Source organism: Theropithecus gelada, chromosome 5 (assembly GCF_003255815.1).
Source record: "Theropithecus gelada isolate Dixy chromosome 5, Tgel_1.0, whole genome shotgun sequence".
In the NCBI taxonomy this organism is placed as follows: domain Eukaryota; kingdom Metazoa; phylum Chordata; class Mammalia; order Primates; family Cercopithecidae; genus Theropithecus; species Theropithecus gelada.
Window position 1 is genome coordinate 103,863,685 of NC_037672.1, and position 72,089 is coordinate 103,935,773.

General features: G+C 35.8%; 2 protein-coding genes across 4 annotated transcripts in view; one reads left to right on the forward strand and one right to left on the reverse strand.

Annotated features, from left to right (window-relative positions):
• AIMP1 (aminoacyl tRNA synthetase complex interacting multifunctional protein 1) overlaps window positions 1–10,244 on the forward strand; it is a 32,043-nt gene extending 21,799 nt beyond the window's left edge. For 2 of the 3 annotated variants that reach the window (XM_025384919.1, XM_025384917.1), the window contains exon 7: window positions 8,544–10,244. In XM_025384919.1, coding sequence (XP_025240704.1) covers window positions 8,544–8,710 — 167 coding nt within the window. In that variant the 3' untranslated portion in view covers window positions 8,711–10,244. The remainder of the gene's footprint in view (window positions 1–8,543) is intronic. The other variant, XM_025384918.1, reaches the window with a different exon arrangement.
• A 9,226-nt stretch (window positions 10,245–19,470) lies between these two features.
• GIMD1 (GIMAP family P-loop NTPase domain containing 1) lies at window positions 19,471–28,637 on the reverse strand. The gene is made up of 2 exons (XM_025386797.1): window positions 28,245–28,637; window positions 19,471–19,731 (listed from the first exon to the last, which is right to left on the reverse strand). The coding sequence occupies exons 1-2, from the start codon at window positions 28,635–28,637 to the stop codon at window positions 19,471–19,473; spliced, it is 654 nt and encodes a 217-aa protein (XP_025242582.1).
• Between the last annotated feature and the right edge of the window lie 43,452 nt (window positions 28,638–72,089).

Below are 72,089 nucleotides of genomic sequence, written 5' to 3' on the forward strand. Positions count from 1 at the left end.
GGAGATTATTTTGGAACTTTGAGGTTTAATGACCAGCCCATTGGATTTTGGACTTCGATGGGGCCTGTAGGCCCTTTGTTTTGGTCAATTTCTCCCATTTGGAATGGTGTATTTACCCAATGCCTGTACCCCCAATGTATCTGGGAAATAACTAACTTGCTTTTGATTTTATGGCTCATAGGCAGAAGGGACTTGCCTTGTCTCAGATGATATGTTGGACTGTGGACTTTTGAATTAATACTGAAATGAGTTAAGACTTTGGGGGACTATTGGGAAGGCATGATTGGTTTTGAAATGTGAGGACATGAGATTTGGGAGGGGCCGGGGTGGAATGATATGGTTTGGCTGTGTCCCCACCCAAATCTCATCTTGAATTATAGCTCCCACAATTTTCACCTGTTGTGGGAGGGACCTGGTAGGAGGTAATTGAATACTGGGGGAGGGTTTTTCCTGTGCTGTTCTCATGATAGTGAATAAGTCTCATGAGAGCTGATGGTTTTATAAAAGGGCAGTTCCCATACACAACACGCTCTTGCCTGCTGCCATGTAACACATGCTCCTCTTTAACCTTCTGCCATGATGGTGAGACCTCCATAGCCATGTGGAACTGTGAGTCAATTAAACCTCTTTCCTTTAGAAATTACCCAACCTCAGGTATATCTTTATTAGCAGTGTGAGAACAGACTAACACAACACCGCAGAGAGATTTTATCCTAACTAAAGCAATAATATTAATACCAACATAGCAGAAAAGTATGACATGGAGAGAGAATAGATTAATGTGCTGCAAAATCACTTACGCTGTAGATTGTCTCATGCTGCAGCACAGAAAGACAGAGATGAAAAGTTTAGATTTATAATTATAAATTCCATCTAATAATATACTTGCACATGTTTTTACTCAACTTCAGGATATAGAGAAAATATCTAAGTTAAAATGTAATGATTTTAATAATCTAAAAGGAAGTTTCATTTTGTATTGCCTGTTTTCTCTAATAAAAATACTCCTGAGACAGAAAAATACTCTTGAGACAGATGAAGCTTCATAATGTGTGAGAAAGTTTCTTAAAATAGGTCTTTGAAGCAGAAGAGAAAGGATTCTTGGCAGATATAGAATAAGTATTTATCTCATATAAGAGGAAGGACCTGATAAAAGAAAAGCAGTTAGAAATTAAAAGACTGCATTTAAAGGATATTTATTTGACTAGAATAATTGGGAAAGGCAGATATAAATGAAGATAAGTAGAATTAGGTTCAAAAGTAAGAACAATTTGGAGACATATTTGTAGAAATGACTCAGGATTTGTGTGTATGTCTGTGAGCGAATTATTTGTTAATGGTGCAATAAAATTAAACTAAGGTTTTTGGGGGTTTTTTTTCAACTTGTATTTTAGGCTCAAGGGATACAGATTTCTTATATTGGCAAATTGTATGTCCTTTAGGTTTAGTGTAGGAGTGATCCCATCACCCAGGTAGTGAGCATAGTACCTAATAGGTGGTTTTTCAACCCTCACCCCACTCCTGACCTCCCTCCTAGTAGTACTCAGTGCGTTTTGTTTCCATCTTCATGTCTGTGTATACTCAATGTTTAGGTTCAGCTCTCACTTGTAAGTGAAGACATTGTATTTGATTTCCTGTTCCTGTGTTGAGTTACTTAGGATAGTGGCTTCCAGCTGCATCCATGTTGCTGCAAAGGATATAATTTTCTTTTTTCAAGGCTGCATGGTATTCCATAGTATATGTGTACCACATTTTTTTTTTAATCCAATCCACTGTTGATGGACACCTGAGTTGATTCCATGTCTTTGCTATTGTGAAGAGTGCTGCAGTGAACATACAAGTGTATTTGTCTTTTTGGTAGAATAATCTATTTTTCTTTGAGTATATACCCAGTAATGGGATTGCTAGGTCAAATGGTAGTTCTGTTTTAAGTTCTCTGAGAAACTGCAAACTGCTTTTCACAGTGGCTAAAATAATTTTCATTCCCTTTTCTCTACCACCTCGCCAACATCTGTGTGGTTTTTTTTGTTTTCGTTTTTTGTTTTTTGTCTTCTTAGTAATAGCCATTGTGACTGGTATGAGATGGTATCTCATTGTGGTTTTGATTTGCACTTCTGTGATGTTGAGCATTTTGATACTTGTTTGTGACATATGTTTTCTGTTGAGAAGTGTCTGTTCATGTTCTTTGTCCACGTTTTAACGGAGTTATTTGGTTTTTGCTTGTTGAATTAAGTTCCTTATAGATTCTAGATATTAGAGTTTTGTTGGATGCATAATTTGTGAATATTTTGTCGCATTCCTCAGGCTGTCTGTTTACTCTGCTGATAGTTTATTTTGCCGTGCAGAAGCTCTTTAGTTTAATCAGCTCCCACTTGTCAACTTTTGTTTTTGTTACAACTGCTTTTGGAGACTTGGTCGTAAATTCTTTATTGAGAAGGGTATTTCCTAGAATTTTTGCCAAGGGTGATATTGAGAAGGGTATTTCCTAGATTTTCTTCTAGGATTTTTACAGTTTTAGGTCTTATATATAATTCTTAAATCCATCTTGAGTTATCTTTTGTACATGGTGAAATATAAGGGTCCTATTTCATTCTTCTGCATATGACTAGCCAGTTATTCCAGCACCGTTTATTGAATATAGAGTTTTTTTCCCAATGCTTGTTATTGTTGACTTGTTGAAAATCAAATGGTTGTAGGTGTGCAGCTTTATTTCCGGGTCCTCTATCTTGTTCCATTTGTCTATGTGTCTATTTTTGTACCAGTGCGCTTCTGTTTTGGTCGCTGTAGCCTTGTAGTATAGTTTGAACTTGGGTAATGTGATGCCTCCAGTTATGTTCTTTTTGCTTAGAACTATTTTGTCTATTTGGACTCTTTTCTCATTCCATGCAAATTTTAGAAAATTTTTTTCTAATTCTGTTATAAGTGACGTTGTATGTAGTTTGATAGTAATAGTATTAACTCTGTAGATTAGTTTGGGCAGTAAGGCAATTTTAACAATATTGATTTTTCCAATCCATGAGCGTATGATGTTTTTCCTTGTGTTTGTATCATCTGTGATTTATTTCAGCAGTATTTTATAGTTCACCTTGTAGAGATCTTTCACCTCTTTCGTTCGGTGCATTCCTAGATATTTCATTTTTTGTGTGCCTATTGTAATTGGGATTGTGTTCTTGATTTGACTCTCAGCTTGAACTTTGGTGTATAGAAATGCTACTGATTTTTGTGCATTGATTTTGTATCCAGAAACTTTATACTAAAGTCGTTTATCAGCTCTGGGAGCCTTTTGACGAGTCTTTAGTGTTTTTTAGGTACAGAATCATAACTTATTGAAGAGAGATAATTTGACTTATTCTTTTCCTATTTGGATGCCTTTTCTTTCTCTTGCCTGGTTGCTCTATCTAGGACTTCCAGTCCTATGTTGAGGAGGAGTGATGAAAGTGGGCATCCCTGTTTTGTTCCAGTTTTCAAGGGAAATGGTTCCAGCTTTTGCCTATTAGGTATTATGTTGGCTGTGGGTTTGCCATAGATAGCTCTTATTATTTTGAGGTATGTTACTTTGATGCCTAGTCTATTGAGGGTTTTATCATGAAGGGGTGTAGATTTACTTAAAGCTTTTTCTGTATTTGTTGAGATGATTATGTAATTTTTGGTCTTCTATTTACGTGGTGAATCACATTTATTGATTTGCATATGTCGAACCAGCCTCTTTCATCCCAGAAATAAAGCCTACTTGATTGTGGTATATTGCTTTTTGATGTGCTGCTGTATTTTATTTGCCAGTGTTTTGTTGAGGACTTTTGTGTTTGTGTTCATCAGAGATACTGGCCTAAAGTTTTCTTTTTTCCTTATGGTTTCTGACAGTTTTTGGTGTCAGGCTGATGTTGGCTTCACAGGATACATAAGGGAGGAGCTTCTCTTTCTCAGTTTTTTGGAATAGTCTCAGTAGGATTGGTACCAGTTCTTTGTACATCTGGTAGAATTCAGCTGCGAATCCATCTGATCCAGGGCTTCTTTTTTTTTGAGACGGGGTCTGGCTCTGTAACCCAGGTTGGAGTGCAGTGGCGTTATCTTGGCCCACTGCGATCTCTGCCTTTTAGGCTCAAGCGAACCTCCCACCTCAGCCTCCCAAGTAGCTGGGACTATGCCACCACACCAGGGCTTTTTTTAATTGGTAGATTTTTATTACTGATTCAGTTTGAGAACTCGTTATTGGTCTGTTCAGGTTTTTACTATCTTCCTAGTACAATCTTGGGAGGTTGTGTGCTTCTAAGAATTTATCAATTTTCTAATTTGTGTGCAAAGAGATGTTTGTAATAGTCTCTGAGGTTCTTTTGTATTTCTGTGGGATTGGTTTTAATGTCACCTTTGTCATTTCTGATTGCGAATAGCTGAGTTTTATTGAACAACAAGGCTGATGTGATTATATAGGCATGTCTTAAAATTCTCCATTAACTGTGTTTAATGAAATACCACAACATGAAGAGTTTTAACATGGAATAGTAACACAGAAAATATGGATGAAAGCATGGATTAATTTGTTTGGAACTCATTTCCACCCTCCTAATCAAAAGTAGACTAGTCTTAAAAAAAACACACACACAGGGAAATTATTTATTTATTTATTTTACAAGTACCCCTGACTTTGAATGAATCTGTATGTCTTGAACCTTGGTAGATGAGGAATCATAGTAGTCTATGCTCTAATAACATTTTTTTGGAAATTACATTTTGGGAAAATCTCAGTCTCCATGATTTCTCAGAGATGCCTAATGGCTTTAAATTCATGGAGCATATGCTCACCACTCTACTCCCACCAAGCAAAACTAACTTGAAAACAGTATTACAGCTAGGAGACAAAGACAATGACAGGTCTTTGTGAGAATGCACTATTTATGATCAAATAATAAATAGGAATTTACAGTCAGACTTTTAACTTCTAAGATCATGCTTATTTCTATTGATATCGAGTCTTATTAATAGTAGAAATTAATAGCTAATTAGGAAGCATAGGTTTAAATTTTGATATTGAGTCTTCCAAGATCATGCTTATTTCTATTGATATCGAGTCTTATTAATAGTAGAAATTAATAGCTAATTAGGAAGTATAGGTTTAAATTTTAAGTCCATTTGTTAAAAATCCAAATTGTCTATACTTGATTCCTCCTCTTGAAAACCCATTTTAATCAGGTTTCTTTCCCCACTGTTTCACCAGAACTGCTCTGGGTAAAATCACCAATCACTCCCTGTAGCTATATGTCTAGTTCTCAGTCTTGTTATTAATTAACTTGGCTTCTGGCACCATACTCTTCTGGTGGTCCTCCTGCTTCACTGGCTGCCGCTATCATTTCCATTGCTGATTCTTCCTTACCTCCCTGGATTCTTACTGTTATAGGACCTCAGACTTTGGTTTTGGACCTCTTTTTTTTCCATGCTTATTCCTTGGGCAATTTTACCCAGTCATTTAGATAAGCTAGATAGCTGCCAGATGAACTCTTTGATGTACATGCTCCAAGGGGGAAGGACACATAATCCCACTCTTTCCCCTAGAATTCCATTTGTCCATGGTATTTTTCATCTTATTTGATAGCATTTCCATCCTCCTAGTTGCTTAACTGCTTTTCTTATACCCTATATCTTCTGCTCGGAAAATCCTAGTGGCTCTACCTTCTGAACATACCTAGAATTATTATTAACTACACCACTAGCACCCTAGTCCCAAAGCCAACATCTCTTATCTGCATATTTACATAAGTCTTCTAACTGATCATCCTGCTTTTGCCCTCTCTGTTCTTCCATTTATGTTCAATTAGAGCAGCCAGAGTGATCTAACAGATTATATTACTCTGCTCGAAACTATTCAGAAGCTTTTCATCTCACCTAGAGTACAAGCCCAAGTTCTTACAGTGATTTCCCATTATTTTGTTAATCTCACGAACTCCAACTTTTCCTTGCTCACCCCACTTGAGCCACCAGCTCTTTCCCAAGGTAGCTGCATGGCTTGCTTACTCATCCTCTTCAAATCTTTCCAAACCTCAGCTTTTTCATCTATAAGAAGGGGATTTTAATTGGTATTTGTCTTAACTGGGTTTATAAGCTTTGACTTTTAAAACACTTAGCCAACTGCCTGGTATTTTAAATTCTTTGCTGTAACTTTTGTGTCTCAATATCCTCATCTGTAAGATGAGAGTAATGAATATTACTTCTTACATATGTACTGAGAGGATTAAACAAGTTAATATACGTACAGCACTCAGTACAGTGACCAGCACTTAGTAAGCACTATATACATGTTGTATATTATTATGGATATTATCTAATTTACATGGCACTGTCTTTCTAGATCTGAGAAGGTTAATTTTGTGCTACATCACAGCTTTTTATACTTAGGGCTTATGTTGCTTGCAGCAAGAATTTACCCACACAATCTATATTCTTTATAAGAAGCGTGTATGTCAGTCTGCTTCTTAACCAACTCATTATCAGTTTGGCAACGTCCTTTTGGGCCAAGGTTGCAAAGGTTGCAAATCTGAGTCAGTGCTCAGACCTCCCTGAACAGTATCTCTGCCTCTAGCCTTCTAGAATCCTGGAGTGCCCACTTTGCAACACAATATATGTACAAGATTATGATTATAGATTAAGGAATGATTTACAAACAAAAAATAAAAATCTTATGGATCTAAGGAGCAATATAATTGAATTTTATTTATTGGTTTTTTTTCCATTCTACTTACTAGTTTCTCTATTGTCGAATCAAATGTCCTTAAAGGAGTAAGAGAAATCCTTATTTTTTTATACCAGTCACTTTCAGTCTTAGTTTCATTACATGTTCTACTGTAGGTGTATCATTCAATTAACTACTCTGTTATCTCCGAAAGCCTGCATGTTAGAAGGCAGTGTTTTATGTTCTTGCCAGTTTCATAGTTTCTGAAGAGCTAATAAACAACAAAACTACAATGACCAACTAATTTACACAGTTTTGTTATTCTTATATATATATGACTGGAAAATAAATACTATTTTATATAATAAGATGTCATCAGAATATAAAATATAAATATAAAATGTGAGTATATTTTATATTCCTAATATAAGATATGAATATATTTTATATTCCTAATATAAATTCTGCAGCTTAAGAGATATGTTACTTTTCTTCATTGTTTCTTGAACTGACTGATTCTTCATTCTAAATATTGAGCATTCTCAGCTTTGAACTTACATTAACTTTACTCTCTAATTTTCTATCATTAAGTAGAGGAGTTGTTTGGTATATTACTTGTCTTTAAGCCTAAACCAGATATGCTCTACTACTAATTTTTCTTTTATTATAAAATTTATACTGTGAGTTACTATAAATAGAGGGGTTGTGGGTATTAACCACATGTAAGAGGGTTGTTTACTTTCTAAAGTATGGTTTGTCAGTGGGCAGAATGCTGTACTAGCAGAACATGGGCTTTGTTGATTATGTGACATTGAGCAACTTGTGTTTTCTGAGCCTCAGTTTCTTTTTACTTAAAATTAGTCAGAGTTATGTGAATTTTAGGCAACAACATATATTCCTAGTGCTTAGAAAATACTAGTCCCTGTCTCCTCACTACTCCTTTCTGTTTCTTTACATCTCACCGAACAGAATGGGTAGCAAATGAAATCCAAAGTAGTTATCATCATTAGCTAGAGAAACCCAAAATTTAAGCCAATCTCCAGTATTGATAAGAAATCTTTAAGCACTAGAGCAGTGATCTAGCTGCTCATTTTGTATTTTGAAACATAGTAAAGCATAAGCTGCTTCTACCAGTTGTAAAAATATAACATATCAAAAGACTTTTTTTCTTCACAGTTTTTCTTTATATTTAATGATAAAATGAGTATGTTAATCCATTCATGTACTGCTGTAAAGAAATATCTGAGGCTAGGTAATTTGTAAGGAAAAGAGGTTTAATTGACTCAGGGTTCAGCAGGCTGTACGGGAAGTATGGCAGCATCTGCTTCTGGGGAGGCCTCAGAAATTTTACTCATGGCAGTCAAATCAAGTCAGAGCAAGAGCGAGCATCTTACATGGCAGGAGCAGGACCGAGAGAGAGCAGGGAAGTGCCACACACTTTTAAACAACCAGATCTCAGGATAACTCACTATCATGAAACTAGCACCAAGGAGGAAATCTGCCCCTGTAATCCATTCACCTCCACCAGGCTCCACCTCCGACATATTTGGGTGGGGATACGGACTCAAACCATATCAATGAGTATCTTCCATTTTATTATTTTGATAATTTGGATACAATTCATTAAGCTTTATTACTTATAAAAATATTTATGAGTAAAATATAATATCTTTTACATAAACAACAATAACTATTTTATTTTACCAATCAAGAATATAAACTGCTGACATAATAAAAATAAAGTAAATGTTAAAAGTTTGATTAGGTCCAAAAATCAGAAAATGCTGCCAAAACAATTCACTGGAAATGTCTGTGAACAGTCTCTTTAATATTTTTGTATTTTAGCTGTACAATTTTCTTGTGCTTTTTCTCTCCTACACAGGAGAGCCCGACAAGGAGCTGAATCCTAAGAAGAAGATTTGGGAGCAGATCCAGCCGGATCTTCACACTAATGATGAGTGTGTGGCTACATACAAAGGAGTTCCCTTTGAGGTGAAAGGGAAGGGATTATGTAGGGCTCAAACCATGAGCAACAGTGGAATCAAATAAAATGCTTCCACTACCAAAAGACATTTAAAAAAAACCTTAAAAATAATAAAGAGAAATACATTTGTCACTTGTACCTAAAATATGAGTGGCTCATTTTTGTGTTATTCTCTTCTAGACTTGACTAGTCATTTACCTGGTATATATTGTTTTCACTGATTGGGGAAACACTAGATTTTTACCTAGGTTTTTGATCATTTATAATGGAGAGTGGAAGTTGCCTATATTTTCTAATAATTTATTTTTCAGCAGGAATATTGATTAGCAGTGTTTTTTTCTTTATACCCATAGAAAACTAACTAGATTAATATTTAGTTTCTTATTTGTAGGCACAGGATGCGTGAAATTTCAGGCTCTGGGATTTCTTGTATATTGTGTGTCTGTATCAAAAATATCCTCTCCTTTTCAAAAATGACAAGTTGGAAAATGTTTGTCAGACTTATTAACTGGTCACATTATAATAATATTGATAATGACCAACTGCTCATTCTGAAAGCCAAACATAAAAGCTAGGAGATGTGGCATCTGAACATTTTTGCTTTGCTGCCAGAGTAACCCTGACTAATAATACAATAATAGCGATTTAAAAAAAAAAAACTGAGATTTCCTACTGGCTTGAAGTTTTTCTATTTAGCAGAATAATAGTAATAAGTTTCAACTAGCTCTAAAGAATGAATACATTGTAAACAGTTGCCACAGTAGTTTCTAATAAATTGATCATAAAAGCAGCAATCCTTCTTTTTTTAAATTCTAGCTTCTTTATAAAGATTATTTGGGTACCTAATAAAGGATAATTTATATCTTATTACAGACTGATATTTTGCTTTTTCATGTATCATCATACTGTCAGTATATTAAAAGAAATTATAGCCTAAAACTTAACATATACCATACTTAATATTAAGGTGTCAAATAGCTATTCTTACTCATCTTACAAATATTGTAAGAGCAATAAAAATTAATTGAGGACTTATGAGCCTACAGGTCATCAGCCTTCAGGTGATTACTGATGATTTGGGCTTACACACACATGTCAGCAAGATAGAGGGTGTGGATAGGGGAGAGCTGGTAGCTAAGAAGGGGCCTCACAGAGGAATATTAGTGATTTTAACCGGGTTTCAGAATCTGGGCCTTACCTTTACAGGTTCAACAAAAGATTGGCACCAATGGAGACAGAAGTATAGACATTGTTTTAAAAATAACACATGCACAGACACACACAAAACATTTTATCTTTATAGCTGTCTGAATCCTTCAATAAGGAGAGGCACACACAAATACATACACACACTCACACAAAACTCAACAACCATAAAACAACGCTGCACGTTATAGAAGGCAGAATTAAATTTTATTTATTTAAATCCATGGAACTCTAGTAGGCCAGGATATATTATAGTACCATTATCAATGTGATATTCTAAAAATATGAACGGAGCATCATTAACATTTTTTGGTACCTAAGCACAAAATGAATTGCAAAAGTTACTTTGTTCTCAAGATATGTCATTCTTTTGGGAATAAATACTTTTGGTGATGGAGTCTTGTGTGAGTTTTTTGCTCTGAATTTTTCTCAATTATATTAAATTTCTTTAATATAATTCAAATAATATTTCAACTACCTAGGCAGTTGAAATTTTCCCAACAAAATGTTGAAAATACTGTACCCCAGATCAGATTATATAATGATTTGTTAGTGAAACCTAAATTGGTGATTGAATTATACATCAAGCCTAGAGAGAATAAAAGCGATTGGTCTTTTGTTTTTTGTGTTTTTTTTTTTTTTGAGACAGTCTCGCTCTGTCGCCCAGGCTGGAGTGCAGTGGCGTGATCTAGGCTCACTGCAAGCTCCGCTTCCCAGGTTCCCATCATTCTCCTGCCTCAGCCTCCCGAGTAGCTGGAACTACAGGCGTCTGCCACCACGCCCGGCTAATTTTTTTTGTTTGTTTGTATTTTTAGTAGAGACGAGGTTTCACCGTGTTAGCCAGGATGGTCTTGATCTCCTGACCTCGTGATCCACCTGTCTCAGCCTTCCAAAGTGCTGGGATTACAGGTGTGAGCCACCGCGCCCAGCCTGGTCTTTTGTTAAAGCACATGATGTAGCATCATCAGTAGTTCATTTGTGCTGAAATTTATGATGACTTACTACAAAAGAGTACATTGCAAAAATGTCACATTTCTCTTTCTCAAGTACTGTATTATGCCTTGCCAAATTATACCAAATGTCCATGCTTCCCTCCATAATTCCCCTAGGTCTTTACCATGTAGAAATCCATGCTAAAGAGAGAAAGAAGTGGAGACTTAATGAGTGATTTTTCAAGTTGTATGAAAGCATTGACCAAGTTATCCATTCAGCCCTATTCGGTACTTGTTTTCACAGAAAACTTAATTCTGTTTTATTTGTATTGCTGGGATGGGAGAGCTCTTACAGAATCTACAAAGAAATATGTCATTGTTGGCAAACTGGACATAACACTTCAGCATCTGATGTATTCTGGTTTTTAAGGATTTCAGCAGTAGGAGGTAGTGTTTGGTGGGAGGATCACTTTGAGCCCAGGAAAGCGAGGCTGCAGTGTGCTGTGATTGCACCACTGCACTCCAAACTAGGCTACAGAGTTGAGACCCTGTCTAAAAAAAAAAAAAAATTCTTAGTTGGGGAATACCTCACTGTTTCTTGTAACTGGGCATTAAAATGGCCTGAGTATACCTCCTCAACTTTTCAGAGAAATGATATGTCCTTTTAAAATATAAAAGTATCAGAAGTATACAACATTAGCCATGTATTTCAGCTACATAAATAGTGACACAAGTCCTGATTCTAAGTGCTTTCCAACAGTATGAAAATTACAACTTTATCACGAAGATGCCAAATAAAAGGAACGAGGAAGGGCAAATTAGTGTGCTCAACAGGCAATAATGTTGCAAATTTGCTGTCCTGTGGAGAAAGCTCTACCCTCCAAAATTTTAGTTAAGGAATAATCATGCCTTCTCTAACAAATGTAAGGGGGATATATTAATAATGCATGTGTACTGTCATGGATTTTATTACAGAATTACTATTAAGATTGTTATTGCCTTCTAACTAGTCTTTTCATGCGTTTTATCCACCTCTTAACTCCTTATGAGGTAGATCAGTCATTTTACCCCAAAGAATCAGCAGAAAAGTTAAATAATTGCCCATACAAAGTTGAAACCTGGTTTAATTGTTTTCAATTCTTACTGATCCTGTGTTCTACATTACATCATGCTTTCTTAACATGTTAGTTAAATGGTCATGTGGTTTCTTTTATTTGAATGAAAAGTTTAGCTTATGCTAGATAAAAATAGTGACATAAAAATACCTAAATTTGAGTAGTTTATGATTAGCTCTTTTAGTGGAATACTTCAGAGATTCTAAAGGGAGAGATGAGATTATTAAACACTCTTTGGAGTGGTTACGAAGAGAATTTATCAATTTTTTTTCTTTTTACTATGCAAATTTATAGGGAGAATTCACTTGGCAAAACCAAGCTGCTGCTGCTGCTGGTAGCAGTTGCCTTTTTAAAGAGCCATATACCATGATTCTTTGAATAGTGTGCTGTTATTGACGGCACTGAATGTGTAATGACAGTCCATCCCAAAAGCCAACGTATAGATGTCACTAAGTTCCATATACACAGATAATTTAAAACAGGAACATAGGTGTACTCCATTTTGGTACTACTTATAACCCCAAAATTTGCAATAATGATGAAAACGATAGTTGCTGATGGCTAATATGCCTCTGTACAAAACTGAATCATCTTCAGGTACCAACTTGGAATGAGAAAGAGTCACTTACACATTCTTATGCATTGCACTTTGTATAGCTATGGTTTTTCCTTTGAATAAATCTTGGCAGAGATAACTCATAGGAGTATAACTCCATAAAAATATTTGGAGGAAGGACCCAGAACAATGAAATAATTGTTGGTGTGAAAGTGAGCCATCTGGAATTTCAGAGTGTGAACTAATTATTGTATATTGTATTTTTTCACCCTTATGTATTCGGGTTTTTTTTTTCCTTCCTTTCTAACTTCCACCTATCCTAACACACACTATTCCCAATTCTCTAGATGTTTAAGTACAAAAATGTGTGTAAGTGTGATTTTATGTCTTCATCAACATCATTTCCTATCTGGCAGGCTGTTGGCCTTAGCAACAGGAGCAGAAACAAGCCTGAGACCCAATAATTGCAAGAAAGAAAAATCCTTTTTAATGAAGCGTTAGCTACTCTTGTCCTTCCCATTACTACATAATGCCTACAGAATCGTTCAAACAGCCATTGTTAATGTCCTATTTCCTCAATGGCATTCATGTGATGAACCTTCGTATTGAGGCTGCTCTGACAAAGTTTTACATTTGTTTTCGTAAATTGCCTCATTAGAATATGCATCCCAGCAGAGAAACGCACTCAATATATACGTGCACTTTGGTTATCAGATTGCATATTTGGCTGATACTGGTTCACTTAAAACCCCTCAAATTTTCACACCTGGGGAATTTGGAAAGAACAGTGCAAGAGTCATCCAAAATCAACACCACAACTGTATTTCTCTTTGAAAAAGATTAATGAAAAATGCAAACTAAAAGTCACTTTCAATAAGTTTAGCAAAAGGGAATGATTTCAGTAGAAATAACTTTTTTCTAAAACTTTCAGTTTTCCTATAAAAGGATAACATTTTTGTCTTAAAACAGCACATACATTGAAAACAAAAACAGAACTTTTCAGATACTTGTAAAGAGCCTTGTTTTGAAAACAAAGTTTGAGTGAGAATCTGGGAAATAGCAATGCCACGTAAAAACATTAGCTTTATGTAAAAGAAGTACAGTATATCTGAAAATCAGTAGAATAGAAAATCTAAGAAAAAATTTAATTAAAAAAGTATAGATAAACATAGCTTTAAAAAAGGAAGTCTTTGAAAATGCTAATTGAGATGATATATCTAGAGGAAAAAGCCTGGCAAGAGTCAGAGCTGATAGGTTACAGGGGTAATCACTAATGACCCCAGATTGTATGCACTAATGAGACTTTAACACAAGCTGCACAAAAACATCAGATGCACTATCTTCCAATCCTCTAAAATATTCAAAGCACTTTCAAATTAAACTTTAGTAGAGATTTTTGGTGTCTGGATGAGAACAGCATACAGATTAGGCATCTGGAGGGACATGAGAAACTATTGCAAATAATAGACTCATAGGAAAGGTGGTAGGGTATCAAAGATGAACTTGCTGGACATCGTTTATTTTACTTAAAGTAATCCTAGTCTCATGGTTTTTTAGATGTGCAGGGGCAGAAAGACGTGATACCTTTCCTTACCCATCTTAAGAGTCAAAGCTGACATTCCTGTAACAAAAGACAAGAGAAAAACATAACGAGAACATTTAATCAAAGTTTTACATGATACACGAGCCCTCAGAAATGAAGACCAAAAGACTCAGAGATAACTGTCTATTTTATGCCTAGGATTGGTAAAGAATGGACAGCCATATAGCAATGTAATTGGATAAAAGAGAAAGTGCTAAACTGTGATAGACTGGGCAGGAAAACCCAGCAAGGCCATCCAGATGCTTCTTGGCCTCTGTAGCATGCCCTCCCCCGGGTATGGGGCAGGACCTTTCTGGAATGAGGGTCATCAAGGGAGAAGGGAGAGAGTGACCTAAGTTTTATGGCTTGCTTTCAGGATGAGGAATTCTGGTTTCTGTGACTTTCTTCAAGTGGAAAAAGAGGTGGAACATAGGAGGGCAGGAGGACAGAAAGACCTTGCTTCTGAAGCTCCTCCAATCTCCTTCAGTTCAAAGTCCTCAGCATGCCAACGTGTCATATTTGCAATATGGTCTTTGGAGCCCCCAACAGTTGCAAGTTGTAATTATCTCCAGAACACATGAGTTTATTCAATGAATATGCATGCACTGTCATCCAGAAAAAGCTGAACAAACCAGCCTCAAATGGAGAACAGCAGCAAGACGTTCACTTAAGTGCCTTAACATTCATGATTCAACATCCCCAGGACCAACTAACAAAATATTTCTCTACACCCACTATGCTGATTCCTATGAAAAGCTGGGATTGCTATTGCATAATGGTACACAGAAGAGTATGTCTAGAATTTAATGCCTCATGGATATTATGCTACAATTCAGAGTATATTGGGAAAACACACTAACCAGAAAGATGGGAAAAGATGAAGAGGAAGGAAAACAGTGGTAAGATACGGACCTTCTACTATTTGTATATTGAATTAAAAGAGCTAATGATAAACTACCAGGGGATATGCAATGTAAATTATAAGAAAGGACTCTTGAAACAAAAGGGGCAACCTGCAAGGGGGAGTCTTGAATTAAATAATTAACTATCTGAGCACAATCTAGTAATATGGAGACAGAAAAAGCATTCCAAAGTCCACTTCTCTATGGAGGATAGGAGAAAGAGAACTAAGGAGGAAATGGAAGTATTATAAGAGTCTTATTTTAATAGTGGGAAATTATTGGTAAGGGGAATAGTTCGTACTGTGTCATCAGGCAATAGTAGAGAAATATGTGAATTCAGGGGCAAGAAAATAATCTTTAATGAAGGTGAATTAGAGTAGAACTTCCAAATTATCAAGGGGAAATACTGAATTAATACCAATGTTATCAAGGTTGCAAAACTAAGGAAAAGAAAAAATACAATAAATACACTAATATAATAAACATAATGAGAAATATTAAAGGAAGATTTAATAACGAGGGGTGTCATTTACCATACACACACACACCAAAATAATGTTTTTTTTAATTAGGAAAAACAATCTAAGAACATACATGAATGAACACCTGAGTATAACCAGAAAATATTTTGAAAAAAGGAAAAAAATTTGACCTCCTAGATATCAAAGAATGATATAAAATTATTATAATTAAATCACTCTGGTATTGAGAACAATATAAATAAAATAGAATAGGATTAAGAATCCAGGATAGATCCAGAAATAGATCCAGGATATACGTTTCAATCTCTATCTCTAGCTACCTACCTACCATTTAAGTAGTAAAAGGATGAATTAATAAATAGAACAAATAAAACTGGTTACTCATCTGAAAGGAAGTAAAACGAAAACTCCAGCTATATCATGTACACAGAAATATATGACTATAAAAAATTTCACAAATGCAGTTTGACAAAACTTACCATACAAAGTTAAAGGACAAATAATAGATTTGAAAAAACAATTGTTACTGAGAGGACAGACAGAGGGTTAATATCTATAACATACATAGAGCTCTTCCAATTTGCCAAGCAAAAAGTAACCCAATAGAAAAAAAAAATGACAAAAGGACAAAGGATATGAAGATCCAATTCATAAAAGACTAAGTCTAAATTACCAAAATGCTTACATAAAAATGTTCCAAACGCATAAAATCTTTCCAGTTGGGAAATGCAAATAAAGTAACAGTGGGCTGTGGTTTTACATGTATTCAACTGGTGTTAGCAATAGGTGTTGAAGATGATGACACCTATTGATGGGGAGAAAACAACTCATGTTGTTGGAAATCAAGTTTATCACAATATTTTTGCAAAGAATCTGTTAAGATACATTAAATGTATATATACTTTGACCCAGAAATCTCACTCTTGGGAATATAACTTACAGAAAAATAGTATTAACTAAAAATATATGTACAAGAATAGTTGCTTGAGCATTGCTTTGGGTGACAGAAAACTGGAAAGCTCATCAATAGAGGAGCAGTTGCATAAATTTTTACATAAACACTGAAATGTTTTTGCAGACTTTAAAAAGAATGAATTTGGGCTATATTTTAGGTTTGGAAAAATTTAAATGAGGTGGTGTTGAGATAGCCAAGTAAAAAGGGCTCCCAGAGAATCTCCAACTGGCCTGCACATAGAGGGGACAAGGTGGAGCCATGGGAAGTTTTTGTTGTTTGCAGAGAGGAGGAGCCTGGCCTCTCCTGTTACTGGCTGGTAACCTGGGATTCAATTGGTGAGATGGGGGCCCATTAACAGGAACCCCTCTCACTTTGCTGAGTTTTTTTTTTCATTTTTCACCCAATAAATTCCGTTTTTCTCACCCTTCTATGTGTCCATGAGCCTAATCTCTCTTGGTCGTGTGACAAGAACCCAGTTTTTAGCTGAAATGAGGAGAAAGTCCTACAACAGTGTTAAACCGAAACAAAAATATATTATGAAGAGTATAATATGAAAACTTGTTTTTAAGTAGAAAAGTCCTATATATTTTTATGTGTTTATATGTGCTGTGTGGGGGTGATTATCCGGACATGAAGAAAAATAGAAACAATGGACACCAGGCTTTTGGTTGGCATCGGTTATCTGTAATGGGCAGATTTGCATGGAGAAGAGGAGAGAGGTAAAGGCAAAGCAAAAAAAGCCACATAAGACTGCTAAAAGAAAATAAAGTATGTAATATTACCACATTTAAGCACTGATGTGAAAATGGATGTGTGTGTATATACACACACGCATACACAGTAGGAATACCTTATCCAGAGGGAATATATTCCAAGGCCCTAATGGATGCCTGAAGCCAAGGAGAGTACTGAGCCCTAAACATACTATGTTTTCCTATATGTACATTCCTGTTATAAAGTTTAGTTTGTAAATTAGACACAGTAGGAGATTGGCAACATAACTAATAATAAACTAGAATAATTATAACAATATACTGTAATAAAAGTTATGTGAATGTGGTCTCTCTCTTAAGATACCTTATTGTATGTAATATTTTCAGATTGCAATTGACCACAGGTAACTGAAACTACAGAAAGTGAAATCACAAATAAGGGGTGATACTGTATATGCAAATATAAAAATAAAAAATTCAGGGAAGAACATCACATTTCTGTGACTAAAAGCTCCTCTCTATTAATCATCAATATCAGGCCAGCCTCACAGAGCTTAAATCCTTAATGTTCTGCACCATATATATTTCCTGAAATGAACTAGTATTTGTGTTCTAGAAAAGTTAACTGACATAAATGAAGCGTATGAAGAACTTAACACCTGAATTCTTTTCCATCCTCCTTTTCTCCAGCAGTCACCATGGTTTCAACTTCTTAGCATCAAGTCTCTTTCTCTGTCCCAAGCCCCCCCAACCCATGGGGCAGTGTCAGTTCTCACTGCACTTCCAAACTCTGCACCATTGTTGAGTCTCCTACTTCTCAGTCCAGGGCCCACAGCATAGGAGAAAGAGGTCATGCAAAGAAATAAGTGAGATATTGTTTTAAGTTGGAATCTGTATTATGCTTTCCTATAGAAACACTGTATAACTCTAGCACAAATTCAAACATGTACTGGAGTTCACGTAATGTTGTGCATTGAAGTAGGCTTTTGAAGACTATTCTGGGAGAATAACCACCAGCTGTAATCCTGTTTCTAATGGAAAATCCTAATCCAGTATATTGTACACCAAAAAAACAAACAAAAAAAACCCTTATAAATTAGATTATAAAAACAAACTGTTTGTAAATTGGGAACTATCTTTGTGAAAGAATTTTATAAATTATGAAGTTTGTATACAAATATTTATGAAAGTGATCTGATTTTGACTTGCTGCTGGACTTCACTCATATGACTGATTAGAATTATTTTCCTTCAATTTTCACTGCTACCATTGGGACCATCCTGAAGCTCTCCACTAAACCATAGTGGCCAACCTTCAAAGGTAGAAGGTCTTTAGTCAAGGCTTTATTCATAGTCAATTATCACAATTGTTATACTCATTTTTGCAAAAGGGCTTGCTCTGAGTTTTTACCAAATGTTTCCAAACTGAAATAGAAACCACAGGTTACAAGGAAGTGGAAAAGAAAATTAACATATTTTAAGCAACTACCATGTGCCAGGGTGTTTAATCATTACAATAACTATGAGTAGGTATTCCAAAGAAGGAAACAGACTCTGACAAGTTTAAACATTTTTTTTTTTTCTGGCAGTAAGTAAGCAGTCAAGCTAGTTCCTTTTTAATGGATAATAACTAATTATTTTTAACTTTTATTTAAATATACCATATACAAGTAGTTTATAAATCACAAGTGTTTGTTGTTGCATTTTCACAAAGTGAACAAATCCTGTGAAACCAGGCTCCAAATCAAGAGAACAAAAGAACATGACCAGAATCTCAGAAGCCACACCAAGTGTAACCTTTCACTCACAATCCCCTCCCTCGGGTTAACCACTCTCCCGATTTCCAGCACTTCTACCATCACAGTAGTTTAGATTACAATTGTTTTACTGTTTTTGAACTTTCTGCACATGGAATCATGGACTCTTTTATGTCTAGCTTATTTTTCAACATTGTGTTTGAGCAATTCACTGGTATTGTTACACAGAGTTGAGCTTGCTTATTCTAATATCCCACTGTGGGAACGTACCACAATTTACTTAACCATTCTACTATTAATAGACATCTGAATACTCTGTATGTTTAGCTTTTGAATAGTAGTTCCATGAACATTATTGTACATACGTGTCTTCTAGTACACAAATATACACATTTATGTTGGATATATACTCAGGAGTGCAATTGCTATGTCATGGGATTTGCATTAGAAATCTGGAATCATTGATGTTTTTTTTAGCTTCCAGTTTTCCAAGTGGTTATACCAATGTACACTCTCACCAGCAGCATATCAGGATACTTATGGTTCACATTCATGTCAATAAAGGCATTCTTTGTAGCTAGGCTTCTGACTCCGATACCCAATGCTCCGTTCCTTTCACCTAAATTTCATTTAAAGGTAAGAACTTGGTAACAATTCTTTTTTATAAATTCCATGATTCTTTCTAAGATTTTCATTCGTTGTTCATTGAGTGATTTTCCTTTTTTATACTGGAAAATATATTTGTGCTGAATAGAATTTAGCAGTGTTATCAGGGTATCAGAGGCCTCATGTACATATTTATCTTCAGTAAACCCAGCCTCTTCTATTTTTTCTGCATGGGTAAAAAGAATGGCTGTGTAATTCATCCAAGCATGCCCAAGAAGTTCCTGAAAGAGAGAAGTTAAATAGCTATTGAACTTGAACTATATTCCTCAAACATGAGCAAAGGATTTATTATGGTCCAATATAGATAGCCAGCAGATCCATATTATTATGTTTCTGAAAGCTGATATACGAAGTAGGAAATGAAGACAGGGTCAAGTATTGTAAGCAAATGGAGGGAAAGGGCTTGACTTTCTGAAAAAGGCAGGATTAAACAGATAATTAAATTCTCTCTGTTATTTTGCTATGATAATTGATATATACACAACCTCAAAACTGCATTGCTGCATAGATTTTTCAACATTCAGTAATCATTTATACTTGTCTGACTATCTGGCTCCACTTATACTTGTCTGACTACCTGACTCCATTAAAGCCACTGAATTTAAGTCAGAGGACCTTGGTCAAGGGAATTGTTTTATCTTTTACTTTTTGTAGAAATATGTTATCATTATCATTACAAGCATCTACTAAAGATATGAAATTACATAATCTGTTAAGAATCTATTGATTAATCAGGTGACATGTAATGGAAAAGCTAAGATAAAAATACATTTGGTGATTTGGAAGAACCACAAAATAATATTACTATGATTCTCATCTTCCTGAATTCACATGCTTAAAATGGAACACAATTTATCTGATGACTTCCTCTAACGTGGTTGAAAAACACTGAAGAGTGGCATTCCTTTGTTTTAGTAATATGTGGAAGCTGGTTATGTAATAAATTCTTGTTTGATTAGTGAATATAAGCTGATATAAAGCAGAAGTAACAGCGTGTGGCAAATTGTTCATGTAATATGAAAGGCATCTAGAAATAACCTTTGAACTTTTTTGGATATTTCCAAAGTTATATGAAATCACAACGTGACAACAAAATAGCATTCCCTCCATTCCGAGTCATACTATTACCAAAATATTTCCAAAACTACTACCAGTTTATAGCAAGAAAAATACAAAATGCCTAGGAATAAACATAATAAGAAACACCAAGACTTCTAATAATCAGAAGAAAGAAAGAAGGGAGAAAAACTAACATTTAGTGCCAGATATTATGCTAAGCACTTTACATGCTTTACCTCATTTGAAGCTTAATGCAATTCTTTGTGGGAGATACTATTATTATCTCCATTATGATGCTGGCAAACTGACTTACAGACTTTGAGTTATATGTATTAACATGAACCCTGGTTTTCAAAAATTATTGAAAATATTGAAAGACAGTCTGGGAAATCATTTTCAATGTACATAAAAAATACAGGATTAGAATTTATAATATTGAAAAATTGAAAAGAAAGACAAAAAGAATGAAATAAGTAAGAAAACAGAAAAGGAAGAAAGGAGAAAGGAAGGAAGGAAGGCAAGAAGGCAGGCAATCGGGAGTAAGGAAGGAAGGAATCTGGATATGTAAATCTAACATGAAAATACTCATGAGAACTATGGGACAAAACATTTAAAATTAGAAACATCACAATCATGGTTACCAATTACAACTGATACAGTCTGGCTTTTATCAGAGTCATTTATTTATACATCAGTTTTTACAACTTCATAGTGAACTCTTTGAAGGCAAGATTCATGTCTTTCCATATCAATCAAAGCTTTCAGCACATTGTAAATTCTCAGTAAACATCTGTTAAATTAATTTGGAATTTAGACCCTCATTATCATCTCAAATAGAAGGCTTAGGGTTCTATTTATTTCTTTTCAGGGTTTGGTTTTGAAGTATATTTAATCTTTGTAAAACTTCTTCTTCTTCTTTTTTTTTTTTCTTTTGCAGTTTATCACCACGAATTTGCCTGTAGTCTAGACTTTCTATTTTCTCTTCAGAGGGACTCTTTCAAGGAATAGGCACAAAATTTTTCATCATATCTGTTCAAAATTTGTCTACGTATACCCACCATAGAATAACTGCATATTTCTATTCCTCCTAAAAATACCCTGCTTAAAGTTTCACGATCAGTATGTTAGGGAATAATTATTGTAATAGAAAGATTCTAAACATTAAAAAATAATTGTTTAAAAAATTAGTATTCATATAATGTCAACATCCCGTTTTGCCTAATGGTAACATAGCAAAATTAGCAGACCTCTTTAGAGTTTGTTGTATACTCAGTATACTGTAACAGATCTCTGCTGGAAGAGGAGTCACAGAGTTGCAAAGTAAATGAACAGTGATGTTATGGGTTGAATTGCATCCTCCCCCAAACTCATGTGTAGAAATTCTGATCCCTAGTTCTTCCGAATGTGATCTTATTTGGAAATAGAGTCATTGCAAACATAATTTATTAAGCTAAGGTCATTAGGGCAAGTCCCTGTCTAGTATGATTGGTGTCCTTATAAAAAAGGGAAACTTGGGCAAAGACGCAAGTCCCAGGAGAGTGCCATTCGTACATGAAGATAGCCATCTACAAGCCAAAGAAGGAAGCCTGGAACAGATCTCTCACAGCCCTCAGAAGGAGCCAACCCTGACAACACCTTGATTTCAGCCTTCTAGCCTCCAGAACTGAAAGACAGTAAATACCGATATTGTGGTACTTTGTTACAGCAACCCTAGCAAACTAATGCAAGTGACTACAAAAATTAATACAGTACTAAGTATATTAGATCTGGGTTCTGGGAATACAGTGATCCCTGAATCATTTGCATCAGAATCACCTGTGAGGCTTTCTAAAAATGCATTAGAACCATTAGGGCTAGATCCTGGAATTTGAATTTTATAAAGCACTTTAGATGATTTATTCCTTTTGCAAATATTTATTGAGGGTCTACTTTGTTGTAGGCATGTTCTACGTGGTAGGGACGGGTGTGAAACAAGACAGACATATTCTGTTTACATTTAGTGGAGATTTTTGTGTGCTGAATTAGAAAGGGAGACAGACAGGGAAGAAATACTTTGAATTTGTTTCAATTGCAAATCTGATAGAAATTATGTTAGTACTATAGAGGTGAGCATTTTGCCCATTTTGGGGTGGAGGTGGGAAGTAGGAGTAAAAAGGAAAGATCAGACAAAGTGCCTTGCATGTGATGATGCAGTGACCAGATTCTTAAAAAATACATAGGAATTAACAAAGGAATTAATGTAATCAAGCATGATTGAGATTGTACAGCATTAAGATTTTATTTCTAAACAAGTACAGCTATTGATCTTCAATCACTCTTATCTCTGAAAGTTTATCAAATTTAGAGCCAGACCTGATATTCACCAAGTACATTATGAATATGGTCACACTGATTGTCAAGTATCAAAATGTTTTCATGCAAATTATTAAATAGCTACTGCTCTTAACTCCTTGAGAGCCATCCCAAACTTACCCTTAGATATATATTGGCTGATGTGTAGACTTGTTATTAAATATTTTTGAGCCCCAGTGACTTAATGGATAAGGTATTTGCCTCCTTAAATATTTTTGAAATATAGTATTGCTACAATAAAAGCGCACGTTAAATAAACTATTTTGCATAAACAGTCCTTTCTTGAGTTATATATCACAACACAGAATTATTTTCTTTCTAGGTTAGTACTTAATGAAGTAAATGGTTTAACTTTCGTAGTATTTCTTTTGTTCCTGTTTTTCTGTTTTGTAACATTAACATGTTCCCTTTTGGTCTCCACCAGACATTTCCCGTAATTTAAACCACACTCTTATTCAGAGAAAATGAGTAAAAGCACCTAAGGAAAATAGATTTGTAAGCTCCATGCCACTTTAAAGTCCATGTGTTCAGCCACTGGGAAGTTTTTACATATTTATAATTATTTACGAAAGGATGCTCATATCTTAAACTGTGAGAGAAATTACACTTTTGAATTACTGCCAAAACCAGAAGAGAGTGGTTGATTTAGCTTAAAATCTTTAAGTCAATTTTGTCCAGAAAATAGTTGAGTATTTGAAAGTAGTGTTGCTTGCTGAATAGTCTTCATATCAGTGGCCAAACATGTTCTCTATGGACCCAGAGAAAGAATAATTACAGTTGATTGATACCTCACGTAAAAATCCAAAAGCAAGATAAGTTAATGTAAGTTATCTGGTGTTAATAATTTAAATATAGTACTAAGCTAGATGAAAATTTTACAATCAATCATGAATTGTTTGCTTTCTGAGCGCTAATGGGTATGAGTCCATTTAGTCCTTTTGGGACAACTGGTTAGGATATAAACTTTGTTATCCAGGAACTACGTTCATTTTCCCAGGACCTCACCAGCCCTGCCCCATTTGTTTGTGGTTGATGAAATCATAGCATCTGGACTTTTTAGGGGGAAACTAAAAAAAAAAAAAAAAAAGAAAAGCCAACTATGACATCAACTGAGAAAAAAAATTATCATGGAACAGAAGGACAATAAGGACCACTTTTTTTAATACTTTATGCTATTCCCTTACTCTCACCCCACTTAAAACATTACATGTTCCTTTTCAGAGAGCCAAAGCTGAATGATAATTTCTCATTAGGTCAGATCCAGAGAATATTCAACCTCAGAGATCATCTGTATAAACTGCCTCTTTTTACAGATGATGATATTGAGGACTTGTGGTGTCAAATGACTTGGCCAAAGTCATAGGACTGATGACTGGCAAGTTTGGATCTGGAACCAAGGTCCCCTGTATTTCCCACTAAATTGGGGCTTTTCAGTTTAACCATACTAAGCCAGTGAGGATTTTTCCAGATTTTTTTCTAAATTAATAAAAAAGTTACTTCTTATGGTTATAAATCAGGACCATGTAAACTTGATTTTATTCTATTTTCTTCTGAAGTCTACCAGGATAAACCTAAAAAACACCATTTCCTAATTTTAGGATAAGACAAATACTAACAACAAAATAATAATGACCAGAGCTATTTGCTGTGCACTTGCCACGTGTCTGTGCCTAAGCTATATCATTTACTGTTAATAGGGTATTAATCCCACAAGTAACCCAATGAAGTATACACTACTGTCTTTCTCAGCTTACCAATGAAGTTTAGAGAAGTTACTTGCCCAAGATCACAAAGCAAATAAGTAGCTAAGACTTGAATACTTTAGAACCCATCTCTTAATCTCTATGCTATCTTGCCCGTATATAGTAGTTCATTTGAATGAGTGCTCATTCACAATCTCGGTAGTGATCATAACAATAACAATACTAGTAATACTTTACCATTTTCTGTGACCTTCTGTAAGCAGGTGCAATGCTGAGCATGATGTATTTATTAAATATAATGTTCAGAACTCTTTAACATACATAAAATTATCTCCATATTACAAGTAAGGAACTGAAACCAAGAAAGTTTTAGTAACATTTATAGTCATACAGCTATAAAGTAATTAGGCCTGTTTTAAAACTAAATTCTAACAACTAAACCCATAATCTTAATTTAGTATTTTCAGGCTCTGAATTGGCTTTTCTGAGCTTTTTGTAAACACATTCGTCTGCAACATCAACAGTTCAGTTGTTGATTATGAAATAAAAGTACATGCTTGAAACTTGCTTGTACACAGTAATAATACATAATACCATAATAGTGGGGAGGGGGGGAAATGGACGGTAGGCAATACCTAGGCTCAATTCCTAGTGCAGCTTGGCTGTATGCTAGCTCTTTCCTTGAGGTGACTATATTATATCTTCTCTGATTCATTATTTGTGGGTTTGTAAACATTTAAATGAGATTCCAGATAACATTCAAATAAATTCTTCCTTCTATTTCTCGATTTTGGGGATATGACTCACTGATATCTCCATCATTTTACTGTAAATTAATACAGGCCTAACAAAAATAAAGAAAAAGGGATCATTTGGGGAAAATGTTACCATCGTCACAGCCGGCAGCATATAACTCCTCTGCAAAATATTAAAGTACAGATTGGGGAAGATATTTAAAGAGACAGCAGGGAGGCACGGGAAAGAAGAAGCTACTTCTCTGACTCTGGCTTGGTAGACTCTTTCCACAGAACCAGTTAGTGCCCCTGCAAAGGGGTAAAAGAAAAAAGGCAGGCACTCCATTCTCCATTTTGCATCAGCCAGGAAGAAAAAGAAATCCACAATGTGCCTGAAACCTGAGGACCTAACAGCTTCTTGCTCCTTCCTAACAGCTGCTGGTCCTGTTGAATATTCAGACATTCTGCAACTGCTTCCAGTCTGTGAGCACATACAGATGGCTGCCACCAGCATCTGAGGCACTTTCAGGAAGATCATAAACAGCCAGCCTGTGCTTAAGTGACCATCAATTAAAGACTGTAGCAGAACCCAGGAATAGGTCTGCAGTGCTCCCAGGGATCATAGGCCACTCAAGATTATTAAACCTTGGCTGCTGATTTTCTTGAGAGACAAGTTATTTATTCCAGAAAGAAATATTTGGGATCTGAGCTTTGCCGTAGCTCATCTCCTCGCTGCCTTCAATTCCTGAATTGCACACTGATTTGGAAGGCAGCTGTAAGAGAAGACTATATGCCAAACATTGTTTTAAAAGACCAAAGACATGTAGGAATTGAGTTCACATGTATAAAAAGCCTCACAGATATTATTGTCCTATATCCTAAAACTAGTAAAACTTATTTTCAAAATGTATATCATTTATAAGAACCTTTTGGGCTCAGCATAGGTTCATGGTAGGGAAAAATATTGAGACATATGGAGAGAGTCAGGGTAGCTTTTGAAAAAGAATTGTTTATATGTTTACTGAATTTACTGAATTATATCCATTTATAGCCTCAGCTAAATGTTTACTTAATAATAGGTTTAAATGAATGTTTAAGAACTGTCTAAAGATTATACTGATGTAATGGATGCAGGCTTCCCACCACTTGATTTCTACCAGAAACATTGTTTGAAATACAGGCTTTCACAATTTGGAGGAGGTTTTGGGCTTTCTTAGATCCCATATTGTTTCTTAATTGCAATCATCTATTCTTCTTTACTTTTTTATAGCAGGTCCCTGGTTTTTCAGGAGTTGCATGATGAGGACTTTTTTTTAATGCTCTTGTCACCCTGATTTTTCCACTAGTTTCTTGTGATTATACATATGGCATTTTTTCTCATTTTTAGAAAAATACACAGTTACCAAAAAACAATGTGTTTATCTGTCAGGTAGAAGTATCTTTTCTAGTTGAAGGGAAAAAAATCTTCATTAAAACAAAGTAACTATCTTTCTGGGCTGTCACAGGGACTACGTCAGTATAAGCTGAGACTGAACCAAAAGAAGAGCAGCATTTTTACAAGTTCTACTTGAACAGAAAAGATCTGATCACCATTCTGTATAAAGTTTAACTGTGGAGCTTCTAGTAGACCTGGCGTCTCTGAGCTCAGTGACTCATTGAGGTTCCTGAGTAATACTAGTGAAGTCCAGCAGCTATATTTAGATTGACTCAGATGAAGAAATCCACAGATTGAATAGAGCAGCTCAGTGAACAGTTTCCAGGAATTGTTAGTAATAGTCTACACAGGACTGTGTGGACTATTGTTAGTAAGTCCACACATCATACACACACACGTACACACACACACATACACACACAAACTCCCAACTCCCTCCATCTCCTAGCTGTGGTCATGCACAGGCCTCTTATCCAGCTCCTCTCCTGGAGACTGGCTGAATAAGTCTCCAACTTAGTGACCTATAACGAATGAACAAACAAACAAACAGGAATAGATCACCAGGGAAAGGTGGCATGTGTTATTTATGCTCAACCTGAGGTCCCTGTGGTCTTCTTATGGCTAGAATGGAGCAGTCACTTATGCTACAGCTGATAAGGCAAGCAAAGAATCTGAAGTTCCAAATTGTTTTCCTGTAAAGAATGCATAACTCTCCCTTGAATGCTCACTATGACTTAAGTCTTATGAAGCCCCCTCTCATTCACTATACTGCTTTGGCACTTAATGCGTTATCTTTTTCTGATTTGTTTATCTAATTTTCCTCTTCTAGACTGTAAACTTTCTGAAGGAAGGGCTCGTGTCTCATTTACCGGTCATTAAGCACTGTTCAGATGCTCAGTAGAGTGTTCAATGACCAAGTCAGTGAATGAGCACCCATTTCTTGGTCAACTATAAGAGATTGTCCCTTTGATGCTGAATGGATGCAAGTCAGCGTTTAAGTTCAGTGGTTCTAAGACCTGACTGTTTTTGAGAAATGCATGGAAAGTTATGAAAATGCAGATATGCAGGCTCCACTCCTGGGAGTCTGTTTCAGCACGTTTTGGATCAATCTTCTTTAACAAACAGCCCAGTTGATTCTGATGCAGACAGTCCAGGGACAACATTTTGCAAACTTATTTGGGTTTTTTGTTCCAGGGGTTTGAGGCTTGGTTAACCTCTGAAATTTAATATCTCATTTTTTTTTCTACGAACCAGTTGTAAAATGACTGATTGGGTTCCTCTGAAGGAAGTCATAAAAATGACTTGGGAAAATCAAATAATTTTACTATTCCTAGGTGACCAACACTTAGTTGTTTAAATTATTATTTTTACCAGTTCATGGTTCTTTACTATTAGGATAATGCCCTCCAAGAGGTACTAATGGCATTAGTGCAATTGCATCTTAGTATTACCTGGATCATCTGGACTGGGTCAGTTACTTCCTGCCCACAGAAAGGTACATCTGCTCTCTGAACCAGGAGTGCAAGGTGGAGACCCTCTTGTCCGAAGTGATGTGCCAGAGCCTCTTTAACTTCCTGTTTCACATGCTTCTTGCTCAGCGTGCTGTGTGGATAACCTGGAGTGTCCAACACTTGGACTTGCAGGGTTACCTCTCGACCCCCTCGACGCATGAAGCTATGGAGGTGACAACTGCGGCCCAGGCTACAACATGTGGTCACAGAACAGGGAGCAAAGCTGCTGTGAAAATCTGTGCTTCCCAGCAGAATGTTTCCAGCAGAACTTTTCCCACTCTGAGTCATGCCAAAGAGGGCCACGTTGATGATTACCTTGTTGGGGTCTGTCATGGCTGTTGGAAAACAAAGGCATAGCATGCATAATGAGGCTTCTACATTCCCCCAGTGTAAGGTTTCTTACCTGGCCTGGTTGCACTCCAAGTAGGATTTGTTTTCCCTTCATTTGTAGTGACTAAAGCATGGAGGAGGACTGCTCCACTAAAGCGGAGATGCCCCAGTGACAGAAGGGAATGTGGAAATAATATCAGTAGTTTACAATGAGAAGGGAGAGAAGTCAAATACAGATAAGGAAGGATTTAGGAAACAGTAATTGCAGAAAATGAGGGAAAAAAATCCCAAATTACATGAAGATCATATAAATCATGTTTAGGAGAAATATGTTAACTCATCAATGTGATAGGTGAGTTGGTTTAGGAAAAGGTGTTGAAGTTCCTGAGCTCAGGGGCAAAGCTAGCAGTAGTATTTAAAGGTTATTCACTATTGGAAAAGTAAGAATAGAATAGTGGAAGAAACAACCCTTCTTGCATTTTTAACATCCCCCATCTTCCCACTTCCTGACCTACTGCCTGAATACACAAGTGGTATCTGCAAAAAATCATCCTTCCCGATTTCCTGAATGCTTCTTTCCTATGAAATATAAATAATGTTAAAGACGACTTCTGTTTACCAAATTTTTTTTTACAACCAGGGAACATTGGTGAAAATAAAAACTCCTTGTAATTCTGTTATAAAATAATTAACAAATCATCTCTATGGTTCATTAGTGTTAGTGTTGGCTCTTTAATGAAGAAAGTCAAGCCTAACACATTGGGCAGCTCAGTTAGAAGGAAGGAGAATCTTGGGAGACTCTATTCCATGTATAATACCCGTAGAGTGGCTGATCCTTTGTACACAGCATAAGCCCCCTATAGCATTTTAAGGTTATTGATCATTTTCACTAGATTTATAAGCAGAGTTACTTGCCAATTGCTAAAACTGACCACGCTGCTGATTCAGAAATAAAGACATTTTAATATTGCACATTTATTATTTTTGCTTATATCTTGTAACTTTACTACACAGTTTTAAGTACTGCAGGTCCTTCTTGTCCTTTAACGTCCCTCACTCCATTATACCCACACCCTAATATGAACACCTTGTAGGAGCTTCATACCTCCATAAAAAGACACTCATTTTGTAGGTTCCCCCAGTTCACACTAGCTCTCCCAGCTCATTCAGTGGTGTCAACTGCAGTGAGATGCAGTCAATTTCTTTTTACTCCTAAATCAGCGGTGTAATGTTTTCAGAAAATTAATTATGCAATCCCAATCCATTTGCTATATTTCACTTACCTTTTCCAGTCTTGAAAATGCTTTCTCCACAAAGACGTCTCTTGCCCTGGCACAGCTGTTCTTTCATATGAACTTTCACCTTCTGATAGCGTTATTGTACCACTCTGGGACTGACACCATGTGTATTTTATTTAGTTAATCTATTACCAGATAGCCTCTTAATAAATGATTAGTTGTCTTCCCCTAATCAGCACTGACTATTTTATGACATCTGACAGACTTGTAATTTTAACAGGTACTGAAACATTCTATTTTTAGTATTTTTTTATTTAGTGCATTTCTTATAGGTAACAACTTATTTATAGCATAAAGAAATGCAAGATGGGTATTAAACAGAAATTAGATATTCTATAGCAATGATTACAATTTTTTTCATGATCTGCAACTAGATCATGACTTCACATCAGTATGTAGTTCATAATACTGTTCAATTTTTTTAAGATAATTCTTTTTGCTATATTCATATAATAAAATGCATTATTTTATCCTAATTTATGAAACCACTGGGATGATTATATTGGCACATGCAGCTTTCATATCAATTAATGAGAGTATATTTAAGGAAAGGAGTACAATTAACTAGAACTTGAAGTCAAATACATTTTTTTCTTAACAACTTGAGTTTTATTTTCTTATAAGTACCGCGCGCTAACCGATTGAGCCACTGGAGCCACGGGTTTTATTTTCTTATTGAAAACTCAAATTTTATTTTTTCTACTTCTTAGTGTATTACCCATACTAATTCAAAATATTTTCTTGGTGCTTTAAGTAGTATGGCTATAGTATGATTCGTCTTCTCTTGTATTTCTCAAAAAGTCGATGAAATACGTATTTCTGGGTGAAAGAAACTTGGAGACATCTGGAATGTCTTATGACTTCATGGGCAGAGAGTTAAAAAGTCTTCTTTCTGTGTGGCTATGACAAGGAAAGCATGAACTGGCTTCCTTCATCTGATAAGCACATTGGGTTTCTTGAATGAAGCGGAAAGAATCTCCCCCAGGTGGCAGTAGCAGCCTGTTTCCTAAGAAGTGATTTTGAGCCAGAATTTATTTTAATTTTCTCCCTTAAACTGTAAATGGACATTCTTCAACCATCTACATAAACACATATTAATTGTGTGGGGGATTTTTTGAAGAAGAACAAAGCCAAATTTTCTTTGCTTTATTCTTTATAGAACACAGCAAGCATGAACTCTTAGTTTTTCTACAACCCCCCCGCCACGTCTTCAAAGTTACAGTTTAAATAATTTGCTGAATGCAACAGCTAACTGTTTAAAAAATAAAGTTCAGAATTCATGAGCATGATTATAAGTTCCAATAAGACTGAAAATTTTTTGATAATTTTTCATAAGTCTAAAGCAGGTTTTAGATTTGAGTCAATTTAGAGGTCTTATGCAGAATAATTTATTATTACATGATGTTGAAAGCTTGATTTTTTAATCAAGGTGAAAGAACAATTTGAAAAATTACATTTGCACAGACTTGGCTAAATATAATGTAGTAGGGATAAAAAAATGTATTATCTTTTAACAGCTGACTGCCGAATTTCTCTTAGGAAGGATACTGTCTGAGAAAATTGTTTAATTTAGCTACTTGAGGTAGAAAACAGGATCCTGAGAACATGAACTAAACTCGCAGAAATTACTGTAATAGCCAATCTGCTGGTGAAGGGGAAAAGTCAAGAAAAGAGTAGAGAAGATCAGGTATAAAAGGAGAGAGGGAGTGAGAGACATAAAATGAAGAAGTGAGAGAGAGATGCAGGGAGGGAAGAAGGGAACGGGGAAGGACAGAACAAAGAACTATGACATTATAGTAGGATAGAAAGTTAGATCTCTCAGTTTTGTAAATGTAAAGGGCTAAGGAACTATTTTAGAGTCAGGCACATTTGCAGTTTTCTTACATGAAGGTGGCTTTTTATTTTTGTTTTGTTTTTGGTTTTGCTTTTTATTTTATTTTGATGAAAATTAATGGAAAAGTCTAAGTTATACTTCTGTGTTAGCGCAGGACAGACACCACAAAAATTGGAGATTGTAGGATGACATCTGAATTAAAGTAATTTAGAAGAGGCAGAAAGTTAGAGCTAGAAGGACTGGTTAATCCTTTGCTCTGATGACATTTCTTTTCTTAATAAAGAACTTGCAGAAATCATTAGGAGGATATTTAGACTTTCCACAATCAATGAAATGAGATATTTTGGGGTAAGGGTGACTCTAGTTGACAAGCAACTATTGTATTTTAAATTTTATATATGTACACACACATACATACAAACATATGGGCATACATATATATTCACATGTATATATTCATTTATTCATGTTTAGTATGTACAAGTGTATATATAATTTATAATTTACATGTCTTTATACTCAGGAAAATTGTGTCTCTACTCAAATGAGTTTTATTGCAAGTAACTCTTGATATAGCAATTTGATTAAAATGTACTTTCACAGTTTTAGACAAGTTCCCATTTTCATTGGCTTGAATGGTTAATCGTTGGCTCTGATGATATTTCTTTTCTTAATAAAGAAGACTTTAAGAGTATTGACCACACAGATTTTGTGTTTAGGATGATCAAATGGCTTTAACCTTTAACCCTGGATAACACTGCACCAAGTTGAGAGGAACACTGGTAAGCTGGTTGTGGTTGGTGCTGACTTGATTAACTCAGTCTGAGCTAGTTTTAGAGTAAGGCATCAAATCTTACTGTTGGATGTTTTAGGACACTGGTCAGCAGTTTAAATTTGGTGGACAGATGGTCTTAATTTGAATGCAGCTTGAAGGTTCTTGAACCAATGAAGAATGGCCATGTCTGGACAGAAATATTTATGAGAATATAAATTTTCAGTCTAAGCTTGGTTGGCTGGTCTTTAGTGAGACTACCAGTCACATCCCCATGCTGGAATGTTTATGATGTTTTTGTTTGGGTTTGTTGTTCTTGTTTGCTTGATTGTTTGTTTTTCTTCTGAGTATTCCGGCATATAATTTTTCAGATTATAAATATATACATTTTAAAAAGCATTAAAAAATACAGAAAGAACATAGAAGAAAATAGAACCACTTTTAAATCTTAATTTCCTGGGGACCATGAGACAGTGTCTCTCTTGGGGGATTCACACAACAGGTACATTTCTTTTTGCAATCTACCCATATACTCCCCTATTTACTCCTCTTCTTTAACAATCACTGCTGAGAGGAATCACACAATTTTGATGAGAGGCATTAATAATGGGAGTATGTTTAGCTTGTGAACTGTGTGGAGGCAAAAGCAATTGTTGGCAGTTACTTAATCAGGATATAATATTCTTTTGAGAGAGTACTGTATTTAATTTTCTAAGATCTATTTATAATTTTAGCAATGCTACTAATAGTGAGATGGATTGACAGCTTTTTCTTTTTATCCTATGTGTCAGATTTTCAAATCAGAAATATGTCAATCGTTTAAAATGAATTAGAAAAAGTTTCTTCCTTTGTGGTGCTCTGCAATAATTTAGATCCTTTGGCAATTATAAATCCCTGGAAGGTTTGAAAAATCTTCCATGAAGACAGCTTAAGCTGAACAACTTTCTGGAATTGATCCTCAAACAACTTTAACAATTTCTGCTACAGTAATTTGACATTTTTCGTGCCGATTTTGATGATTTATACTATAATAAGCACATATCTGCCTTGTTCATATTTATGATTTAAAAAATGTATAATCCTCTTCATTTCTGGTATTAGATTTCCTTTCTTGTTCTTAGGTGGCTAATATATTAGGTTTGGCTTTCTATACCTAATAAATATTTTTTTCTCTGTGTGTGTGTGTCACAATTTAATTTTGGACTTTTATAGTTTGAAAACAATATCCATGAGCATAAGCTAGATGTATAATTTGGTGTCTTGAAGATATAAGAATGTGATTTATAATAACCAAACTTTTGTTCACCAACTCTGAAGCAATTAAGTTGAAAACTGAGAATCATACGTATACCCGCATTATCATTTTACTATTGTAATTAGTGATTAATCATGCAAATATATGTGATTATTGAAGAAATGACTAAAACCTCAATTAATATATTTCTAATACTATACTTACTAAAGGAAAATAACATGTTGAAGAAAAAATTTCAACAGAACAAGTGTGCTCAATTCAGATTCTCAGAAAATTTGTCAAATGATCTCAAATCTCCCAAACCTTATTCTTGAAACACTTTTGCTAAATTCCATTACCCTGGTTTAGATTCTTTTTTATAAAAGACCATTTTTACTCACTCGAGAGAAATAAGATGACATAGTATAATATAGAATATCATAAAAATATGTTCATATAAATTAATTTCATATGTCAAAGATTTTATGTTTTATTTTTCTTACCTAAGAAATAACATATATTCAACCCATATGTATAAATATATATTTTTAGCCAAATGCACAGAGGCAGAGGGTCTCATAATCTTTAATAAAGCTATTAACTCCTCAGTCTCTGAGCCCAGACAATAGACTGGCTTTAACTTCTTAGAGACTTACTTATCTTACGCACATGATTCAATTACAAACACTTAAGTGTTATAAATTCTAGTAATATCCAGGAAGCAATAGATACTTTCCTTATCACAATACAAAGTATCATAAATGCCATACACATGGTATTTAGAAATAATGGTCATGAATATCAGACGTCACACCCTATTTCTTTAAACTTCATACCACAAAGATCTCCTTTTATGGTAAATACTTTCTTTTTTTCTTTTTTTTCTTTTCTTTTTTTTTTTTTTTTTGCAAAGGAATTGACAATCTCAAGTCAAGGAAAATAGGTCCTACACTAAAAGAACTATAAACTTCTTAGGATATGTAGTTTTTACTTTCCAAGGAAAAATAACCTTTTTATTTTCCTAGCAAAATCTGTGGTATGGAGCTAACTTCCTAGATACTATCACTGGAATTGCTGATACCAAAATGTCTGAAACAATGGACCCAAAGAAAGAAACTGTCAATTCACTGTAGAAAGGTCCGAAAATCCTGTAACTTCCTTGCTATCTTCCCATCCCATATTTAGGTTAGAGAGAGAAGTTGTGTGTGTGTGTGTTGCTCACATAGTGATGAACTGTAACCATAAATGAAGATACGGAAAATACATCAATTAGGACAACATGACAATTTTATCAGACTCCTATCAAAGAGGATCAGTTCACAGTTGATATAGATACTAGTATAAAATTCAGATCTTGACTGTTTCCTAGGGATAAAGCAAGGCTTTACAATTTAGCAGTCTTTAGTTAGCCTGAAACAGTAAAACAACAACAGCAGAGCCTTAAGTGTATTTTTGTGACCTAAAACATGAACTCAAGGTTTCCAAATTCGTAACAATGTATAGTGGGAGTGACTAAGATACTGAGAAAAGAAGAATCAAATAGGTGTTACATTTTGTAAATTTATATGCAATGCAGATTACCTAAGGACACACCATAGGAAAATAACGTAGTTACCATGATACAGAAAAGAAAATGTCAGTTTTACGTTTGTATGTATGTGTGAATGCAATGCTGTGTATGAATACTACATGCCATAAATACTGTAATAGAAAACTAAGATTTATGTTGCATGACCATGTGCCTTGCACTCTTATGGACTCTTTAATATACCATCTCACACAGCTCTCTGAATTGAGTAGTGTTATTAACTCGATTTTAAAGGACACTGAGGCACAGAGTGGTTGATCTTGCAGTTGCTAAGTGGGAAAGCTGGAGTTACATCTTTTTTTCCAGAGTTTAGTTGTTGACACACATCTGCTTAGCCAGATACTGTTCTGTTTCAGCTGTAGCACTTGGCCAGTACAGCAGAGTTACATTCCAAGGTGTAGAGAGGGGGAGAAGTCACACTGGGAAAAGAAAAGGGGACATGGAAGGTACGATTTATCAGGACTGTGTATGTAAATGAGTACTTCATTTTTATGTTTTCTCCAAAATGTTTTGGGCAAACATCTAAAACATAAAATCAAGAAACGATGGATTTTCTAAAAGAAAAGCTAAAGTTGCCCAAAGTTAAGGTTTAGCAGTAACATACTTTGCTTTTGTTTTGTGCCCAATCCTATTGATTTGGTTATATTCATCATATAGATTTCAAAAAAAAAAAAAAAAACCAGACAATAATAGCAATAATAGTATTAATAATAATAACAACTATACTTCATAGAGCAATTACTTATTCTTTTTTTGAGATGGAGTCTCACTCTGTTGCCCAGCCTGGAGTTCAGTGGCATGATCTCCACTCACTGCAACCTTCGCCTTCTGGGTTCAAGTGATTTTCTTGCCTCAGCCTCCCAAGCAGCTCGGATTACAGGCATGGGGCACCATGTACGGCTAGTTTTTGTATTTTTAGTAGAGACAGGATTTTGCTACGTTGGCCAGGCTGATCTCGAACTCCTGACCTCAGGTGATCCTCCCACCTCAGCCTCCCAAAGTGCTGGATTACAGGCATGAGCCACTGCACCCGGCTGATTGCTTTTTGAGGCAGGCGTATGCTAAGTGCTTTATGTAATTTTTTTGATGTAATCCTTATAACGAGTTTGTGTTGTAGACACAATTATAATCATTTTCCAGATGAGGAAACTGAGGCTCAGGATAAAGATCCTCCCCAAGTCACACAGCTCACAGCTCTGGGTTAGGATAGGATTCTAACCCAGATCCACTTCAATCTGGATACCATATGCTTATTCATTATACTATAAAATAGAGACACATGGAAGGACAAAATGTTATTTGCATTCCAAAAGTCTTTTGCTTATGTTCTACTTAATTCTGGTCATACCTCCAAACTATTAGGAATAACTACATCATTAAAATCCTACACTGACCTGGTATTGTACCTCTGTGATGATGGCTCCACATAGTACATCACATCCTGCTTCTCAGCCAAGTCTCCAAAGAAATTAACAAGCATGATTTAAAAGGCAGAGGCAGAGCAGGAGAGAGTGGGTGGTAAGTTTTAAGGATGGTTGTCAGGTGTTCATCACATGAGCTAAGCACAAGAAAGACAAATGCTAAGGTCCGTACGTTGTGTGGTCTATTAAGGATGAGGTCAGTAATCTAACACTGTGGTGGTAAATTTTGAAAAAGAGACATATGATATTTACATAATTCCTAAAAGAGGTCTGGATAAGAGCCACTATCTGTGCCAAGCGTGATTATATAAAATTGAAGTCATTGCTTTACAATATTGCTATAAAATTGCTGGGCTAAAAAACAAACTGGAGGCCCCACAGTATTTGGAGACAATCATCTGAAACATATTGTTATAAGCTCAGATGTGGTAGAACAGTTGAATTTGGTCTTCTGGCCAGTTTGTGAAGGTATATAGGATACTACAAAATGGAATAAAAATCATTTGTACTTAGCCTAATAGTAAGCTTAACTTGGCAAAGGAAATGACAAGAAATCGATTGCATTCATAAGTGGCAAAATAGCTTTATGGCCCAAGTTGGTCCTTTGTATGATATCACCTTTGTATGATATTAATTTTATTTTCAGTCTTGGGAGATATATATATATATATATTTTGAGATGGAGTCTCGCTTTGTTGTCCAGGCTGGAGTGCAGTGGCATGATCTCGGCCCACTGCAACCTTCACCTCCCTGATTCAAGCAATTTCCCTGCCTCGGCCTCCCCAGTAGCTGGGATTACAGGCAAATGCCACCATGCCAGGCTAGTTCATTTTGTATTTTTAGTAGAGATGGAATTTCACTATGTTGGCCAGACTGATGTTGAACTCCTGACCTCAGGCAATCCACCCACCTCAGCTTCCCAAAGTGCTGGGATTACAGGCGTGAGCCACCACACTTGGCCAATATTTTAAGGGCTAAGCCAGCTATCAATTTCTAAATTCTGTGGTATGCACAAATTTACAATATAACAATAGGATAAAGAATAACATTTAGAGATGTCATGCTAAATAAATACACAGATGACATCACAACTTCACGTGACAATAAGAGATATCTTTACATAATATATATTTACAACATAGTATAAAAGTATACATAAAAGTATGCATTTTCTCCTTTGCTTGTTCCTTATGCGTATTAAAGATAAATGAAATAAATGTCACTATTATTTAAGATAAACGTTATTTTGTGGCGGGGTGCAGTAGCTCACACCTGTAATCAGCACTTTGGGAGGCCGAGGCGGGCGGATCACGAGGTCAGGAGTTTGAGACAAGCCTGGCCAACATGGTGAAACGCTGTCTCTCCTAAAAATACAAAAATTAGCTGGGCGTGGTGGCAGGGGCCTGTAATCTCCGCTACTCAGGAAGCTGAGGCAGGAGGATCGTTTGAACCTGGGTGGCGAGCCAAGATGGCGCTATTGCATTCCTACCTAGGCAACAGGGCGAGACTCCGTCTCAAAACAAGCAAGCAAGCAAACTGTTTTTTAAAACAACTTGATTTACAAAAGTAAAACATTATAAAAATGTACTTATTAAAATTTATGCCAGCTTTGTAGATATTAAGGAAGATCTATAGCTTATTTAAGTCAGGCCCAAAGACAATTAATTAGTAAATTTAAAACGTTATTAAATGACTACTGCGTGTTGGGTACATTACTTGCTTTTCAGAATTCGAAGGTTTGATACAATAATTATAATGCAATCAAAAATGTTCAGGATTTATTGGTGTATTTCTTTAAATCTCACGTGTGTTTTATAATGCAGGAATTACCCAAAGTGTCAGAATTTGGATACATCATGGTTCAAGATCATTGTTATAAAATGAAAAGCCCCAACTGCTGTTTCTTTTATTTATTATCACCTATAAGAAAAGTCATACTCACTCAAACAAGTGATTATTGAATGTGTACCTCTGTGCAAAGGTATAATATTTAGAAACAAAATAAGTAGAAAGAACTGGGTTAAAAATCAAGAAGTTATCCTAGTGTAGGCTACTTCTTTACGAAACAAGAAATAACATACTTTAGACAGTTGTTTTAAGGGCTAAGACAAGTAATTTATACAAGTATGTTCTATAAAGTGTCTCACTGTAGCAGATGTTTAATATACATCAGTTGGATTTAAATTCATCTTTTCAATAAGACAGATTTTCAATCTGCATCGCATTCCAATCTATTTATTTGTGTATGTATTCACTGACAGTGATACAAATTAAAGTAACTCCAACTGACAGGAATACAAAGAATGGGTTAGTTTTTCTGTTTTGAGTTTACACATAGTGTATTTCTCCTATAATAACCTTCTGTAATGAGATACAATCATGATAGTTACTTTAAATATATAGAGATATTTTAAAACTACTGCAAACTACCAATATGGAATGGTTAAATTTTGTATCTTTCCTCAGACTTAGTTTCCTCTTCTGTAAAAGAGATTCAATGAAACCTTGCAGGACTAGTGGCATAATGCATATAAATTAAATAAAATACTGTATATAAAACAGTTTTCTGTAGTGCTTGACACACAGAAAGTACTTGGGAATATCCAAGGTATCCCAAATTGAAATTATTGTGTTTGCTCAAACCTATTCTTTCTCCTGTTTTCTCTAGCTTGGTGAGTAACCCTCTTCAGTAGAAGTCATGAATAATTATTCCCTTTCCCTAGACATAATTCATCCAACTGGTGAAGAAATCGTTACTGATTTTTCCCTGTAAACATCTGTCACATGCATCTATCCCTCTTCTCTGGCCCCATTGCTACTGCCTTACTTTATGTTCTTTCGATTGTTTGCTTGAACATGAGGAGTTAATTTCTGAAATGGCCTTTCTGCCTTCCTTATGGTCCTCCAATTCATTCTTCACACTGCTGCTAGAGAGACTTTTCCAGAGTCAAATATAATCATGTGTAAAAGTCTTCACAAGCTCATGTTTCTGTACAGTAATAGTCAAACTCCTTAGTTGTAGACTTTGCCCTCTCTCTCCACCACCTACTGTGTGTGTCATAGCTGTCAATGCTCTAGCTAAACCCCAATTCCTGTTCTTCTCCAACGTGGTCATCATGTCCCCCTTCACATCTCTACTCATACCACTGTCTCCATCTAGAATGCCCTCTGTCTCCCACTCACACCTTACCTGAACCCTTTTCTGCCTGGCAAATATCCATTTGTCTTTTAAGACTCAAAAAATATTTATGGCATAACATTAGTCATATAAAAATATGTGATAGAACTGAGAGTCTAGAAATAAATTCTTATATTTAGGTAAAAATGATTTTCTACAGGTTGCCAAGACAATAAGACAAGGGAAAGAATAGTCTTTTCAACAAATGGTATTGGGACAACTGGATATTGTATGTTGAAAATGAAGATACATTGTGTCTGAAAGGTCAGCTATCAGACATGGCAGAGAGTCAGGCTGCAGTAGTGATTAAACCCTCCACTACTCCCTGGCTTATATCAGGAGTAGAGTGAATGTTGGCAAAATGTGGAATCCTCCCTAACTCATTTTATGAGGCCAACATCATCCTGATACCAAAGCCTGGCAGAGACACAACAAAAAAAGAGAATTTTAGACCAATATCCCTGATGAACATCGATGCAAAAATCCTCAAGAAAATACTGGAAAATTGAATCCAGCAGCCCATCAAAAAGCTTATCCACCATGATCAAGTGGGCTTCATCCCTGGGATGCAAGGCTGTTTCAACATATGCAAATCAAAAAATGTAATCCGGCATATAAACAGAACAAAAGACAAAAAACACATGATTATGTCAATACATGCAGAAAAGACCTTGACAAAATTCAACAGCCCTTAGTGCTAAAAATTCTCAATAAATTCGGTATTGATGGAATGTACCTCAAAATAATAAGAGCTATTTATGACAAACCTACAGCCAATATCATATTGAATGGGCAAAAACTGGAAGCATTCCCTTTGAAAACTGGCACATGACAGGGATGCCCTCTCTCACCACTCCTATTCAACATAGTGTTGGAAGTTCTGGCCAGGGCAATCGGGCAGGAGAAAGAAATAAAGGGTATTCAATTAGGAAAAGAGGAAGTCAAATTGTCCCTGTTTGCGTATGACATGATTGTATATTTAGAAAACCCCATCATCTCAGCCCAAATCTCCTTAAGCTGATAAGCAACTTCAGCAAAGTCTCAGGATACAAAATCAATGTGCAAAAATCACGAGCATTCCTATACACCAATAACAGACAAACAGAGAGCCAAATTATGAGTGAACTCCCATTCACAGTTGCTTCAAAGAGAATAAAATGCCTAGGAATCCAACTTAATGGGATGTGAAGGACCTCTTCAAGGAGAACTACAAACCACTGCTCAACAAAATAAAAGAGGACACAAACAAATGGAAGAACATACCATGCTCATGGATAGGAAGAATCAATATCGTGAAAATGGCCATACTGCCCAAGGTAATTTATAGATTCAATGCCATCCCTATCAAGCTACCAATGACTTTCTTCACAGAATTGGAAAAAACTACTTTAAAGTTCATTTGGAACCAAAAAAGAGCCTGCATTGCCAAGACAATCCTAAGCCAAAAGAACAAAGCTGGAGGCATCACACAACCTGACTTCAAACTATACCACAAGTTTACAGTAACCAAAACAGCATGGTACTGGTACCAAAACAGAGATATAGACCAATGGAACAGAATAGAAGCCCTCAGAAATAATACCACACATCTACAACCATCTGATCTTGGACAAACCTGACAAAAACAAGAAATGGGGAAAAGATTCCCTATTTAATAAATGGTGCTGGGAAAACTGGCTAGCCATATGTAGAAAGCTGAAACTGGATCCCTTCGTTACACCTTATACAAAAATTAATTCAAGATGGATTAGAGACTTAAATGTTAGACCTAAAACCATAAAAACCCTAGAAGAAAACCTAGGTAATAACATTTAGGATATAGGCATGGGTAAGGACTTCATGACTAAAACACCAAAAGCAATGGCAACGAAAGTCAAAATTGACAAATGGGATCTAATTAAACTAAAGAGCTTCTGCACAGCAAAAGAAACTACCATCAGAGTGAACAGCAACCTACATAATGGGAGAAAATTTTTGCAATCTACTCATCTGACAAAGGGCTAATATCCAGAACCTACAAAGAACTCAAACAAATTTATAAGAATGAAACAACCCCATCAAAAGGTGGGCAAAGGATATTAACAGACATTTCTCAAAAGAAGACATTCATACAGCCAACAGACATGAAAAAATGGTCGTCATCACTGACCACCAGAGAAATGCAAATCAAAACCACAATGAGATACCATCTCACACCAGTTAGAATGGCAATCATTAAAAAGTCAGGAAACAACAGGTGCTGGAGAGGATGTGGAGAAATAGGAACACTTTTACTGTTGGTAGGACTGTAAATTAGTTCAACCATTGTGGAAGACAGTGTGGCAATTCCTCAAGGATCTAGAACTAGAAATACCATTTGACCCAGCCATTCCATTGCTGGGTATATACCCAAAGGATTATAAGTCGTGCTGCTATAAAGACACATGCACACGTATGTTTATTGTGGCATTATTCACAATAGCAAAGACTTGGAACCAACCCAATGTTCATCAATGATAGACTGGATTAAGAAAATGTGGCACATATACACTATGGAATACTACACAGCCATAAAAAAGGATGAGTTTGTGTCCTTTGTAGGGACATGGATGCAGCTGGAAACCATCATTCTCAGCAAACTATCACAAGAACAGAAAACCAAACACCGCATGTTCTCACTTATAGGTGGGAACTGAACAATGAGAACACTTGGACACAGGAAGGGGAACATCACACACTGGGGCCTGTTGTGGGGTGGGGGGAGGGAGGAGGGATAGCATTAGGAGATATACCTAATGTAAATGACGAGTTAACGGGTGCAGCACACCAACATGGCACATGTATACATATGTAACAACACTGCACATTGTGCACATGTACCCTAGAACTTAAAGAATAAAAAAAAAATAATGTGGAGAAAGGGGAACCCTCATATACTGTTAATGGTAATATAAATTAGTACAACCACAGTGGCTGTACTTTTAGTTTTTTGAAAAGGTTCCTCAAAAAACTAAAACTAGAACTACCATATGATCCAGCAATCCTAGTGCTGTAAATATATCTTAAAGAAAGAAAATAAGTATACCAAGGAGACATCTGCATTCCCATGTTTATTGCAGCACTATTCACAATAGTTAAGATATGGAATCAAACTAAGTGTCCGTCAATGGATAAATGATTTTTAAAATATGGTAATATAAATAATGGAATATTATTCATCCATAAAAAGAATGAAATCCTGTCATTTGTAACAACATGGATGGAACTGGAGGACATTATGTTAAATAAAATAAGCCAGGCATAGAAAAATAAATATTGCATGTTCTCACTCATATGTGGGAGCTAAAAAAAAAATGAACTTATAGAAATACAGAGTAGAATGATGGTCACCAGAGGCTTGGAAAAGTATGGGAGAGTAGGGATACAAAGGGGTTGGTTAACAAGTACAAAAATACAGTTAGATAGAATAAGATCTAATGTTTGGTTACACACGGGGTGACTACAGTTAACAATAATATACTGTATATTTTAAAATAACTAAAAGTGTGGAATTGGAACGGTTCTTAACACAAAGAAACAATAAATGCTTGAGGTGATGGATATCCCAATTACTCTGATTTGATCATTACATATCACATGCCTGTATCATAATATCACATGTATCCATAAATATCTTATGGATACAACTATTATGTATCCATACAAATAAATTTAAAATGTCAAATAAACTTAGGGTTACCATATGATTTAGAAATCCCACTCCTAAATGTATATTCAAGAGAAAAAAAATATGTCTACACAAAAACTTATACATTAATGCTTATGGAAACATTATATATGGTAGCCAAAAAGTAGAAGGATTCCAAATGCCCATCAACTAATTAATGGATTAATAATAAAATGTGGTGTATTTATACAATGGAATACTATTTAGCAATAAAAGCTCATGAAATATTGATACATGCTACAACATGGATGAACCTTGAAAACATTATGCTAAGTGAAATAATCTAGTCACAAAGGGCCACATATTGTAGGATTCCATTCATATGAAATGTCCAGGATAAGCAAATCCACAGAGAGAAAGTAGGCTACTCTCTCATGCTTCCGTCATTGCCATGAGAAGATCGTGATGAAGTGTAGTCTCTTCGTTGCCTCAAGCTAGGATAGCCTGGCTCAGCTGACAGCCAGACAATCTGCAGATGCATAAGCAAACCTGCTCAAAAGCATCAGAGCTTCTTAGCTGACCACCATAGGTGCATGAGCAATAAATGTTTAATATTGCATGCCACTGTGGTTTTCTGGGTTTTGTTATACAGCATCATTGTGGCAATAGATAACTAATACACCTCTTCTGTACACAGAGCAACATTTAACATACAGGAAATAAAAGCTTTATTACAATAGCACCTCTGAAAGTGCTTATAGTCTGTAAGTGGTGTGAGACTGGACATCAGTGTAGTTTTGTTTCATATTATTTTAAATTGAATATGGGATATCCAGGTATGAATATTCAGGAGGTGGTTAGAGACATAGAGCTCTAGTGTACCTTAGAGAAAAGAAGATTTAGAGCTATGGGTTAGCAGTTATATTCATAAAAGTGAAGCCAAGAAAATAATTATGACATTTATTGAGCACATATTCTATGTCTGGCACAATACAGACACTTGGAACATAAACAACACAGACATAGTTTCTTCTCTCATGGAAAGACATAGAAAAAAGTTAAAAGCAAAAATAAATAATATAACAACAAATTCAGGTAATTATAGAAGAAATGAATAAATGGCTGAGTTAAAGAATAAATGGAGGGTTCAAGACATGTTCAACGTTTGATGGTCAGAGAAGGCCTTCTCAAAGTGGTAACATTTAATCTGAGAAATCCTGAACGAAGAAGGGAGTTTATCTTGCAATAGAGAAAGACACCCCATGCAATAGAAGCAGAATGTACAAAGGCCCCAGAAAATAGATAACCTGAGGGTGTTTGAAAGAACCATAAAAGCCATGGTGTTTGGAGCATACTTTGTTATGAAGTACATAGAACAGAATGAGGTTGGAGGAAGAGGCAGTGAGCATGTCATAGACTGTTGGAGGAAGTCCAGATTTAGATTCTAAGTCAAATATAAAGCCCCACTTTATGGTTTTAAGCAGGAGGGTAACAAGATGCAATGTATGACTTACATTTGAGGATTATGTTAGGTAGGTATTATTATCTATACATAATCAGAGTTTTGAGAGATCTGATGTTCTTAACTGTGTGATACTGAATATTGTATTTCTAACCATTGTGTTCACCAATGATGATTGGGCAGTGTATTAATTCATTCTCGCACTGCTATAAAGAACTACCTGAGACTGGGTAATCTATTAAAAATAAAGTTTTAATCACCTCACAGTTCAGTGGGCTATACCATCTGTTGCTTCAGGGAAGGCCTTAGGAAACAATTATAGCAGAAGTTGAAGCAGAAGCAAGCACATCTTCACATGGCTGGCAGGACAGAGAGAGAGACAGAGAGAGAAAGAGACAGAGAGAGAAAGGAGCAGGCACTACACGCTTTTGAACAACCAGATCTTGTGAGAACTCTATCATGAGAACAGGAAGTGGGAAGTCCACCCACGGGATTCAATCACCTCCCACCAGACCCCTCCTCCAACATTGGGAATTACAATTCGACATGAGATTTGCGTGGGGCCACAGAGTCAAACCATATCAGGCGGGTTCCATATCTTTCTGTTGGTAAAGTTGGTGTAGTAATTGTGGTAGTTTGGCCCGTTCTCTCATCTAACTTTGAAGGCCCTTTGGGAAAGTCTCTGATCTCAATATCTGGTGGCATATTAGTATTCTCTTTTGAAAGCGGGGCAATAGTATTTTTTTTTTTATCAGTCTTGGGCCTCAGCAACACAAAGATAACAGAAAAAAATTCTACTCAACATTCGGTCACATGTTTCATAAATTAAACTGAAGCTCAGGAGATGTAAAGCAATGTATCCGCTGTCACATGAGTGGTAACTGAAAGTAAGAGCTAGGGTTTCCATCCTATACTGCCTGATGCAAAAGGCTACATTCTGAACCACAGTGTTATTTATTTTTATTTTTATTGTTTTTTGAGACGGAGTCTCGCTTTGTTGCCCAGGCTGGAGTGCGGTGGCGCCATCTCGGCTCACTGCAAGCTCCACCTCCCGGGTTCACGCCATTCTCCTGCCTCAGCCTCCGAGTAGCTGGGACTACAGGCGCCCGCCACCGCGCCTGGCTAATTTTTTGTATTTTTAGTAGAGACGGGGTTTCACCGTGTTAGCCAGGATGATCTCGATTTCCTGACCTCGTGATCCGCCCGCCTCGGCCTCCCAAAGTGCTGGGATTACAGGCGTGAGCCACCGCGCCCGGCCAGTGTTATATTGTTATTCCGAAGAGATGAATTCTGTCAGCATGAGTGGAAAAACAAAAAAGTAGAGGTCTGAGGACTGTGTTATATTCCATACAAGCTCAATATTTCTGTCTACTTTATCCTGCTCCATCAGCTAGACTGCTCATTTAGAGTACCTTGACCTCAAGACACTTAAAACTATGGAAACTTGGAGTTAGAAAGTAAAGTGAAGTATCTCAAAAATTTTCACAGAAATTGAGAAAATAAAACTGTTCAATTATTTACTTTCCAAAAAATCTGAGAGGTGCCTTGGAAGTTTCCTTTTTCAAACAAGAGAAGCTGAGATATGGAGTAATGCTAAGACTGGCAATGCAGAGCAGAAGTCACAGTGCCACTAAAACCACTAAACTTCTTTTAAAATGTCTAATGCTTGGTTACCTAGAACCCCCATGTGACATTCCTAATCCATTGCCTCTAGGAATTCTACATACACCCATCAATTTTATATATTTGCATAAACTCACTTTTTTTCCTAAAACCAGTGAGGATTCTAGAATCTAGCATATAAAATCATTTAACTATTTTCTCTAATTCCCAAAAGTACAGCATTTCTTTCTCTTGAGAAAAAGCATCATTCTATCTGCTTCTAGACCCACCCACATCTGTCTTTCTCGAAACTATATTTTATAGGCACTAATTTGAAGAACTCATTAAAAAGAAAAGAAAAAAGAAGCTATGAGAATAACTGATTACAGTCAACATTCCCATAATTTGTAATGTCTTCATTTTTAATCCCTCTGTAGATGAAAACAGTACTTTCTGTTTCAAATTTGGGTAATTGAATAGTGACTTAATGTGCAAATTGACAGTGATTGTCAAAAAAATTTCCATCATATTGATGATTAAAGTAACAAGGGCTGATTTTCTTTTAATTTAATCTCTGCTTTACATGTTTTACCAATCAGACTAGCTTTTTCTGATTTTGCTAGAAATAGGTGGGAAAGCTTTTGATCTCCTGCCTCCACCGTTTTAAGTACAGTAAGTTTTCATTGTGGCAATAGTTCCAAGGGTTTTTTTTTAAAGCTTTGTAAAATCATGAATCCTAATTAATGTTTGGATATGCTTATCATTCTTGCTATTTTAGTTACATCACCACTTAATAGATCTTACTAAAACAATGTTATAACTAAGTATTATTAGAACACCCATTAGCTAGTATTCTAAGCCTTGTTCTTGAATCAATTATTCAGATCCAAAGTATTCATGTTCCTCAATTGTATACTGTAATAGATGCCAGAAGTCCTGAATTCTAGCTACTAAAATATTCTGTAAACTAAGATAAAAAACCTAATTTTTCCAGATTTGACTTTCCCCAGTAGGGAGATTGAGAGCAATAGACTAGATATTTCTAAGGTTATTTCAAGCTTTAGAATTAAAATTCCAGCATTATGGAAAAAGTGATCATCCAAGTTCAGGTCAGAAATTACCACAGTTTGCTTGGTTTTAGCTGTAATACATTGCAGTGTCTAAGATTAATGAACATGTACATAGAGTAGTATATTAATGAAATCCTGATTCCCACAAGGATGTAACCAGTAATGTAACTAGTAATTCACAGACTCTAAATAGGCAGTTGATACCAATGCCTATCAGATAGAAGGGTAAAGAGCAATGTCTTTATCCATATTGGAAAATGACGGAAGGAAAAGAACTTATAAACCATTTCTTGTGTTTTTCTCTCCCCTCCTCCATTTGGCCTCCCAACCACCCACCTCCCATCAGCACCATATTGATGTAGGAGAACTGTCAGCTGCTGGGAGTTAGTGGTAGGGCTGGAGTTTTGCAAATGACCTCACCTTGTTTTGAATTTCTGTTTTCCATCTGCTTTTGGCAAACATTGCTGCATTTTTAATAAGTCAATCTACTTTTAATATAATTGATGAGCATTCCATTTGCTTTCCAGTGCAATACTGAGATTGTTTTATATTGAGGAACAAGGAAGGCTGGCTTCCTTCCCCATAACGTCCCACTGGCCCCTTCTGCCATTCATAACTAGAATTATAATTTACTTTCTCCTTTATCCCTACTTAGGAACTTTCCTGTGGCCTCTTTCTCTGGTTATCAGACTCTCTCATTTCTTTCTGGACCTTGCTGTGGGATCGAGGATGTGCATGGACCATGGTGCCCTCACCAATTCTCTTCTAGAGGACAGATTGTACAGGCAACTGGCATGGGTCAAGATTGTCAGCCCTTCCATTTGAAGATCTTCCTAGCCCTCTACTCTTCCCTCCAGTGAGGAGAGAGAGAACCAATTTCAGCCAGTCTCGGGGATTCTCCTCATTTGTTTTCTGACCTTTAACTCCACATCACTTTCTCTTCCTTTCTCTTCAAAAACTAAGCTTTTCAAGCTGGTGAGTACATGAGATTTGTCTACATAAGAAAAATCTTATGTAGGTACGTACCAACTCTGGCTGTGTGTGCCTGAAATATTATTTGAAAAGTGAGTCTGGGCTTACTTAGCAGGGAGGGGAGAATGCTGCGATCTCTATAAGCTGTGGGAAGGGGAGGATGGCACCTGGAGCCAACAACCTCATTAGTCCTTATTTCATACCCAGATAGAACTGGTCCTGTCTTCTCATGTATTACAACTGTTTACTGTAGGAATTATGCCATGCTGCATTTAATTACACTTGCTTTTAGAAAGTCTTCCTGCCCTCCCTTGCCATTCCTGCCCTGCACTCTAAAAGTGTTTTAAGGACAGTGACCATGTTTTTCATATGATTTTCTACTTAGGGCCTACCTCATAATAGCCTAATATTTCTACTTAGGGCCTGCCTAATATTTAGACACTAAGTGCTAATAAATAACATATCTGTGGAAAATGAGATTGATTTGTTTCTCTTTATCTAGTCTTCTACTCTCTTATCCCCTGCATCTGATTTGCAAGTGCTACTTTACCTTTAACAGCTCTCAAATCTGTCCATGCTTCTTGCAGCTGAAAACATTCTTTTCCGACTGTTAAAACTCACCTATGCTTCGAGTAAACTTGGCTGGGAATAGTTTTGTGGCACCTTTTCATCCTTACTCCAAGCCAGGTGAAGTGTGCCTCCTACATACTCCTCAGGGCACAGACCTCTCAAACTACTTTAATTTGTGCTTCAGCTGTGGTTTTCCTGTAACGCTCTCGCTCAATCCTCAACTCCTCAAAGGCAGAAGTATAACACCTGGCAATATAGTAGGCACTCAATAAATGGGCTTTGAATGAATGAAAAGAACAATTAGGTGTACATTAAGATGTGGAACACAGTGCAAAGCTCAAATATTTTATTACCCAAAGTATTTCCAGGACTAAATTCTGTGACGTGCTAAATTATGGCCCTGACAGTTCATTAGATAACGTTTTAACAAAATATTTCCCTAGCAAATGCATTGCCATGGGTTTGATTATTTCACATTTGATTTTCATTATCACTCTTGTCTTCATTGGGAAAGGTCATTCCTTCTTTTCTCTAGAGAGCATGCAATAAGTAACTTTATGCTGTTTGATAAACTTACACAGTTTACAGGGACAAAATCCTAGTTAGAAATTCAAGAAGCCCAAATCAAGTATTTAATAACCCACAGGGATAACATTTCTCAGAGAGAATATAGATTTCTGTTTACTCATTAATTTTCCCACTCTGAAGAGAATAGTTTGCTTTGAGTGGTGATTATTTTCTGTAAAATCACTTGCATTGAAATGAAATGAAAAATACACATAAGAAAAGCAAAGGAAACGAGAAGCACTCGTTTCTTTCTATATTTTAATCACTGTTCCCACGTAAGTTTTGCTTTACAAATGATCTTACTTTGAGTCTATGATATGTAGCTTAATGAAGTAAATATTTAATGACAAAACATATGCTGAAGAAATATAAAAACACTTTTCTGTATGTGTTCTCACTTGTAGTTTCTCTCTTTTGTAAAGTGGACATATAAAACCAGTTGCAAAATTTGAGAGAAAAAAATTAAAAATATAAGGTTTGAGTCTTTGCTATGGTTCATAGTGTGTTCTTATTTTATTTCATGTTTCTTGATTGGGCTCAGATTTGAAGCAAACTGTACTTTTCTGAACAACAGACATAAAACAATCACTTACATGTGCTTGCATTTTTACTTTTTCTTTATGTTTTGTCTACAGGGAATAAAAATAATGAGATTGCTAATTTATATTTTGCATACTATAAAATATGACTTTTAGTCTCAAATGTAATATAATGTGAAGTTACTTTAAATCTTTAGATTACCTTTTATCATATCCTTATATAAAAACTAATATAATACATGCTTTATTGTGGTTTGAGTTTTATTTCTGCTTAAATTCAAAGGCTAATTAATCATAGAAAGCCTCTTAGAAGAATTGTTGATGTTCGAAATCCTTGAGGGAAAGTTTTTTTTCCTCAATTTTTTGTATTGTGGTAAAACACACACAACATTTACCATCTCAAGAATTTTTTAAGTGCACGGTTCAATGTTATTAAGTATGTTCACATTGTTGTGCAACCATCCATCTTCAGGACCTTTTTCATCTTGCAAAACTGAAACTCTATACCCATTAAACAATAACTGCCCATTCTCCCTCCCCTTAGGTTCTGGCCACCAACATTCTATTTTCTATCTCTGTGATTTTTATGACTTTTTAAGTGTTTTATATAAGTAGAATTATGCAGTATTTGTTTTTATGTGATTGGCTTATTTAACTTAGCATAATGTCCTTAAAAATCATCCATGTTGTAGCACATGTCATAGTTTCCTTCTATGTTAAAGCTAAATGCTATTTTTTATATATATACACACCCCCATATTTTGCTTATCTGTTCATCAGTTGATGGACACTTGGGTTCTTCCATGTTTTAACTATTGTGAATAATGCTGCCATAAATATGAGTGTATAAATATTTCTTTGAGACACCACTTTATTGTTGCTTTTGTATTTAGTTATCTTTTGTAGTGAAATGTTTCAATTCCTTCTCATTTTTTTTGTGTATACAACATTCTATAACTATTTTCTTTGTGGTTACCATGGGGATTACATTTAACATCCTAAAGTTATTATACTCTAATTGGAATTTATACCAGATTAACTTTAACAACATAAAAAACACTGCCCATTTACACATCTATCCCTATCCCTTTCAATTAGTGTTGTCACAAAATTACATCTTAGTATATTTGTGTCCAAAAATAAACTAGTTTTAAGATGTATTAATTTCTTACATTATGTAGAAAACAAAATGTGGAGTTACAAACCAAAGCTACAATAATACTAGCATTTAGACTAATGTTTTTTAGTGTATTAGTATCTTAAACTTTAACAAGTGCAGTTACACTCTGTTGTTACATAATACTAGTTTTTAAATAATTTCCCATCTATTTACCTTTATTGAGATCTTCTTTTCATCATACTGATTCTAGTTACCATCTAGCGTCCTTTTACTTAAACTTGTAGGACTCTTTTTAGAATTTCTTGCAGGGCAGCTCTAGTGCTAATGAACTTGTTCACCTTTTGTTTATCTGGAAATTTCTTAATTTTGATCCCGCTTTTGAAGGATAGTTTTGCTAGACACAGATTTTCTGGTAAACAGTTTTTGTTTTTGTTTTGTGTTAGCACTTTGAGTATATTAGTCCAATGCCTTCTGGACTCCAAAGTTTCTGATGAGAAATCTTCTGATAGTCTTATTGATTAACACTTGTATGTGATGAGTCACTTCTCTCTTGCTACTTTCAAGAATTTACTTATTTATTTATTTATTTATTTATTTATTTATTTATTTATTTATTTATATTTTTGAGACAGAGTCTTGCTCTGTTGCCCAGGCTGGAGTGCAGTGGTATAATCTTGGCTAACTGCAACCTCTGCCTCCCAGGTTCAAGTGATTCTCATGCCTCAGCCTCCAGAGTAGCTGAGACTACAGACATACACCACCACGCCTGGATAATTTTTGTAGTTTTAGTAGAGATGGGGTTTCACAATGTTGGCCAGGCTGGTCTCAAACTCCTGGCCTCAAGTGATCCACTGTGTTGGCCTCTCAAAGTGCTGGGATTACAGGCATAAGCAACTACATCTGGCCCTTATCTCTTTGTGTTTATATAGTTCTATTGCAATGTGTCCTGGTGCAAGTTTCTTTGAGTTCATTCAACTTGGAATTTATTGAGCTTCTTGGATGTCTATATTCGTGTCTTTCATCAAATTTGAGAAGTTTAGGGTCAGTATTTCTTCAAATAATCTCTCTTCCCCATTCTTGCTCTCTTTCTCTGGGTCTCCTACAATACATATGTTGGTCCACTTGATGGTATCCCATAGGTCTTTAAGTCTATGTTCACTTTTCTGCAGTCTTTTTTTTAATTTCTCAGACTTGATTATTTAAATTCTCCCAATGTCAAGTTTGGTAATTCTTTCTACCGCCTGCTCAAATCTGTTATTGAATCCTGCCAGTGAATATTTTATTTCGATTAGTGTACTTTACAGCTCTAGTTTTTTTTTGTTTCTTTTTAGATTTTTTATTTTTAATTGATATTTTTATTTTGTTCCTAAATTATTTTTTCTTCATGTCTTCCTTTTAGTTCTTTGAGCATCTTTAAAACAGTTGTCTTGAAGTGTTTGTCTAGTAGATCTGCAATCTGGTGTTTCTCAGGGTTAGTTTATGTTGATTTATTTTTATTTTTTTCCTTTGAGCCAAGATTTCCTGTTTCTTTGTATGCTTCGGAATTTTTGTTGTTGAAAACTGGACATATGAATCTAATAATGTGGTAACTCGGAAGATAAGATTCTCCCCCTTCTTTAGGGTTTTGCTTTTTTATATTTTTGTTTTGTTTTGGTTTTGATTGTTGTAGACTGTCTCTATACCAAGGATTAGCCTGGGTGGGAGGCGTAAACCTAAGGTCATCTTTAGTCTTTTCTAAGCCTGCACCTTTCCATGGCATGAGTAGAAGTTACTTTCTAATTTTCTTAATATATACAGTTGTTTTCGAATGACCTAGTATTTAAGGTCTATAGAAATAAAAATATATAAAACCTAAAAAGAAACAAAAAATCTAGAGCTTAAAAGTACAATAACTGACATGAAAAATTCACTAGAGAGATTCAAGAACAGATTTGAGGAGTGGAAGAAATAATCAGCAAACATGACAGTGTAACAATTTAACTGATCAAGTCTGTAGAATTGAAAGAAAAAAGACTCAATAAAAATGAACAGAGTCTGAAGAACCTGTGGAACACCATCAAGTGGATCAACATATGCACTGCAGGAGACTCAGAAGAGGAAAAAGAAAAATTAAAGAGGGAAGGGTTCTAGCCCTTTAAATACCATGAAAGTCACTTCAGATTAAGAAAGACAGCCTTGCAACAAATTGTGGTGGGGAGTAGGGGCTAGGCTATAATGGCTGCCTGCCTCTTGGTCTGCACCTCAATGATCAAAAGCAGCAATCGGAATACAGATTCTAATAACTGGACAACAAGGTCTTATTTTGGTCTCCCTGTCTCCCACAGGCCATGTGCAAGCTGTTCCAGAAATAATGAATAGATGCCTGCCACAGGCTAGGGTTGGGGATTGGTATTCATTGCTGAGCTAAGAGCTGACAATTTACTGTCCAACCTTCCCCTGGAAGTTACAAGCCTTTAGTAGACTACAGAGTTAAGAAATAGTTATGTTAGACAGATGCTGTCAGTGCAATTGTTGTCTATGTGGGTAGGTTGATTCCTGATGTTTCCTACTGCACCACCTTTGTAGAATTCTCTTAGAAGAGCCTTTTAAATTAAGAAATGCATATAATATATTGTTAGCTAATTGGCTCAAGTCATATGTCTCATAAATTTTAATATATTCAAATGACAGTTTCTTTTCACAATTTGTACACACAGAATGATTTATTTCAAAATGTTTTTAGGGACATAACTTTGAAAGTCATTTCTCCTGAATATGATGATGAAATAAAAACTGTTCAAAAAACTTATCATTGAGATTTTGTTAACTGAAAACCAAAAGTGAAATTGAAAAGAAATGTGAATGTGTATACTGTGAACTCGTGAATATGTGTGTGATGTAAAGAGGGGAGATTATGAAGAGAACCCTGTGCCTTCAAATCATCTAAATGGTTAAATAAAACACAGTAACAAGTGTGGTCTTATTGCTAGATCAGGCACCTTTTTAGTTTTGGAACATACATTGTTTCATAGAATTTAATATGTAATTGTTGTTTATGTATAAAACTTTGTTTACCCTCTCCCACACAAACTAGAATTATAAACTTTAATTTTCCTTTCAAAATAAAACACAACTTGTTGCTCATGATATAACAAAATTAAATAAAACATAGAGCATTTCTAAATAAACATGCAATAATAATTTTAGCTCTAGCCTAGTAACATTTCAAGCAGAGTCATCAAATCATGGCTGTACACAAATTTATTAATGAAAAGATCATGTTAATACCAATTAGTTCATTTGTCTTTGTATTTAACAAAGTGTTTTTCATGCTTATCTGAGAAACATTGTGCAAGGCATATTATATGGGGTGGGGGATGCGGGATAAAATTGCATATAGTTGAGCATTTCTTTCTTATATTTAACTTTTGAGTAACCCAAACTTTCCTACATTATTCTTGAACATTCCAAAAACACTATTCTAAAACGAATTTGAATTTGGATTTATCAAGTGGTAAACTAATTCCACTACATGTAAATAGTGTTCAACACTCTCATTTTTAACTTACAACATTTTGATATAAATTATGTATAAAAGTAGAGGACTGCTTGGAAAACAGAGTCCTGCAACTCTTGTCTTTTTATCATAATCTATCCACAAGACTGGATATATATTCTGAAAATCACAATGCATACAAATGTGAAGAGGTTCATGTAGGTTGAATAGTAATAATAATAGTGAGTAACATTTATGTATTGCATACTATGTTGCAGGCACTCTTCTAGGCACTTGCCCATGTTAAACCATTTAATCCTTAAAACAATCTTATGAGGTAGATATTACTATTACTTCCATTTTACATATGAGAAAATGGAAGCACAGAGAGATAAGGTAACATGTTCGGGGATATATAGCTAGGATTTTGTGGGATTGGGATTTGAACTCAAGTAGTCTGGCTTTAGACTTGTTATAATTAACTGTTGCTAGAATAAATAGAGAGAACTTTATGAAATAGGTTGACCCTAAACAAGAAACTGAAGAAAAATATCACTTATTTTACTATTTATCTAAATTTTACTTAATTTTTTTATTTTGAAATAATTTTAGACTTACAGAAAAGTTGCAAAAATAGTGCAGAGAATTCTCTTTACTCAGTCTTCCCTAATATTAATATTTTATGTTATTTTAGCACAGCTATTCGACCAGGAAATTGACGTTGGTACCATACTGTTAACTGTTGTTGATATAGATGTGTTTATAAAAGAGGCTATTTTTAATTCGTGAATTATCACAATAATGTCCTTTTTCTGGTCTGTAATCCAATTCAGGCTCTCACATTGCATTTAATTATTATGCTTTCTTAGTCTCCTCCAAACTATGACAGTTCCTAATTCTTTTTCTGTCCACTGTGGACAGGAACCTCGTAAGAGTAACTTAGGACAGTTATTTTCGGTACTTTTGATTTTCTCAGTATAGGTTTGTCTGGTGTTTTCTCAAGAGTATATTGAGATTATACATTTTGGGCAAGAATACCACAGAAGTGATGTTGTGTCCTTCTCAGTGCATCATATCAGTAGGTATCTGATGTCTGTATATCTTTTTACTGATGAATGTTAATCTTGGTCACTTGTTAAAGGTAATGTTTGGTAGTTTTCCCCAATGTGAAGTTTCTATTTTTTTCCTTCAAAAGTACATTCTAATGGAAAGATACTTTGACATTGCAAATACCCTATTTCTTATCACACATTGTTCACTGACTTTGGTATTCATTTATGATATTGCCTGCAACAATTATAAATGTGGTGTATGCTTAATGCAATTTGTTCTAAAGAATAGCTGTTCCTTTTGCACTTTTAAATTAACTATTCAATTTTTTATTTATATCAGTATGGGTTATAATCTGGCACTATTAATACTATTTTGTTGTTCAAATTACTCCAACTTTGGCCAGTAGGAGCTCTTATATATTTTGACATGACCTTATTATTTTTTGAATGCCTTACAGTTTTGAAAAAGGAAATCAATGCAGTATTTTAAAAACATCAGCTTGGGATGTAACAATTAAGAAAAATATTCTTGTATTTGTAACTGTCTTAGTCTCTTTTGTGCTCCTATAACAGAATACTATAGACTGAGTAATTCATAATGAACAGAAATTTACTTTTACGGTTCTGGAGGCTGGAAAGTTCAAAGCTTAGGGGTTGATATCTGGCAAGGGTCTTTTTGCTGCATCATCCCATGATGGAAGGCAAGAGGGAGACACACACACACACACACACACACAGAGAGAGAGAGAGAGAGAGAGAGAGAGATGGAGAGAGGGAGAGAGAGTTTGAGAGAATGGAAGAGGAGGCCAAACTTGTCCTTTTATAAGGAGCCTACTCCCCCCAAAACAGCATTAATTCATTTATAAAGGCAGAGCCATTATGGCCTAATCACCTCTTGAAGGTGCTGATATGGTTTGAGTCTGTGCCCCTACCCAAATCTCATCTTGAATTGTACTCCCATAATTCCCATGTGTTGTAGGAGGGACCCAGTGGGAGATAATTGAAGCATGGGGGTGGTTTCCCCATACTGTTCTCGTGGTGGTGAATAAGTCTCATGAGATCTGATGGTTTTATGAGGGGAAATCTCTTTCACTTGGCTCTCATTCTTTCTCTTGCCTGCTGCCATGTGAGACGTGCCTTCCACCTTCCAACATGATTGTGAGGGCTCCTCAACCTTGTGGAACTGTGAGTCCATTAAACCTCTTTCTTCTGTAAATTGCCCAGTCTCAGTTATGTCTTTATCAGCAGCATGAAAACAGATTAATACAGGTTCCATCTCTCAACGCTGTTGTATTGAGCATTACATTTCCCACACATGCTTTTTGGAGGACATATTCAAGCCAAAGCAGTAACGTTTGCATATTTGATACATTTCAAAATACATATATATATATATATATATTTCTCACAAACAGCAATAACAATAAAATTGATATTTTGCAGTTGTAAGTAAGTATTTTAATGCTTCAATAATTCTCACTTGGAACTAACCTAACTCCAAGTAAACCTCCAATGTTTCCCTATGCTCCACGCTAATAATGGGTTGACTAGTTTTCCCTATATAGAGAAAAATAATACATAGACCCATTTCTACATTATAGATGCATTCTGTGCTTTTTTTTTAACCTTAACTCAGCTATCCACTGAAGTTTTATATGTCACCAAAACTCACTTTATGCAAATCATAGAACATGAAAAGGGAACATTTTCAGCATCATTATTTGCAGTGGCTTAGCTATAAGTTGAAAATTTTAAAAATTTAGTCAGCAAGCATTTACTGAATACTTTCAGTGTTAGGGATTTTGCCAGGCATTAATAAAGAAAATATTGAAAGAAGTTAGTTAGAACATTAGAAAATTCTATTTACTTATAGAAAAGGAATCATAAATAGTGAATCTGTGGGAAATAAAAAAATAAATAGCTACGTATGTTTCCTTAGGGGCCTGATAAGCATAGAGAAAAAAAGATACATGATATAATGATATATCGTTTAAAAGTTCATGGGCCAGGCACGGTGGCTCACACCTGTAATACCAGCACTTTGGGAGGCCAAGGTGGGTGGATCACAAGGTCAGGAGTTTGAGACCAGCTTGGCCAATATGGTGAAACCCCTTCTCTACTAAAAATACAAAAATTAGCCTGGCGTTGTGGCAGGCGCCTGCAGTCCCAGCTGCTAGGGAGGCTGAGGCAGGAGAATCGCTTGAACCTGGGAGGTGGAGGTTGCAGTGAGCCGAGATTGCACCATTGTACTCCAGCCTGGGTGATAGAGCGAGACTCCGTCTCAAAAAAAAAAAAAAAGAAATTCATGATAGACATATTAATAATGTGCTATGGGAATCACAGAAGGAGGAGTAACTAATTCTGCCTATGAAGAAGAAGGATGGTGTGAGAGGAAGCTTCAGAGTGGAGGAGACAGTTTTAGAATGAAGAATTCAGTGGTGAGGAGGAAATTGGGAGAATTTTCTAGAATGAGGCAAAACTTGATTAAGGACACAGGCATGAAGGAGAAAAATAGGATTAAGGAACGAGTGGGAAACAGAAACTCAGTTTGCGTTTGACAGAGGAGGATGGACGCAGTGGAAGGTATAAATCTGGGTGGTAAGTTGGAGCCAGGACATGGTGTGTCTTACAGACCATGGCAAGAAGTTTGGTTTTGTCTTTTTTAACACCTACAAAACCTTTGAATGGCTTTGTCTTGAACATTGGAAATTATTTGGAAATTAAACTTGGATATTTTGGTCCTGGAAAAATAACCAGAACAAAATAAGAGATGGCGTGATTCTGTGTTATTATTCCAAAGAGGTTATTGAATCACATGACAACAGCTTTGATCAAAAATATTTAAAAATATATAAACGCCAACATGTTGATCTCATTTCTGGTTCTGTGTAGCTTTACTTTTGCATATTATCTTATGGTATTCCTTTTCAGAAAACAGGTCTTGGGAAAAGTGGTAAATTAAATGAGATTGAATATAGTTAAATAAAGATAGTATTCTCTGCATTCAATATTAAAATCTCTTTCTCCATAAATTGTAGGGTGTTTTTTGCCATGTAAAAGAAATGTATGGGATTTTTGGTCTAGGAGAAAATATCCTGAGTTATGTATAAATTACACATCAAACTATATGCAGCATGCACTTAAATTAATGAGGGATTGATTGATTTGGAATTTTCATTACAATGAAATATAATCTTAAGTTTTTAATAAACTATTTTCAGAGATGACATAGTGTATTTTTTAAAAGAACAAACTACAGAAAAAGTCAACTTTTGTAAACAAAAAGTATGAATAAGTACTCTAAATTTGTTAACAAAATTAGAAAATTCCTTTTACTAAAGACTTTTTTTATGTTAAAACAAAAATTATCTGAAGTGAGTGTAAACTGTTTTTGGTTTTGTTTTTTAAAAAAACCTTCATTTTGTCTTAAAAACATTAATGAGTGGCTTTACTTTTGGCCATGGTTTGTCAGAAGGTTCTGAACTAATAGAAATACTTAGAGTCATCAAGTAATTTGGAATGATTAAATTAGTTCATCTCAGCAATAAGTGAGACATCAAACGATGTTTATGTTGTTTTGGATCTTCTATTGTAATGGAATATGTGTAGAATAATTTTGCAAATAAGAGGTATAAATCTCTGAATTTTTACAGAAACAAATAAATCAATGAACTGAATAGATGAGTGAAAATTCAGTGTACATTACAAATATTATCTCAAAAAGTTTCAATAAGCACAAACTTTAACAGGTAGAAAATGAAGCAAGGCTTATGTCTGGAAGAATTGCTAATTAAAATTTGGATATGGAGTTGTAATTTTGAGAAGAATGCATGAACTTCTAAAGAAAACATACTTCATTGGATTAAGTCAATAAATGTAATCAAGTTGATAATTCCTGCCATTTAGATATCTGTGATAAGTATATGTGTACACACACACACACACAGACACACATCTCCCCACAAAATGTGGGATTATTAAAATTGAAACCCAAAACTTTGAAAATATTCACACTTTGCTGTTTTGATACTTTGACATGTTGAGAGGCACATTGGTATTAGATCAACACTTTTTCTCCTGGGCTCTGAGTCTATTTGACCAATACCTCTAAAATAAAGAAAAAAATTTAATTATCAACTGTGAGAAACTACATAACTAGGCTGTATTAAATCAATGAAGTCATGCTTTGATGGAGGGAATACTAATGCATAGTACTCTAGACCATTTATGTAATTATAGTATATTTTGGGAAACCATAGAGAGATTAATAATAATAATAAAAAAGATGGGCCGTTTCTCTGAGATTCAGAGCCAAAGTTGCTCACTATGGCTGTCCAATGGGCAGGAGAGAAATAAATATATTGAAATTTTTTTGTTCCCCCACTGACTCTCCTCCACCTAGCCCCAGTGAAGTGTTAAAGGCACCCTGGAAAGAGAACATAAACTCTGCGAGCCAGGCACCCAAACTGTGTCCCTTACAAGCAGTAGGAGTAGAATTTGGGCCCATTCACGTGCATGCCCCCTTCTCACTCTCAGATTAAAAACAAATAAAGGCAGATTTAGGGAAATTCTCAGATGATCCTGATCACTATATAGATGTCCTGCAAGGATTAGGGCCGTCCTTTGATCTAATACGGAGAGATATCATGTTACTTCTTGATCAGACCTTAAGTCCTACTGAAAAGGAAGCAGCTGTAGCAGCAGCCTGGCAATTTAGGAATCTGTAGTACCTTAGCCATATAAACCATCAAATGACCCTGGAGGAAAAGGAAAAATTCCGCACAGGACAAAAGGGTGTCCCCACTGTAGACCCTCATTAGAATACTGACTCAGATCATGGAAATTAAAGCCACAGGCATTTGCTAACTTGCATTTTAAAAGGGTTGAGGAAGACTAGGACAAAGCCTATGAACTACTCAATGCTATCCACAATTACGCAGAAAAAAGAGGAAAATGCCTCTGCTTTTCTAGAAAGGCTAAGGAAGGCCCTAAAAAAGCACACCTTCCTAACTCCAAATTCTGTAGAAGGCCAACCTATTTTAAAAGATAAATTTATCAACCAATCAACAGCTGACATTAGGAGAAAATTCCAAAAATCTGGCTTAGGCCCAGAATAAAATTTGAAGGCATTGTTAAACCTGGCAACCTCAGGGTTCTATAAAAAGGACCAAGAGGAACAGGCTGTAAAGGAAAAGCGAGATAAGAGGAAAGTTGCAGCCTTAGTCATGGCCCTCAGACAGGCAGACCTTGGTGGCTCAGAGGGAGCCAAAAGAGGAGCAGGCCAATTGCCTAGGAGGTCTTATTATCAGTGTGATTTGCAAGGACACTTTAAGAAAGATTGTCCAACAAGAAACAAACTGCCCCCTTGCCCATGTCCAATATGCCAAGGCAATCACTGGAAGGCTCACGGTCCTAGAGGAGGAAGGCCCTCTGGACTAGAAGCACCCAACCAGATGATTCAGCAACAGGACTGAAGGTGCCCGGGGCAACCGCCAGCTCATGCCATCACCCTCACAGAGCCCTGGGTAAGTTTGACCATTGAGAGCCAGGAACCGGACTTCCTCCCGAACACTGGGGTGGCTTTCTCAGTTTTAGTCTCCTGCCCCAGACGACTGTCCTCAAAGTTCGTTACTATCCGAAAATCTCAAGACAGCCTGTAACCAAGTATTTCTCTCACCTCCTCAGCTGGAATTAGGAGACTTTGTGCTCTTTCCACATGCCTTTCTTGTTATACCCAAAAGTCCCACACCCTTATTAAAAAGAGACATATTAGCCAAAGCTAGGGCTATTATCTCCATGAATATAAGGAACAAGTTAGCCATTTGTTGTCCCCTACTTACAGAAGGAATCAACTCTGAAGTTTGGGGTGTAGAAGGATAATCCGGAAAGATAAAGAATGCCCATCCAGTTCAAATCAGGCTAAAAGACCCCACCACTTTTCCTTATCAAAGGCAATATCCCTTAAGGCCTGAAGCTCACAAAGAATTACAAAATATTGTTAAACATTTAAAAGAGGAAAAAGGGGCTTAAAAACTCAGGACCCTGAAATATGTTTAACCAATGGATACCTTGGCTCCTCCCCTTTCTAGGTCCTGTGACAGCCATCCTACTATTACTCGCCTTTGGGCCTTGCATTTTTAACCTCCTTGTCAAATTTGTTTCCTCCAGGATCGAGGCCATCAAACTACAAATGGTCTTACAAATGGAACCTGAAATGAGCTCAACTCATGGCTTCTACTGAGGACCCCTGGATGGACCCACTGGTCCTTCGACTGGCCTAAAAAGTTCCCCTCTGGAGGATGCCACAAATGCAGGGCCCCTTCTTCACCCCTAACCAGCAGTAAGTAGCCAGAATGACCTCTGCCCCATTCCCAGTAGCAGTTGGGGTGTCCTGTTTAGAGGGGGGACTGAGAGGAGGGGCCAGCTGGGCTTTCTGGGTCAAGTAGGGGTTCAGAAAGCTGTGAAACTCACTCATTTCCTGCATCAGGACTTACTTCAGTCCTGGATGAATAATATTGAACATATATGCTCAAAATATTCCTAACACCATGATTTGTGCATGTATTTTCTTCCCCAAGAAAGCTACAAACAGTGAAAATTTTGCTGTAAGTTTCCCTATGTCCTCTCTCCCTCTCTTTCTTCCCCCCAAAAAAAACTAAAGTAAAAGGATTGTCAACTGCCTATTTTTGTGTGACTAGCAGACCTTATCTATACTCCCAATTCCAATTCCTTGTAAACATACTTTGTAAAGTCCTGTGAGATCCTGTCTCCTTTGCCATGCCACTACAAGGTCATAAAATAAATAAAACCTAAGTTGCAATTCCGGTTTTCCTCAATATCTAAGACATGTCACATATGGTTAATTGTCTTTGTTTCTCGCTCTGGTACCACCTTCCTGCCTCACGTATTTCCTGCCTAAAGAGTTTAAAAGGCAATCACATAATCTAACTCTGGCTACCCGTTAGGGACCCTTCCATGCTGTGGAAGCTTTGTACTTTTACTCTGCTCAATAAAGCCTACAGCTTTTTCTTTCTATCAGTCCCTGTCTCTATCATTTACCGTAGTCAGCCACCACACCAATTCTTTGGCGTGGCTAGGCAAGAACCTTAGGCGTTACAAAATTACATCTGAAATTTATCTTTATTTACCCTCTTCCATATGAGAAATGATGACTCATCTCAAGATGCTGTCATCTCATGGATCTCTGGTGCCTACCCAGGATAAACTCATTTAGCAGGAAAAATGTGGCTCTGAGATTCGATACTGTGCTGAGAAAATAATTCGAATGATTTTTGTCTGAATGTGTTGTGTCTGAATGTGTTGAGGTGGGAAGAGGTGATGTAGGAGAAGGTTAGAGGGTGTTTTGTGTCCCTTCGTGACCCAAAACCTTGCCAGTTATCTTACGTTCTATTCTTACCAGGCATGGTATAGGCTAAACTACCTAATTCAGCTTCATTTTTACACTTGTCATTTGAAAGTTCTTTCATATTGCTATCTTATAGTCTTACTATCGTAATTTAATAACATTGGAAACCAATTTCCTCTTGTTTGGCTCTCAACAAACAAGAATAGCTAATTAACATTTTTTTTTCTTTTTTTTTTGTGCAACAATTCATTAGATTTTCTTTTCTGTGCTAGATAATGGAGTGTGACTTTGTTCTTATTTGTGTCTTGACTGACAGAAATTTTCTGCCTATTCCTTAAGAATGTTGAAAGGATTCACCAATTAGTGTCCGTAAGTTTTTTAAGCTCCCTAGAAGAAAGATTTTACACATAAACACAAAATTTCCCTGGAGTGGAAATTAAGAAGAGATAAGCGGAAATGGTGGATTAAGCAAGTGTGAGATAAAGCCTATATTTCTCTGTGTCCTCCCTGAATGGATAACATTCGTACTTTTTTTCAATGATATTTTAAGTGATACATAGATTTTTTTCCTCTCAGGACCAATGCCGTCTCATTTTCTGAATACTCTAAAAAATGTTATTTCAGATATGCAAAATCAGAAACATGTGCTTTGAGGCTAATCATATTGCAGTTCTGTAAGGTCAGACTCTACATTAAACTTGGCTAATTTAAAATGAAAGACTCTACATAAAACTTGGCTAATTTAAAATGAAATAGAAGCAGCTGTTGTAAAGAATGCAGTATATAAGCTCCCATTTAAGGTTATATTGTATTTTTCTTATTAATTTTAATCGTGTGTTTTGAGAGACAGAATTTATTAAAGAAATAAAATAAAACCTAGTTTTGCAAGTGTTCTGTAACCAGACTAAAATAGACAGTGCATAAAATCAAAAAACTGATTGTGGTCTTTTCTCCCTGTTTTACAAAAAGAACACAGATTTTTTTTTTCTGTAATAGGGATATAAGGGTATAGGAAAAACCAAACTGTTTTTTTTTTTCTACTTTCTATACTCACACAGTCATGCAACACTTCTGACACCGAATGTGGCTGAGGGTGTGTGTAATGGTTACCCACACATCAAGCAATTCTCTGGTAGATTCTCCAGTGGATGACAGTGGGGTATCCTCTAATTCAATTCAATTGTAACACTATATACCTGGAGATAGCATCAGATCCTGCATCTTGAGGGCTCAGTCCCACAAGACTGCTCCCCACCTCAAATGCCAGTTGCAACAACATATGACCTAGCTAGAGACCAACTAGCTATGAACTGGGGCTCTCACTTCCCTCTCCTTTGGTTTGATTAATTTGCTAGAGCTCTCAGAATCCAGGAAAATACTTGACTCATGTTTCCTGGTTTATTAATGCATCATGTAATAAATGATACAGAAGAAAAGTCAGATGAAGATACATAGGGTGAGGTCTGGAAGGGTCCATAACACAGGAGCTTCTGCCTTTGTGGAGTTGGGGTATGCCACCCTCCTGGCACACAGATGTGTTCACCAACCCAGAAGCTCCGAGATTGGAGTAACAGTTTGGAGATCTTTATGGAGGCTTCATCACGTAGACATGATTGATTATTAATTCCATTTGTAGTCCCTCTCCCCTCTCTGGAGAAGGAGGAGTGGGGCTGAAAGCTCCAAGTTTGTAATCCTAGCATGGTTTTTCTGGTGACCAAGGATCACATCATTAAAAAAAAAATCCTCCTATCACTGAGGAAGTTCCAAGGGATCTAGGAGCTTTGTGTCCAGAACTGAGATCAAAGACAAAACAACAGAATAAAAGATTCTCCTAGCACCCTTATCTACAAGGGTATTAGAAGCTCTGTCTTAGAAACTGGGGCAGAGACCAAACATTAGAACAAAAGATCTCCTAGCAGCCCTATCACTCAGGAAATTACAAGGGTTTTAGGAACTCTGTGCCAGGGCCTAGGTCCAGAAGCCAATATGTATATTTCTTATTATTTCATGGTAGGTTATTATGAAATTATTTTTTCTTTCACAGTAGATGACAACAATAATTAAATACTGACAATTATATTTCAAACCTTAAGACTTCAATATTACTTTGACAAACTAAAGCACACACTCTCTCACTACATGCAGTTCTGATCTCAATTATAAGTACAATAAATGGTATGGGTTGGTGGTACTTTATTTAAGCAACTCATTGACCAGATCCTGAGATCCAGACCCTAGATTGGTACTGGCATTTTCTTGTTTTCAAGCTAAGATCTGTCTCAGGTCCTTCCCTTTTCCCTTCCTTCCTTTTCTTTAAAAATTTCTCTAAGTACTGCTGATGTGTGATTCTGGTGTACTATATAAAATCTAGATACTTATCTCAAACATTTTTTAGTTTTTCCATAATAAATATGTATTTCTTTTATTACTGGAAAAGTAATAAAAGAAATAAACATTAATATAACTGCAATATAGATATAGAAAATCTATTTTTAAAATGTTTTGAGTTTTTTGTGTGAATTATTTAACTATTTTGGGAGGGATCTAAGGATAGAACTAGCTATATATATGTTATTGATTTTAATGTTTTGAACAATGTTTTCTGGGATTTGGGTAGTGGTGTAACTCACAACACCATTATTATATTTTGCATATGTACATTATAGTTTGCATTATTATTGATTGCATACTTAACTCATATTAATAACTGATTGCCTTATAGGATAACATTTAGAAGATTGTGAGCACTCAAGTAAATGAATGAACCAATAATAAATGGAGAATGGAACTCATATCATTGTATTTAACATGTTCCATGTAAAAGTATAATCCAACTTGTAAGATGATTACTGACTTGCTTAGATTGTGCAAATGCGTCTGAGATGACAATGTGTTCCAGTTTAGAAGTAAACCTCAAAGACAATGAGTTAGACTATATTGCAATGATTATGTAAATTGTTGTGTCTTGAGTAAAATCAAGGCATATGGACAGATAGGTTTACTCAAGCAATATTCTAAAAAAGCCAGGTGGATTGCCGTATGCAATTTTTAAAGCTACAGGTAAATAAGTTAGTTTCCATGATCTTATACCATTTTCTTTTTAATGACACCCACATTCCTATGGTGACAAGCTGGGGTATAGTCAGGAGAGCAATAGTAGGTACAGTCTCTCCTCTCTCATTGCTTTCTGATCTTGGGAGAAAGGTCACTATTCACTGCTCTCCATTGCTTTGTGGACTTGTGATCAGTATGTGTTGTGTAATCTTTTAGTTTTTATAGCTGTAGTAAACCCTTCTCTTAAAAATGGCATCAAATGGAGACATTGAACATAGAGTTAATCTTATTTGAGAGGAGTTTGGACTAAAAGAGAGTTTGGGTTGACTTTCTGATTTATGCTGGTAACTTAAATTTTATAACTTGACAAAAATGCATTTTCAAATATCTTATTTTTAATTATTAAAATATAAAAATATAGTATTTACTTATTATATGTCACTCATTGTTCTGAGTATTTCAGAGTTTAACAATGAACAAAACTGTCACAAATTTCTACCCTAGTGAAGCTTGTGTACTAGTGGGGGATAAAGGAGTCTGGAGGTTAGGTCAATGAATAAGGTACATTACATGGAAATATGTAAAAAGGATAATTTTAAAGGTCATCAATAGTGCAGGTGGTGCTGGCAGGTTGCAACTGTAAACAGGGTGATTACAGTGAGACTCATTGAGTAGTTGACATTTGAGCAAAGACTTAAAGAATGTGATTCATGTGATTATCAATAGAAACTGCTTTCCAGGCAGAGACATCAACCAAGGCAAGAAAAGCCTCACTTACAACTTGCTTACAGTGTTGGAGAAATAGCAACGAGGCCAGTAGAATAAGAGGGGGAGATCACCAAATGACAGATGTAGATAAAGAGAAGGGAATCGAGGAATAGTCCAAAGACACATTAAGAAATTAGAAAAGAACAATCAACAAAGAAGTTTGAATAGAAGAGGAGAGTGGTGTAGGAGGAAAACCAAGAGAGTAACATTTGGGAATTGCAGTAAGAAAAGTATATCAAAGTGGAGGGATAATCAATTTGCTCAATGCTGCTTAAAGGCTGAGAAAGAGGAGGAGGAGAGCTGACCATTGCACTTGTTATCATGGAGGTTGTGTTAGTCTAGATTCTGTAGAGAAACAGAACTAATAGAATATGTGTTATATAATACACACATTAATATAATACTATAGATTCTGTAGAGAAACATAACTAATAGAATGTGTGTATATAATATATATGTTATACAGAGAGAGAATGCATGTGCACATACACGCGCGCACACACACACACCCCTGAGAGAAAGAAAAAAAAGAGATTTCTTTTAAGAAATTGTGGCACAATTGTGGAGGCTGGCAAGTCTGAAATCTGCAGGGCAGGCTGACAGGCTGAAGACTCAGCAGAACTGATGCTGCAGTCTTGAGTCCAAAAGCAGTTTGGAGGCAGAATTCCATTTTTCTTGGAGGATCTCAGTCTTTTTTCTTACAACTTTCAACTGACTTAATGAGTTCTGCACATATTATAAAGAGTAATTTGCTTTACTCAAAATCTACTGATTTAAATGTAAATCACATCTGAAAAATACCTTTACAGAAAATACCTTCATGGAAAATACCTTCATAGTAACTGGTGTTTATCAAACAACTGAGTACCAATCCTAGCCAAGTTAATACATAAAATTAACCATCAGAGAAGTCATTGATGAAATTGAGAAAAACAGTTTCAACAGAACATTTTTACTACTATATTCCAATGTCTTATTAGTAGAATGGTACTTAGCTCAATAAATATTTGTTAAAAAATGTATTTTCCACTGATTTTTTTCCTTAGATATTTTATCCTCACTTGAATCTAATTAGAAAAAATATGCCAAAAGGAAAAAATTAAGAAACCTCTTTTTATTTTAGTCTGTAAAAACATATAGAGGTTGAGGAGTAATAGAAACAATTTAAAAACTGGTCAATGAAAAACCAAGAAAATAATTCTATAGTAAAGTATAATGGAAAAACATACAAATAACCTAATAATTCTAAAATGTTTTTAACATGCCAAATTTTTTATTTTCTGGTAGCATTTCTGTATTACCAAAAATTAAGATTTTATGAGTGTTCTTTATATAGTCTCAAATTTCTGTCTGTAGAGTTGAAAATAAGTATGGTAATTACTTATGCATTCCCAAATACTGGAGAAACAACTCTAAGATATATAGATAATTAGATATTTTCATTGGTGACATCCAACAGATTTAATTTTGTTTCCCATTAAGATTTTGCTAGAGTTACCAAGTTACCAAATGTGGAACTTTTCCCCTTATTTCCCCATCCTCCGGGTAATCACTGTCTGGTAATATTTGAAACCCCAAAGTTATCGTGCTCATTTAGTGACTAGCTTCCTGGTATCATTTGGCCTTTTAAATTCCAAGAGCTGGACTTTCCACAATAATTTCCAGAGTTTTGAAACGTCTTAAAATGAACATGACTCTGTTTATGCTCTTTCTTGATCTAATTATGTTTGGTTGAATTGTCAGACTTACTGGTACAACACTGATTATTTTACCATATTGTAGATAAAAAGACTGTTTGTGGGTTACCATTAAAGTTCCTAAATTAGCTAAACTGAAGGTATGTGGTAAGAGTGAGAGCACTTCAAATACTCCAACTCTCATTACGGTTTAGTTTCATGATATAATTGGTTAGAGTATGCATGCAAGATGATTTTTATCTAGGTAAGTTTGCTACAAAGTATAATTTTTTCTATTAAAACACTAATTTAGTACAATTTGAGAATGCCTACATTAGTGATTTCCACCAGATAAATATGATTCAAAAGAAAATCCAATTCACAATTCATCTATTTAAAAAAAGCACAAATCATCAATTAGTCATCTCTGAGAAAGAATAATTTTGACTCCAAAAATTATGTGTTGATTGATATTAGCTTAACCATTCTGTGTCAAAATAATTCATAGAGTTCTTCCCAAATTTTAATTTGACATTTAATATTTATTGGTGACAGAGTTTTAATAATTAAAGAAATAACTCTTCTAGAGTACATCTATCTTCCACAAAACAAAACTTTTTTTTTTCACAATTGCTTTGGTTCAGATCTTCAAGACTGGGACTGTTCTTGTGGCCCAGTGTTTAGCTATGAAATAGTTGGTTACTGATTAAATGTATAAGTGAACTAATAGGTATATTGATGAACAATTTTATTAAGTATCAAATTTGTATTTTTGCTACAGCTTCCTCTGCAGGTTTCCCTGCTTTCACTCTTGCTCTCCTGTGGTATATTTTTAACATAGCAGAGATTCTGGTAAAATGTAAATTAGATCACAACATTCCTCTGATCAAAATCTTCAAATGTCTTTTACCTTACCAAGAAAAATATCCATAGACCTTACAGTTATTTTCAAATCCCTGCGCTTATTTCCCTTCCTTCTGTCCCCTGTGTTCTCCATCTTTACCTCATCTCCTCCCATTCTATTCCTCACTTTATCTGCTCTAATCACATTGGCCTCTTTCCTCAAGCACACTAAACCAATTGCAGTATCAGCTATGCTTTTTCTATAGATATCCATAGGTTTATTTTTCCATTCCCTTCACATTTCTGCTCAAATGTTCTTTTATTTGTGAGTTTCCTTATTGATAACATTATGTCAAATAGTAGTCTTCTTCCTTGGCAGTCACTATTACACTTACCTCCTTTATTTTTCTCCACAGCAATGACCACCATGTACTGGATGAATGAATACATTTCAGCCTCTTGACCCTCTCCATTCTGTATCTTTAATTTCTCACTTTTCCACAAGCATATAAAAACACTAAGATCTTTTCCATTTCTCCCTGTAGATTTTGCAAACTCATCCTAGTAGTAGCCCAGACTGCACCTGCTTTGCCTGATGTGGCATATGTTACTAGAGATGACTAGCAAGCCTTCGAGTACATGGTATATGGCAATTGATTTGGCACATGCATTCTTTTCCATTTCAGTTGGAAAAGAGGATAAGAAGAGTTTGCATTTATGTTAAATTGACCAATTATTTACCATTTTTCCTTAAAAACCTGTCATGAAATATGCCAAAGAGGTTGAGTCACCCTGATATCTCACATAATATCACAATGATTTATTACACTGATGATATTATGCTAATTTGAGAGGACAGGCAAGAGGTGGTTAGTATATTAGAAGTGTTGGAAAGAGACATGTCTTTCAAACGGTAAGTTTAAATTATAGGAACCTGACACTTCAGTGAATATTTTAGGTGTCCAATTGTCAGGAGTATAGCAGTATCCTCTTCAAAGTAAAAGACAAATTGTTGCATCTTCCATCTACCGCCACAAGAAGAGCATAAAGTGTTTGGTGGATCTCTTTGCTTTCCGGAAGCAGTACATTTCACACAGAAAAATGTTGTTTGGGACACACATGAGGTGACATAGAAGGCTACCTGGGGAAGTATAGAAATCTGCAGCAGTTAAGGATATGATCCAGGCAGTCCTGTTGCCTGAGCCATTTGATCTCCGGCCTCTCTAATGTTGGAAGTGTAATGTTGGGAAAAGTGACAGTGTGGAATTTATGACAAGCCTCATTTGGAGAATCACAATGCGGGTAGCTTGGATTCTAGAGCAAAACCATGCCATCTACAAAAGAAAATTACAAGCCTTTTGAGAAACAGCTCTTTGCATGCTACATGGCTCTGGTAGAGTTTGAATGCTTGACCATGAGGTGCCAAATGACCTTGTGTCCAAAACTACCTATTATGAGCTGAGTGATGTCAGATCTCTAAAGTGAGTTGGGTGGGTCTAGCAGCAGTCTGTTGCAAGATGAAAATGGTACATGTGAGATCAACTGCAAGTAGGATCAGAGGTCACAAACAAGCTGCATGAGCAGGTAGTCTGGTCCCCAGTGATGACATTATATTTGCTCCAGCACCCTGCCTCCAGATCATATCCATGATCATTTGGAAGATTCCCAATGATTAACTGAAGAAGGAAAAAGCCTGAGCTTGGTTAGTGGACAAGTCAGCTGAATATACGGTGCCAGGTGATGGTGAATGGTGGCTGAATTATAGCCACATTCACTGGGATGTCTTGAAATAGTGGAGGAAGAAAGTCTTCCTGATGTGTGGGACTGTGAGTGGTTCACTGGGTCATTCACTTTGTGTGCAAGGAGAAGTGTTCTGAGGGCCTCGGCTAATGACCTGGCCAGCAGGCCAAGGACCTAGAAGGAAAGTGATTGAAATATTGGAAATATTTGAGTTTCCAATATTGAAATATTGGAGTTTTGGAGAGACATGCAGGTATATCTATGAGTATGGACAGGAAGTGTGAAGATTTTTCTATCACAAGTTATTGCCCACCAGAGAGCATTTGCCCCAAAGAAACATTACACAACCAATAGACAAAATAACAGCCTGTTGATATTAGTCAGTCTTTATCACCAGTCACCCAGAAACTTGCATGAAGGATACCGAGTTGCCATAGTGGCAGAGATGGAAGCGGTATATGGATCCAACTGTGACACCCAGTAAAGTCTGAGCTGGTTATTGCTGCCTCTGAGTATATAACCTACCAGCAACAGAATCTAAAAGGGAGTGTCCAATGTAGCTCTGTTCCTAGAGGAGACCAAAAAGCCACTTTTTAGCAAGTCAGATA

Bases quoted from the DNA above. Each gene is read 5' to 3' on its own strand.
- GIMD1 (XM_025386797.1), bottom strand. From the start codon at position 28,637: ATGACAGACCCCAACAAGGTAATCATCAACGTGGCCCTCTTTGGCATG. The intron at 19,732-28,244 runs GTAATACTAAGA...TCTCTCTTTCAG, and splicing joins ACCCAGTCCAGATGATCCAG to GAACTTCTTGGGCATGCTTG.